This window comes from Magnolia sinica, chromosome 7, assembly GCF_029962835.1.
Source record: "Magnolia sinica isolate HGM2019 chromosome 7, MsV1, whole genome shotgun sequence".
Lineage (NCBI taxonomy): Eukaryota > Viridiplantae > Streptophyta > Magnoliopsida > Magnoliales > Magnoliaceae > Magnolia > Magnolia sinica.
The window spans coordinates 10502311-10563258 of NC_080579.1; the positions used below are offsets into that span (position 1 = coordinate 10502311).

The 60948-nt window shown below is 42.9% G+C and overlaps 1 protein-coding gene, 1 long non-coding RNA gene and 1 pseudogene across 10 annotated transcripts in view; 2 read left to right on the top strand and 1 right to left on the bottom strand.

The window, feature by feature from the left end:
• Positions 1 to 2975, top strand: part of LOC131251039 (uncharacterized) — a 4053-nt gene extending 1078 nt beyond the window's left edge. The window contains exons 1-6 of one of the 9 annotated variants that reach the window (XR_009173562.1): positions 1 to 470; positions 1009 to 1059; positions 1930 to 2079; positions 2222 to 2267; positions 2375 to 2537; positions 2630 to 2947. The exon at positions 1 to 470 is cut by the window's left edge and continues 797 nt beyond it. This is a non-coding gene — a long non-coding RNA (uncharacterized LOC131251039). The other 8 variants (XR_009173561.1, XR_009173558.1, XR_009173559.1 and 5 more) reach the window with 8 other exon arrangements.
• Positions 2976 to 25395: 22420 nt separating this feature from the next.
• Positions 25396 to 26307, bottom strand: LOC131250546 (uncharacterized). Its single transcript, XM_058250835.1, has 2 exons — positions 26064 to 26307; positions 25396 to 25949 (listed from the first exon to the last, which is right to left on the bottom strand). The coding sequence occupies exons 1-2, from the start codon at positions 26305 to 26307 to the stop codon at positions 25396 to 25398; spliced, it is 798 nt and encodes a 265-aa protein (XP_058106818.1).
• A 24862-nt stretch (positions 26308 to 51169) lies between these two features.
• Positions 51170 to 53847, top strand: LOC131250547 (protein XAP5 CIRCADIAN TIMEKEEPER-like; annotated as a pseudogene).
• Positions 53848 to 60948: the final 7101 nt, after the last annotated feature.

Sequence of the window (60948 nt, forward strand, 5' to 3'; positions counted from 1 at the left end):
CGACTGACAAATGGTTGGAATTGATGAATGATGGTAGCCCCAACTATAATATTTTCATCTACCCTTCCAAAAAAAAAAAAAAAGAAAGAAATTGCCCTTTTAATATTGGATTACAGGTAACTTAATGATGGTTTCTCTCTGATTCACCTGATTTCAACAACATTGTTGCATTAGAACTCGGTGCAGGAATAGGTATCCCTGAAAACTAGTATCAATTTGATTCCAATGAGATAATCGCTACTGTATTGCTAAATTCTAAAATGCAACTTCTTTGAATCTCAATTCTCAAATGGCATTAAATTAAGTGGTATGATTGAATTTTGTATCATTGTCTTTCATATTGGAATGCATGTGTGCCAATGCTTGGATGCATTCTTGACATGCATAGGGCAATCCATCCACCACACATCTGATCGATACTGATAGTGGTGGGAATTCTCCCATAGCTAATTGGAGGATCTTTAGCCCCGGTCAGTCTCTCTCTCTCTCTCTCTCTCTCTCTCTCTCTCTCTCTCTCTCTCTCTCTCTCTCTCTCTCTCTCTCTCACACACACACACACACACACACACACACACACACACACACACACACACAACATTTTCATTATTATTATATTGTAAATGGTTTGATATGACTTACATGGAATTTGTCGATAATGAAAATTGGACACTCCAAAAATCAAACCCATCCAACCATACTCATTGATAATAATGATAAAAGTTGAAAAAAGTGAAAGTTTTGGCATCTTCTGATTTCAACAAATAAATGTCCAACAATCAAAGACTAATCTGAATTTGGGACTGTGATTTAGCAACCATTTGTTTCATAATCTAGTTTAATTTGAGTTAGTACAAGCTTATCTTTTCCAGGGCATTGAATTACTTATCTCTACTTTAAGTATATTGTGGGAAGTTTCTCCTTTTTGGTATTCTAAAATTTTAAAACATCAACATTATCTATAGCTAAATGACTAGATCCTTGATGGCTCTTCTTCATATTCTTCTTCAGATGAGCTTTCAGACCCAAAGAAGTCTTGGCAAGCTGAGGAAGGGTTTCAGGGTACTCTTTTGACATCAGACATCTCTCTTTGTTTCCCTTTTTGTTTATGGTAGAAAGCAGGCTTGTAATCTAAAACTGTTTCGTTGATAAAAAGTTTTCTTTGATCTTATGTTAGGTATTTTAATTTGTTGTTGCAAGTCTAGTCAGCTAATTGAGACGGGTAGGAAGATATGTGTAAGTCTAGTCAGCTAACTGAGAGGGGTAGGAAGATATGTGTAAGTAGTTACTCTTACGAACTACCCTCAATTTGATGGGTACCATGCACCATATCATGTTACTTGTGCAATATTGAAGAGACTCCATACTACGAAAAGAATTTCCTTAACATCCATTTAGATGAAGATGTTTCAGCTCTGTTTTCTTGTCTACAGTTCTATATTTTTATGTTTTTTCCCTGTCATTTAGATGAATGAAAACATACAACTCTGTGTTCTTTGTGGTGGATGGTAAGTTCCCTCGCATCCCTAGTAATGTGTTTATGTGTCCAGTGTGTACGACATGAAAACCATCCAAAAGGTAGGCCCGTGATGACGATTGCCATGTGCAAAAATCGGACTGGTTGGATACTTAAGCGGGCACCCAGTATGAAAACAATGAATAATTCAAATCAGGCTTGCAGAATGTCTGGATCAATGTAGACATGTGGTCTGCCTGATGATTGGACCATCCTATTTCTCAACCAAACAATCTTCAGCTGGCATGCACCTTTGGGAAGGTTTGGGTTCTGTAGGCACTTGGACCTGTTGGCACGTGGGAGGATGGTAACTCATTGTCCATTGAGGTCTGGGACCATTCCTTATTTATACAGTTTCTATATCATATATTATTGGGATTTTCTGGATTCTGCTGAGTTTGATGCGTCTTATGTAGGATCTGCTCACAGTAAGGTACAGAATGACTACTTATTTGGTGTCTGACTCACATGTGACATTCGGGGATATTGGCAGTGGATCCTTTTCTTAGATACATTTTTTTGGCAATGCTTGTTATTCATTGGGCCGTTTATAATTGAGAGAGCTTGTAAGTACATGAGCAAACTCATTTCAAATCTATAATCACACCATTATGCTACAAGTTCCTTGCAAACAACAGAAAAAGATGAAAGCATCAAATATATATATTTTAGAGGGGATTATCTCAACTTGTGTTTTTTCCACTGCAGGTGATTATCATGCATATATTTTTGTTGGCAACCATTATCCACCAATGTACATATTTATATAACAGCCATCCTTTCATATGTCATTGATTTTATCTTGCCTTTTTCCTTGTGTTGTGAAGTTTCAGTCTCTAATAGGATTTCTTTTGATTGCAGGATTCACCTGTCTTCAATTACATCAATAATTTCTCCTATTAAAGCCAGATAAGTCTGTGCATATCACGAAAAGCTTCCCATCACTTAGTTTTGTTGCGTCCCTGCCAGCTGTGTTTTCCTCACCGCATGTCAGTTCCCATAAAGAATCTAGGTTCCTCATAAGGTAACAACTCATTGCTTCTTGCTTCTTTTTGAAAATGATGCTGTATCTCAATTTTGTAGTAAATTTTCTGAGATTCATTGCTTTCTTTCTAGGCATCACTTGTCACCCAAGTTTTCTTCTGATGACGGGGATGAAGGCAAGACTTCTTTGGGAGTTTCAGATGCGCTTCATCTCCCTAGTAGCTCAGCCGACACACAGGAAAGATGTGATATCAAGAGTTCTATGGAAGAATTCAACATTGAAGCGCTTGAAGCTAGCTAATAAACCACCTAGGATTTTGCAATAACATTTCACCTATATGTTGTTTGGATGGAATATTACCATGTTTGAGTGGGCCCTTTAAATGTTTTTTTTTTCAGATTTCTATTCCAAATAGAAACTAAAATTTCAATTTGGAATATTACCACATTTGAATGGGCCCTTTAAATGTTTTTTTTTTTTTTTTTTTTCAGATTTCTATTCCAAATAGAAACTAAAATTTTAGTTACCAAAACTGAGACTACAACTCCCGTGGTTAAAGGGTTTATCCTCAGTTGTTGAGAACCGAGGTTAAAAATAGATTTAGCTTCAATTGGAGGCAACTGAGGCTAAAAATTAAATTTAGTCTTGCTTTGAAACAATGGAGACTAAAATTTTAATTTAACCTCATTTCGTGATTTAGCCTCATTTTGAGAAAACTGAAGCTAAAAAGATTCTTTTACCCTCACCTGAAGAATCGAGGCTATAAAAGTCATTTTAGCCTCGGTTGCTAAAATTGAGGCTAAAGCCTTTAGCCATGGGGGTTTCAACCTCGGTTTGGATAAGTGAGGCAAAACTGAGGCTAAAGGCTTTAGCCTTAGTTTTTAACCTTTTTAGCCACAGTTTTGAACTAAGGCTAAAGCCCCTTTTTCTTATAGTGCGTATAAGTCCAAGATAGCCCACCTAAAGAGGGCTATCCACTTAATATTTTGCATGGTTCGATCCACACGACTACAAATCATATTATCGAATACATAAATATAATCATGAAACAACTTAATACCACAATAAAGTGTATCAACTGAACATATATACAAATCAGTGTAATTCAATGTATATCAATACAATCCAATGTATATCAACATCATTTATCAATTTACATACAAGACTTCTAATAGTAAGAGTTTCATCTCATTAAAGCATTTCATAAAACATGTTGGCTACCATCAATAAGTAATATTATGATTATAAAAATAAAGTAATTCAAACATGAATAGCATATGTTATCTTATAATAAACTAAAAATCATTATCTAACACTATCAAGGGTTGATAAAATAAAATCTAGAAGAATAGTCCATACCTTATGACGATTCATCTAATTCATGGTGCTCCTAAGGTTAGGGTTTTAGAGAAAATTGTTGAAAGACCTAAACAAGCATATAAGTTCATGAGATTATGGGCAAACAACTATTGAAACCCTAAATTACAAGTAAGATTTAACACTTACTTCCAAATATTGCCAAGAAAGCTCCGGCGATGGCTCCGATTACAATGAGGTGGCTAGAGAGGAGATAAAAGCATGGAGATGCACCAACACTCACTCTTCTAAGCTTTCACTCTTCTCCTTTCTCCCTTTTCTCTTTTTTCTCACTCCATTTTTCGCCTGTTCTAAGGTAAAATTGGATGAAGTAAGAGCTATGACTGCTCTTCGAATTTATGTAAAACTTCTCATGTTTGGATGATCTTAGGCCCATTCTAGAATACATGTAGCTAGAATTTTCCACCAAGCTTGTAATGCTTCTTATGGTTTCCTGTGTGAGAGTTTAGAGTGGGATTCAGCATGGAAGGATTTTGGAATGTGAGCAAATATTGATGTATTTTGATTTCACATGTATTTTTTCTAGGTAATGATAATCTCTGTATCTCCCTCCCCCCCCCCCCCCCCAAAAAAAAAAGAAGGGGGATGCCCCTAAAAACCCTATTTATAGTACTCGACTTGGTCTAAATGACCCTAAGTGTTAGGTTTTTACTATACTAGTCCTAGAGGAGTGTGTTTCTAACTTTTAGGATCCACTATAGGGTACAGGGGTCGATATATAGAGTAGGATAGTTGGCCCTAATGATGATCTGTGTATGCATACGATCGGCCCACCATTTGGATGTATCGATCAATAGGTATGATCATAAATTAGTTCGATGGTCATCGATGGTCGATCGAGGCCGCAGCTATACAGATATGTTAAGGGTCTTAACGCAGGTTTTTGCCCTAAATTTGCTTACGATCTAACGGTCCAAAAGCCACAACTTTGGCTAAGACCGGATACAGACAACTAACTTAAGTTCTTGATTAATTTCAAGAATATTCATACATCTCATATACTAGCCTTATGAGTACAAGTTGAGTGATTCGAGATATTATCTCTGCTCGATGTCTCCCAATGGACGTCAAGCTTGCTAAGACAAACGTGTTTCTATAGTCTCGAGTTTAGTGGCCCACTAACGAATGGTGTAGAGCTTGTTCAGATAATCAAGTCATTTTTAAAATGAATTTGGTAACGATATTTCTTATGTGCGATTATTAGGGTGTTGATAAGCTAAGCTCATAGTATGGCCTATTTGCAATTAGTTAAGACGTCAATTTGATCCTAATCGTTTTAAACCATTGGTTCTTAAGCTAAAAGAGTAATTGGGTTAGTTTTGTTTGTTAATTAAGATCTGACCATGTCTTGGGTTTAGATGGGTCTTTATTTGGTTACAGCTATCTTGATTAGTTAGCGATAGGTTAGCTAGATTTGAGCCCTAGATGAACAAATCATGAGGCTAGACTCAAGGTTTAAGTGATTGAGTGGATTTGTTGACTTCTTTTGATCGAATAATCGGATTTGTATAGTACTTTACTAGTACCACTCATATATCGAGCATTAAGGGTCATTAAGTAACAAGGTAAGCTAATCATAACGAAAAATTTTCAGGATGATAGAAATCCAAAATAGTGAAAATATGGGACGTTACAGCCTCACCTAATCCGCTCTGTTATTTTACTAAGCACAATCACATTATCCATCATGTCAAGTGAGCAAGATCCAAGCTGTCCATCAACAACCTACAAATAATTTACCGCATAGGGAGAGATTGAGAGCCAAGCAAAGTTGGACAAGACTTCGTATTAAAAGTACATGTATAGCATTAAGATCATAAGCCTAAATATTATTAAATATCGAGTTGCATTCAATGGTGAAACACATCAAAACTATATAATTGGGAGGCTTATTGCTTGGTGACCTGTCTCTATGAAGCCATAATGGTATATGTGTTTTATCTAAGCATTTTCTGAATCATTTTAAGGCACATGTCGGAAGAGAGAGAGAGAGAGAGAGAGAGAGAGAGAGAGATAAACCCAATTCCTATCATCATGGACGGGCTCACACAAAGAAAGTGGGACGCCAGCACTATGGTGCACTCAGGCATGGTTTGAGCAATGTTCGACATTCACCATGCCATTCCTCCCAAAGGACCCCATGCAGAGGGTTGGCGCCCTGTTCGCAATAAACGCTCAAAGACAGAAGGGCTATGGTTTTGTCCGTTTCAAGAAGAAGGAAGAAGCCCTATCAGCAAAAGAAATGCTTCACGACCAATTTCTCTCTAGATGGCGTATGGTAGTGAACGATGTCATCCAGTGTATGGGCCCCTCCTCTTCCCCACCCCTCATTCCGAAAGCTGGTTTGAATCCCAACCCCCCAACTCAGGTTAAAAGGTCCATCCAATGGCCGCAGTAGTCCATTCACGAAGAGCGGATGAAAGCCCCAACCAAAATGCATTTCGACCTTGTCGTAGTTCTCAATCATTTCGTGGCACTGGGAATTGCTGAATCATTTGCTGAAGTGCTTAAGCCTCCCCAGCTCCCCAAGCTAACTGAATCCATTGTAGTGCCCAAATGGATTTTCGATAAAGGGAGGGCCACACTCTCTTATGCCCTAATTGGAGAAGTATCGGGGTTGGACGATGCAACTGAAGCCCTATATGACGACATTCGATCCTCTCCATTCAACAACACTTGCCTGGAGATTTTCCACTTGTTATCTACTGGGTACCTATTCAATTTTGAATCCAGAGAGAGTCTCATTGCCTTCTCTAAGGATAGACTCCTTCAAAGCAAAATCGCTTTGAAGAATACAAGATCCTAGGGACCGTCTTCTCTGGTTCCAAGGAGGGGTTCTTAGATTCGAATCGAAGGGATTCCCATTCACGCCTGGAGTGAGAACACTATAGGCCAAATAGCTGAACAGATGGGGTCCGTTCTTGAGCTTGATAGGTGTTCGATAGAAGGCCCAAACCACTGGTTCGCCAGGGCTAGGATCATTCCTCACCCGAATGATCCACAGTTCAAGAAAACGACCCTTCTGGTAGACAGCAAACCTCATCAAATCTTTGTTTCAGTTGAAATGTGTGGCCAATCTATGGGAGGGCAACAGAACTCACAAGCTCACACCACCAAGCCCCAGGAATCTACCAAACAATGGGTTGCCAAGGCTTTTACCAATTAGCAAAACATTCCGATTGCTACATCCGACTATCAAACTAGAGAAGGGAAATGAATTTTGAGGGAGCACCCACCCAACCGAAGAGCCCCCTTCCAATGTCCCTCATTGACTCTCAGTCCCAGCCAATAGCCCCTGCACCCCAATTACCAGAGATTATAGAGAAACCTTATCAACTCCCCATCCTCATTCAATGGTCTACTCCCCTCCAAGATCACCAAACTCTGGACATGCCTATCCAACCTAACACTAGGTGCTCGCAATCCCCTCCCTCCAAGGAAGCTCTCGATCAACATAGGCATCAGCCGTGACAGCCTACTGTCCTTTCTCCAACTCCCCTGCTGCTACAACCTCATCCAACCAGCCCCCCCATCACTTTGAACCTGTCCAAAACCCCTTCCCAACTAATCTGTCCAGATCTGAATATAGCCCACCCCCTTAACTACCCATTAACTCAGCTACACACCCCTGTCCACTGGCCCCACCCAACCCCAAACGTAATGGAAGCGTGGGAGAAGTGGTTGTAAAGTATAAAAGGGCTCTTTAAGGAATCAAAGATGAAGCAAAACAGCCAGACATTGGACATTAGCAGATTATAGGCATCAGCAGCAGTCCCAAGGAGCTACCAAAATCTCACTTTCCCTCAAGAACATGACCCCTGAGTTGTGGTTTGGCTGAAGAACAGGCTATTTCCCAAGCTGAAGGTGAGGATCTGGGAGTCTCTCTGTCTTGGGAATGTGAAGCCCAGTAGAATCCGTTTACGCAAAACCACCCTCAGGTTAAGTCAACAAGTGAACTGGAATTGTGGGTGGACATCTAATGTGATTCGAACCCCAGAAATTCTTCATTATCAGGATTTAAAAGTAAGGCAGAGGAGCTTCTCCATGGTAAAAAAATAATAATAATAGGAAAAACAGCTAATAAACTCAAGCAGAAACTCAGTTTGATTAAAAGAAAGAGCCAAAGACTGAAGGGTAAGAAAAAGTGGGTTAAGAATAGAGGGTGGTTTACTGATGATTAGTATAATCTCCTGGAATGTGAGAAGGATAGGTAATGCCCCAACTTCCCCCTACCTGAAAAGTCTAGTCAGGAAACACAGGCTTAATATTCTTCTTCTTCAGGAGCCTATGATTAGAGATTTGAAGAAAGCGATTTTGGCTGCCAAGCTGGGTTTTGCTAATCAAACATCTGAGGACACAGTAGGCAACAAAATTTGGATTTTGACCACTGACTCCATCCATCTCCAGTTAGTGAGGACCTTCTCCTAATGCATCACCATCCGATTTTCCTTAGCAGCCTTTCCTCAACCCATCACCGTTTCTACTGTCTACGCCAACTACTCAAGAGACTTAAGAAAGTCCCTATGGGATGAGTTACGAGTTGTCCATGCATCCACCCAAGGTCCATGGCTGATAGATGGGGATTTCAACACCAACCTATCCCCTGATGATAGGCTTGGAGAGTTGCCCCAAATGACCGGGGCAATGAATGACTTTCAAAACATGGTCAATGATACTGGCATGATTGACTTGGGATATATAGGCTCTCAATTTACTTGGTGCAACAACCAAGCTGGGAGAAGTCATTGTTGGGTTCGGCTAGACAGATTATTCATCAACGCAGAGTGGCTCCAAGTTTATACTGCTTCTAAGGGAGAACATCTCACCAGATCTCACTCTAACCACTCTCCCCTGCTCCTCACATGTCATGCTATCCCTGCGACTTTCCCCTGCCCATTCAAGTTTCAGCGCATGTAGACTATCCACGAGGACTTCATCAAAACAGTTTCTGACTGTTGGAACAATGAAGTTACAGCCACTCCTATGTACAAATTCCACATTAAGTTGAAAATCCTCAAGACCAAGTTAAAGATTTGAAACAAAGAGGTCTTTGGAGATATCCATAAAAATGTCCAGGAGGCAAAAGAGGAGGTATCAAGGGTTGAGAATGAGCTCACTTCCATGTAGTCAGAATCCAATTAGTTGAAGGTTAACCTGGCCCATGCTAGGCTGAATAAAGCGCTACTGCAAGAGGAAATATACTGGAAACAAAAATCAAGGAATCAATGGCTCAAGGAAGGCGATAAGAACACAAGATTCTTTCATAACTCAGTCCTAATCAGACACAAAAAGCTAGCTATTTCCAAGATGAAGACAGACGCTGGAGACTTCACCGAAAGCATGGACGAAATTGGAGCACTAGCTGAAAACTATTTCAAGTCCATCTTCTCGTCTGAAGGAGTGTCACCAAACCAGCAAATTCTCAACTCCATTCCGAGTTTAGTTAGTGAACAAATGAACTCTTTTCTCCTAAGTCCCCTCACACATGTGGAGGTCAAGCTAGCGGTGGCGTCAATCCCGATTGATAGTGCATCTGGGCCTGATGGATTTGGCGGTGCTTTCTATTCTTCATGCTGGGATGTGATAGGCTCGGATCTATTTGAAGCAGCCAAGGAATTTCTCATGGGAGGCCCCATTCCTAGGGCCTTCCAATGCACTTAAATTTGCCTAATTCCAAAGAAGAACTCAAAGTACATCATAGACTACAAACCAATCAGTCTTTGTAATTGCATCATGAAAATCTTCTCTAAAATTATGGCATCCAAGCTATCTCTTGTCCTTCCTCCCCTTATCTCTCATGAGCATGGGGCTTTTGTCAATGGTAGGCTGATATCTGAAAATGTCTCAATAGCCCGTGAGATGATTCAAGAGATTGATCGTAGATTTTATAGGGGTAATTTCATCATCAAATTGGATATGTAGAAGGCATACGATCGTTTAGAATGGGACTTCATTTCTCTAGTCCTACGAAAATTCAGCTTCAATCATTAATGGATTCTTCAAGTTGAGCGCTACTGGAAAATTGTCTGGTTCTCCATTCTAATCAATGGAAGGAGTTTTGGTTTCTTCCAAGCCAAAAGAGGGATCAGGCAAGGAGACCCCATTTCTCCTTCTATCTTCATCTTAGTTGCTGAGGTCCTAAGCAGGGACATCTCCATCTTATTTTCCTCTAGCATCTGCCAAAAGTTCAGCCTTCCCCAGCATCAATTGCTCACCTATTTTTTATTGATGATGCAATCATTTTTCTCAATGGCAGGCTATCCAATGTGCATAAAATGCAGGAGTTAATTCATCAGTATGAATCCTCTTCGGGTCAACGGGTGAACGCGACGAAGACGGTCTTCATTACTCCTAAGAAATTAACTCGTAGTGAAGCCCAATGTTTGTCAAGCATCACAGGTTACAACCAGACTTCCCTACTAATCACTTACTTAGGAGTTCCATTATCCAAAGGGAAGATTAAGAGCCCATTATTATAGCTGATCGTCCAGAAAATCACCAACAAAATTGAGGGTTGGCAAGCAAAGTTCCTCAATCAGGCTGCTAAACTGACACTCATTAAACACATTCTATCAAGCATCCATGTTCATCTTCTCTCAACCATCAACAGTCCAAAATCTGTTTGCAATACTCTGAATAGAGCTGTGGCTAATTTTTTCTGGGACAGTTTAGAAGAAGGCCTCAAAAGGCACTGGGTTAAATGGATGAAGATTTACTCCCCTATTCAAGAAGTAGGCCTAGGAATCGGGCTGTTTGAAGACGTCATGCAGGCCTTTAGAGTGAAGATGTGCTGGAACCTGTACGAGAGCAAATCCTTATGGGCTACTTTCTTCTCAGCCAAATACTTATGGAAGTTCATTTTTAAAAAAGAAGTAGCTTCTACTGTTTCTTCGTCAGTCTGGAAAAAGATCCTCTGGGCTCTCCCATTCACAATCCGCCACTCCAGATGGCTCATCGGTGAAGGTAAGATCAACTTCTGGGTTCAAAATTGGTTAGGTCACGGTCTCCTTTCCACTGCAATTGTGCAACCTATTCCTCCCCACCTTCTTTCTGCTATAGTCAGTGACTTCAGCCCACTCACTAATCGGTGGAGTCTCTCAAATATTCAAAGTTACATCTCCCCTGCAGCCATGCAGACTATTGCAGCTTCTCAAGTTGCCCTGTCCAACCGTGTGGATAAGCTTATATGGGATTTGAGATCATTAAGCAGATTCTCCCTGCAATCAGCTTAGAACGCCATGAGGGTGCACCGTCTGGAAGTCCCCTGGATCAAGTGGCTCTAGAACAAACTCCTTCCCCCAAAAATATCCATTTTCAGTTGGAAATTGGTTCACAATGCAGTCCTGATTGATATTACTGTGCAGTGATTTGGCATAAACATGGTGTCCCACTGCGATTGCTACAGGAATCTCATCCTTCAATCTGTCACTAATTCGCAGACTTCTTCTCAGCCGTCTCAGTCAGCCGGGCAGCACCAGGAAGTCTCTGCTGTACAAACAAGGACAACAGTTTCCATCTCAGTACCTCCTCCCAGTTCTCGTCCTGGAGCGCAGCAGCAAGGAGGCACGGAAGTACAATCAGGGGGAGCGATCAAGTCCCTTGATCATCTGTTCAGTTAGGGGAAAATTGCTGACAGTGTGTGGAAGCATTTCCATATCCTTTTTGGTATCCCATTCGTCCCCCACTAGCCAATTCTGCCCTACCTTAGATAATGGTTTTTAGTGGCTAGCCTCAAATCTAGAGCCTCCACACTAACGGGCCTCCTCCCCAGCTTTTTCCTATGGGAGATCTGGCTTAGTAAAAATTTATCCCGGTTAAAGGTCGCTCGATGTTGACGTCGTCCATCATTTTCAAAGTCACTAACTAGCTCAAAGAGGTAAGGGCATCTGTCATGGAAGAACACAAAACATCTATGGTTGCCATCTTCCTCAATCATTCCCTGAACATCAAGAGCCCTGCCCCTTCCCCTAAAGCTGCCCCCTTTTTGTAAGATGGTTCAAGCCCCCAGTGGGTTGGCTAAAACTAAACATAGACGGTTCGTCTACAAACAACCTAGGTGAAGGCGGGGGTGGAGGGGTCTACAGGGACCATTCTAGCAAATTGGTATTTTCCTTTTACAGGAATTATGGCATCATTTCTAACACAATGGCAGAAGCGCGGGCCATGAAAGATGGCGTCAACATTTGCTCCAACTTGGGATTGGTTAATGTCATAGTTGAATCAGACTCTAAAGTTGTCATCCAAGCAGCAAAAAATCCGCTTCCGACCTGCCCTTGGAAAATCTGGTACCTGATGGGCGAAATTCTCTCAAAAGGCACTCCCTGAATCTTCTTTTCGAGCACATCTTCTAGGAAGGTAATGCTGTGACAGATGCTTTAGCCAGACTGGCAAGTGGGGGATACCCAGATAGGACCTTTTGGAACCCTTCAGACCTTCCTAGGCACATCAGACGTACTCTTGTTATGGATAACTCTAGCCTTGGTTCCTTGAGAAGGCCTTAGTTCGGATTGTACATGGTTGTATCTATTAGCTAGAGGCTAGCTAGGATTTCCTTTTGCTCTTTTTCTGTTTCTTGTGGGGATACGATAGGAGTGGTCCGTAACTTTTTGTTTGGACCCTCCAAAAACCTTGTAAAGGTCTCAGTTCAATGAATTCAAGGGGCTCATGCCCCCTAAAAAAAAAGGTCGGAAAAAAAAAGAGGCAGATGGAAAGCTTTAGTAGATCACACCACTAAGAACAATGGAAAGAATGACACCCACCATTGAAACCTTCCTAAGGCCCACCATGATGTTCATTTGCTATCATGTTCATATGGTCACCTAGACTTGATGAAGCGAAAACACAAATATCTATTTGATATGAAACTTTTGTGCCCCAATAAGTTTCCAATAGTATGCGTTCAATCCTCTCTCTTTCATGTGGTGCGGTCCAGTTGAGTTTTGAATCTACCTCATAGTTAGGGCTCATGGCTTAAAATGTTTTTTTTAAGATTGATGGATGGCATGGATAAAACACATGTCTCGCATGCATCTTCAACTTATTCTCTTACTATATAAAGTAGCTAAAAACTACTCACTTTATTGCATGGCCGTGCAGACCTTCCTTTTGTTCCTTTTCTATTTATTTAGTCTGTCAGAACATTTCATCTTATCTTCTTTGAATATACTGCTCACAAGATCCGATTATTTTTTTGCAAGACACAATATCATCTAAGGATGAGAGAAAACCACCTATTAGGGCGGCTCGAGTACACTGGTCTTGTAGCTGCAGTCAGCTAATTATTTCAAAAAGTAATAATTACTCATTCTACAGTTTAATACGATGAGATGAGTTTGAGTCATCCAAACATGCCTTCATTGGAATAATGCTTTATTGTTCAAAGGTTTTCTAAGCATAGTCTCATCATCAATCATGTCAACTAAGAAAGAACCAAGCTGTCCATCAGTAGCATACACCTAATCTGATAAATCATCCACTGTATAGGGAGACTAACAACCAAGTGAAGTTGGACAAGGGGGCACTTTAAAACTACATGTGTGGCATTTCATAGGCCTAAATATCATTAAATACTAAGTTACATTAAATGTTATAACATATCAAAACTATATATATGGGAGGTATTGGTGGTGACCCAACTCTGTTGAGTCACATGGTGTATTTGTTTTATCGAAGCTATTGCCAGATCATTTTAGGGCATGAGCCAAAACATGAGGCAATCTAAAGCTCAGGTACAGTAACGATCCTGAATTTTAGTGTACTATTGATCTCTCCTCCCTCCCTCAATTAATTAGGGGGCAGGTGCTCGTAGATAAATCAGGCTTAGGATACGTTAGAGAAGCCTCCACTTCTCACACTGTATAGCATATGATAGGCGGTCCAGTGTTTTGTCATTGGCTTTCCACTGCCCGAATTTGGCTTTTTATAATCTTTGCCGAAAATGAAACGAAGTAATCTATTTCTTTTTAAAAAAAAAAAAATTAAAAAATAGTTAAATATTTTTATTTTTAATTAAGAAATAAAAATAAGTCAATAACTGAGTTCGTAGAGATACATTTGGTTGATGGAGAGGTTAAGGGATTGAATCTTGCCATCACGATTCTCGATTGCAGGTGAGGTTGGATGATCAATTCCCGGAGTAGTAATAATAATTTTTTTTGTTAAATACCACAAAGATTTCAAATTCTAGATAAAGGATGATACGCTTATCTTATCTTATCTAGAAAAGCCTTATTTAAAAATGGATATGGGAGATGCCTCTACGGAAGTAAAACAAAAGAGATAAAGAAAACCTAGAAAGAAAGAGAGGAGATTCTAGGAGGGTTTGATCAGGTAAGTTTCATTCCTTGAATCCTTTTATTTTATTTTTATGTTATTCATCTCTTCCCAATCTATGTAATGGATGGTGTGGATTATCCACATGACATCATATAGGTGCGTAAAAAAATTTTAAGAAATAGATGATTTGTAATTTCATATCTGAGTAATAGTATTCTAGGAATAGATTCAATTGCTTACATCTGACTGTGTTAAGATAGATCTAAATGGGACATTTGATCTTAAGTGCCAAAAGATACCTGTGCTTAAATTTCAGATCAATCTGATTAGTGGATGAGCTATTTTTATAAGATTTACCATAAAAATTGTTTATACCTTAGATTCTAAAATGGTGATCGGACATATTAGATCAGATCCCCACTATGTATACTCATTCTGGAATATATATAAAAATTGATCATGCTTATTATAAGTTAGGATCGTGACTATTATATTTTGAATCAGATTTTGAAAACATAAATGGCTTAGATTTAAGTAATATATTAACTTATTTTCAATATGAGATTTTATAATGTCAATGGATGGCTTAAATATGTCTTATATGATCAATGGATAATTTAAAGCAAGAAAAAACAAAAAGAAAAAAAAAAAAAGGAAACTTAAAAAGTTAAAATTTTGGATCATCTGAAAATTTTCAACAAGATTGGTTCAACCGATTGACAATACACAGAAATTTTCAGTTTTTCTAAACTTTGATATTTTAAATTTTGTGAGTTAAATTAGTGACAATCATTGATCATCTAAAGATAACAGGACGATCACAGCACTTGGTTGATCAAGTGGATCCCACATAATAAGATGACTAATTATAAGTATGCGATCTAAGAGAATTCAAAATCTAATGGTTGAATTCTCCATATGGTCTATCCCGAGTTGAGAATTTATTAATCAAATGTGAATATTGATCAAATAGGTTTAGATATATGCAAATAGGGAGCTAATTGAGCTATGTAATTAGGTAATTGCTAACCGATTGATCTTGAGGTAACATATCAAAATCCACATCACCGGATTTCATGTAGTGATCCCGACATGTTTTCTCTCCATTATGATTAAATTAGTCATCTGATTATTTCGCTGATTGTGATTCCTTGTGTTGAATGCTTTGTTTTGCTTGGAAGTGAAATGCCATATATTACAATATATGTGAAATTTGTTAACATGATGCATCAATAATTCTTATGCATTGCAAAACTGCACTAAATACCGGGGGGTACTTCTTGAATGACTTGTAGACACTTACAGTACCGGCTGGCCTAGGGGACCATTCATGGAGGTCCATAATATGTGGAAGCCTACTGAGATGGTGTAAGCCTACCTTAAAAGGGGGAGATGCGGGTTGATGGGATCTAACTCAAGCAAGTGGACTAATTAACCCACTTTTTTTTATTGAAAATAACGATTTCATTCCTCTAGGAAAATTACAAGCCTATTTTGGGCAGTAGATCTGCTTTTTTTTTTTTAATTTGTACTCATTGAGTTTTCATTTAAATGAATAGGGATTTACATTTATTTCAGGCGGGCATCACAAAAATGACGATTCCTCACCAATCATTTACCCCCTCCAAAGAAGATATACAGAACACCCAGCTGCATGAAAGGGACATGCAGGGACTAAAGCAAATGTATTCCAGCTACATTATCACTGACAGGACCATCGAAATGAGCAGCACATCGAGGTGGCATCCTGTAAGCAGGCCTGTGGAAACTAATACAAGGCCACCGCAACAGGGCAGAGCTTCCAAAACTGGGCCAAAAATACCAGGGGAAGAAGAAAATCGGCAATAAAAAAAATTCTAACTCCCAGTTCTATAGCAAGTAGAAGAGGCCTGCAGCTACCATGAACAAAACTGGACCGAGTACAGTGGGGACCACATCTAACCTGCTCCATTATCTCCAACAGACCGAATAGTGCCAAACTAGTAGCGAAAAACTAGCTCATGCCAAGCGGTCTGATGTCACCTGCAAGTTCACTACTCCACCACAGACATCAACTAGTTTCTATTGCCATTGAGAATTCTGATAGCCTCGAACCCCACCAAGTCCAGGAAAAGGAGACCCCTCACCAAAGTCGGGAGCTCTCTAAAATTCCTAAAGAAAGAGTTAGCTTGGGATTCACTACCCCGGTGAGCCATCTTATCAGCCGGACCATTGCCTTCCCTTGGAATGTACACAAAACGAACTTGGCCTTTAAGTTTCATTCTATGGATATCCAATATCCCCATTTCCAGCTCGGGGCGGCTTTACCATTTGAGAAATTTAGCACTAGCAGGGAGTCAGATTCCACCACCACATTGGATAGGCGCAAGGAGAAACAAAAGTATAGGCCATCGTGCACCGCCCTTAATTCAGCTCTGACATTGGAGCCAGCTCCATAACCTTTAGAGAATGCAAAAATAAATTCCCCCTTATCACTCCTACAAACACCCCCACTGCCTGAAAGTCTAAGGTTGCCCCTTGCTGAGCCTGGGGGAGGCCTGACCCATTTCACGATCCTAGACGCGAGTGGATATAGAGCAGAGAAATTAGACCCCTGGTCCGGTGAGTTGTCTACCAGACATGAGTGCCAACTGTTAATGCTTGTAATGACATGAAGAGTTGAGGCGTGTCTGCCGTCAAATCTAGCCCTACTTCGGGACTTCCAAATTTCCCATAGAATAAGGCAAGGCACGAACATGACTAAAGCAGTAACTTTCCCCTGTGATGAGACAGTTGACCACCATTGGTACATCCTGGCCACAATAGAAATGGCCCTTCCAATGAAAACATTATAGGATCGAGCATAATGTTCCCAGGTGGACGTAGCTAGCTCGCTATCGATAAAGAGGTGAAGGAGGGATTCGTTGCAAATGCCTGCTGCCAAGGTTCCCGAGCAATAGACACATTTGGAAGCCAGTTGAACCCCACAACCTTAAACCACATCATCCACCGGAACCGAATTCCACAAACATCGCCAAGCGAACAAGGAGATCTTAGGGGGGATCTTGGGATGCCACACCCATCTGGCCCAATCTTTGCGAGGACGGGTGGCCCTACTCACTTTCCAAGCAGAGCTTACTGAGAAATTGCCAGAAGGTGTGAAATGCCAGATGCATCTATCTAGATCATCCGAGAGGCAGAAACCAGCTTGAAAAATGAAATCCAGCGTCCTCTGAGGGAGGAATGTAAAGGCCGAGCTAGGGGGAAGTGGACCGCACGAGCCCAGGACCTGATTCACTTTGAGGGACTGCAGGGTAGGGGGAACTAATACTTTAGCAAGTTGCAATAGCGGACCCAATCCCGTCCAATTGTCGACCCAGAAATTACAATCACCTTTGCCCACCAACCATTGGGCCTCTTCTTCCATAATAGGCAACAGCTTAAGTATCTTCTTCCATATGGGCAAGGCAAAAACCGCTGGCCTTCTAGCACGTGTAGATGCAAGGTCCTGGTCATATTTGGCATTCATAAAACCACTCCACAGACTATCCTTAGCCTGATATTTGATTGCCCAACCCATCTTGAGCCTGAGAGCTGTCATGAATTCAACGAGATTTCTGATGCCCAGCCCACCCTCATCCAAGGGTTGAGTGATCATTTTCCACCTCCTCCAATGAAGTTTCCTCTTACCATCGGCCCATCCCCAAAGGAAATTGGCAAAACTACTTTCCAAGGCTGAAATAGTGTGATTCGGGATGTGAGTAGCCGCCATCGAGTGTATTGGAATGCTGCCGAGGACATGTCACACCAAAACTGTCCTACCTGCCTGAGAGAGAAAACGTGATTGCCACCCCTTCATCCGGCCCTCCACCTTAGCCAGCAAGGGAAGGAAAGTACCCCTATGAACCTTTCCAAAAGCCATAGGAACACCCAGGTATGTTACCGACGAAGCAACTTTGGTAATACCAAGGAGATTCTCGATAGCCCTGATCCTAGACGATTGTAGTTTATCCGAGCAAAAGAAAGCGCTTTTAAGAAGGTTGATTTTTTGACCCGAAACTGCTTGGAAATCGGCTAGGAAATTTTTCACCGAATGGAGCGAAGCCAGGCCCCCATTAAGGAAAAGTAGGGTGTCATCCGCATATAGTAAATGGGAGATAGGTGGGCAGCCCCTCCTGCATTTTAGTGGCTGATAAAGTCCCTGACGTACTAGGTTTTGAAGTCCTCTGCTAAGAACTTCAGTGGCCAAAATGAAGAGACTAGGAGAGAGTGGGTCGCCTTGCCTAATCCCTCTAGAAGATTTGAAGAAACCTGCAGCCTCTCCATTAATTAGCACTGAGAACCAGGCATTACCCCAACACCTCTCAACCATCTCCACCCAAGGGCGGGTGAACCCGAATTTTAGCAAGACCTGCTCCAAAAACAACCAATCGAGCTTGTCATAAGCTTTTTCCATGTCCAGTTTCACAACAATATTACCCCCACGGACTTTTCTATTCATCTCCCTGACCAACTCTTGAGCCAAGGCAATGCTTTCTGCCAGGGAGCGGCCTCGAATGAAAGCTCCTTGTTCTGGAGAAATGAGTGACGAGAGCACTTCACTTAGCCTAACCGCAATTATCTTGGCGAAGATTTTATATAAGTAGTTGCAGAGGCTAATAGGATGAAAATCAGCAAATTTCTTAGGGGCTACCGTTTTTGGCACAAGGCAGATTAGAGTAGCAGACATGGCCCTAGGGATGCTGCCTCCTTGGAACAGAAACGACGCTTCCCTAAACAAGTCTTAACCAATGACGTCCCAGCAGGCAGCAAAAAAACTGCCCGGGAAACCATCAGGGCCAGGGGTGCCATCTTTAGGAATTGAGAAAACAGCCTGCTTCACTTCCTGGAGAATTGGGGATAGAAGGAGGTGATGATTCACCTCAGAAGATACCATACATGGGATTACCTCCAGCAGGGCTGGGTTAGGCTACACATTATCCTCTTGAAAGATAGATTTAAAATAATCAATTGCCGATTCCTTGATTTCTACTACTCCTAATTTTTAGCCATTACCAAGCTCAATAGATCTAATAGCTGCTCTTCTTTGCCGCTCCGAAGCCAAAGCATGAAAAAGTTTGGTGTTTCTATCTCCCTCTTCCAGCCAGCTATTACGGGCCTTCTGTTTTCAGTATATTTCTTCCATGAGTTCTAGATTCGAAAGTGTTTCAAAAACTGAGATGCGTTTGCTTAGTAACTCGCTGACCTATGCCTCTGACATACCATCCATTTGTAGTTTAGCTTCAATGTCCTCCAGATCGCTTGATGCTTTCTTCACCTGATCAAAGATGTTGCCAAAAATATTTTTGTTCCAAGTTCGAAGGGCTCATTTGACGTTCATGAGTTTCAGCAAAATATTGAAAATGGGGTGATTGGATTCGCCTTTGCCCCATGCTTCTTAAACCACCTGCATAAAAGATTCATGTTGAATCCACATGCGCTGAAACCTAAATGGTTTAGGAGACGATCTCTGTTGGTTAGGAAAGGCCAGTAGGAGGGGAGCATGGTCTGAATTGATACGAGGGAGATGCTCCACAAAGAAATTTGGGAAAACGGAGTTCCAGAGGACATTAAACAACACCCTGTCCAATCTGGCCCAAACTCTAGCAGCTCCCTCCTAGTTGTTGCTCCATGTGTACCTGTTACCAGTGAAGCCTGCATCAATGAGAGCAGCATTGTTAATGGCTGCAGAAAAATCTACGGAATTCGGGGAGTCCAGGGGTCTGCGGCTTCTCCTCTCTAGCGAATTGGTGACTGCATTGAAATCTCCACTGACTGCCCAAGGACCCAGGAAGGATCTGGAATTAGAGGACAGCTCCTCCCAAATCACTCTTCTTTGGCGTCTGTCACAACTTGCATATACAAAGGTGAGGAATACAGGGGAAGGGAAGTTAAGTATATTAACTTCAATTGACAGAGACTGAGATGATTTTTGTATGATAGAAAGAGATATAAGGTTTTTAAAGAAAACCCAGATCTTGCCTCCTTCGTCTGCATTTGAGCAGGAACAATGGAATCCTAGCTTGAGGCCCGTAGACACTCGCTTGTTGTCTTTGAGCATAGGTTCTAAGATGGCCAGAATCCATGGGTTGTGGACAGAGATGAGTCTTTTCGCTGATCTTATAGTTTGTTGATTACCTATTCCGCAGACATTCCATACAATAATTTTATCCACCAATTAAACATCCTGAATATGCAGCCCTACGTTTATGTCTTCGACATCGCACTTCCCATTTTCCTCTAGACATCAGTTCATTCAATTCACTTTGGCTAACTTGGATCCTCCCTACCGCAACGGGATTATGGTTGTCATCAACTCCTGGAGCCTGCAGATGATCTGTTCCATCATCTGACTCCTGAGAGTGATGCTCTAAAGGAGATAGGTCCCCTTTTGAGCTTGATTGGTCCAGAAACTGACTTCTATTGGTAGATGTAAATAGTTCAATTGGGAGGTCTGAACCTGCATATCTTACCCTGTTGAAATAGGGTGAGAGATCTACATGAATACCGGAGCTAAAGTTTTTAGACATACCTTGAGAGTGCAGGTTCCTCTCAGCAGACATAGCAATAGCAAGGGATCTAAATCCGAGATAGACTGCAGCGAGGCTAGTTGGACGAGTGGATGGGTTGGAGGGATATCTCTGATGTCTTCGACTGCCTCGACTCTGAGAGGAGAACCGCTCTCAACTATGGAACACATCTCCAAATTTGTCTGCTTGTCACTGATATGGGATTGGTAGAGAGATATACTAGGGGGAGGTTGGCCTCTTGCGCTAGTCTGGAAGAGATAGAGGAGGTGGTTCATCAGCACAGGCTTGTGCGGTACATTGTAGGATGGGATCACACCCAGACTCTACCTGTTTTGCCGTTTCTTTCACTGGAGCACTACTCGGTGAAGGGATAATCGGACATCCAATCATGGATTGCACTAGTAGATCAATAACATTGGGCATAGTCTGGGGAGGTTGCTCCTTGTCATCAACACACAACTGAAGAGGGGCTTCCTTGAAGGTGGAGATTACTTGGCTGCAACCCCTCCTGTTTGTTGTAGGCTCCTGAGCGAGAGCCTGTTTCTCTGCCTGCACATGAGCTCCTGGAGGTTCTGAGTTTGGAGATCACGCTATCTCCGTTTGCCGAATCCTGATAGGAGACGCATTTGGATGTGGTTGTATAGTAGATGTTGGTGGTAGGGACTCCCTAAGCCTGTTGCTGCAGGACTGGGGGTCAGTGAGTTGATTCAAGTTGACTGGGCCATTCTCACAAACATGTGCCTGACGGTTAAGCTGGGCATTTACACAAATGTCTTCCTCGCTATCTAGAGAGTTACCTCCCATGTTGTTGCTGACCCAGCCTTTAGATGACTCTTCCTCTATCTCAGTTCTTACGTCTCTGTTTTAGGGGATTTGAGGGTGTGTACATTCAGCACTAGGTTCCATTTGAGGGTGTGTACATTCAGCACTAGGTTCCATTTGGGCCCAGATTCGGTAGATTTTCCCCTTGACATCCAACAGTTGGGAGATGGGAGTGAAGGGGCGAGCCAGTCTCCTGACCTGAATCCAAGTAAACATCTGAAAAATCCCATACTAGGTGTTTGAATCCATCTGTAGCAGTTCCCCAAAGGCGCTGCCCAATTCATGGATGACCGATTCCAGCCACGCATGTGCCGGTATCCCAAAGAGACGGATCCATGACTCTTCTTCTTCGACCACAATCTCCGGAGTCCAAGGAGTTACCTTCGTCAGACCCATACTCTGCCAGAAAGGTGGGTTATAAGCAAATGCTAATAAATCTGCCTTTGATTTAAACGATAAGAGGAACGAATACGCTGATAGGCGGGTAATGTCAATCGCTGAAGCTTTGAATGTAGAGGATCTGAGGCCGTCAATCAGGTGGAGCACCGAAATAATCTTTTCTCCTAAATATCCCACCAGGCCCAAATCTAGATCTTAAAGTTTTTTGGATATGGCTTTCGGGTCTGCGACCGTTATCTGACCTGTAGGATATTTGAGTGGAGGAGAAGCAGAAGGTTTTACCCAACCCCTGGTATGGAGAAAATTGTTCCCCCTATTCGACGGCTGGTGTATGTCCCCCTCTTTCTATTCTTGTGTATCTCTTGTGCCAACTCTGGCTATCGTAGATCGATGGCTGGTTTTTGGGCGAGCTTCCTCGATAGAAACCTGTCATCCGTCTATCTTCTATCCATCCAGGACACCCTTTGTAGCCCAGGCGTCGTCCTCATACATAAACCGTACAAATCCATATCCTCTAGGTTTGCTCGATCCTGGGAAGCAGGGAAGGAAAACCTCCGAAACTCTCCCGTACCTCTACAAGATTTTGATTAGATTGGCAGTGGAGGTGGAAAAAGGAAGATTCCTGACAAAAAGACAGTTTTTTTTTTGTTTTTTTTAAGAAAAAAGAAAAGAAAACTCCCGATTCATGCTTTCTTATATAAGCATAGTATCCTAATTGAATCTGTTTAACTAACTACTATCATATGCAACTAGCCTAAACCAAATAAAACCCAAACATTCCACCTTGTAGATTACATGGGGCAAAAGTAGACCAGTCCCCTCATTAGGTGAGCCTTAAAAAAATAGCGGTTTTTTTTTTAACTCGAAGAGATTCATTGATCAAGAAGGCCGGGACTGGCGTATAGGAGATTCTAGAAGGCCCAAAACAAAAGGGGGATGGGCCTTCCTATCATATGAACTAAAAAAGCACAAGACGGAAGGGGCCCGAGCCCGACTCTGTCGAGAAACAACAAGCCTTTGATGATAAGAGGAAGGGAATCTCTTCTCAGGAAAGTGGAGTAGGCCTGAACTTCGCTCCCTAGGCGGGCCAAACCATCCACCACCGTGTTCACTTCCTTTAGAGTGTGAAGTATTTTGAGTTGAAGGGAGCGGGCGAGGGAGGCAAATCTTGCCTTAACGTACTAGATGTTCCAAGAAATGGGAGCCGAGTCTGACAGGGCCTTCACCACCACCAAAGAGTCAAACGCAAGAACAATTCTGGAATAGCCATGTTGGCACGCCAGAACAAGAGCGTCCAAAACTACCCTAGCTTCCCCCTCGTGTTTGAGCCGATCCCATATCCCCTGGAAAACCCGAATAGGAATCTACCTGATTCATCTCTTCCCACCCCTCCACCTCCCGAAGGCCCTGAGTTTCCCCTAGAGGAACCATCCATGTTCACCATTATCCAGCCTGAGGAAGGTCTGCTCCATTTCACCATAGAGACTTTTGGCGGCCTTTGGTGCGGGTTTTTGATTCTCCAACCTGTGTTCATGGAAGCTACTGATCTGAGAAGGGTTTTAGGAATAAGAAGCGTGGAACTGACTAGCTGCACCCAATGGAGAACCCTATTGATAATTACGGAGACTCTAGAATCGGAGTTGTTAAACCTGTTAGCATTCCTCGCTTGCTACATTTCCTAGAAGATGAAAACAGGGATGCGACCCTTTAGAGGAGATGACGATAGCGTGGAAGAATCCCACCATAGAGCAGCTCGGGCAGCTAGAGTGGGGAAGGTTGGGGGATCCTGCAATCCCGGCGAAATCTCTCCCAAACCCCGCTAGCTAAAAACCCCGTGGCAAACAATTGGCCCACCGATTCGCAGGTTGGCTGAGCAAGCAGAGATAGCAGGCACACATAGAGGGAATATTGATGCCTCTCCTTTGGATATTGACGTCAACAGGGACTGCATTGTACAGAATTTTCTAGGAAAGGATGGAGATCTTGTGAGGGACTTTAACGTGCCACACCCAGGGGGCCCAGCTGGTTTTTGGCGCAATGGGCCTGATGATCTGCCAGGCAGAGGCAGCCGTGAGCTCCCCATTCCCTGACGAAAGCCAAATTCTGCTGTCGTCTAAGTCTGACGTACAAATTCCTTCAAGGATGATGTGATCAACAACTGTCAGGGGTAGGGCTTGCAAGGCCTTCTCTCTGTCTAACCAACCTATAGGGCCAATCCAGCCCCGAACAGTGGTTGGCGTGCTGGCCTGTTGATGTCACTGCAAAGGATGCAGGGGACCCAGGCCAGACCAATCCTCCTCCCAGAAGTCAATGGCGCCCCTCCCAATCAGCCATCGGGATTTTTCTCTGAGCAGGGGAAATGCACTCCTGATCCTTTTCCAGATAGGCGCAGCATTGGGGGTGGTAGCCGAAGTCGTCTTGGAATTAAAATCCATAGCGTATTTTGCTCTAACAAACTTGCACCAATAGCTGTCCTTACCCCGGAAGAGGGCCACCCAAGCAAGCTTTAAACAACAAGCCTGCATCACCGACTTTAAGGGTCCGAGGCCAAGACCACCTTCAGATTTCAGCAGCAGAAGGCTTTTCCAGTTGCGCCAATGGCACTTCTTCTTCAGCCCATCCCATCCCCAGAAGAAGTCGGCGAACCTTTTCTCAAGATCGGTGAGGATGCTGAGAGGGACCTTTATGGCCGCAAGAGTGTGAACCGGGATGCTATTGAGGACATGAGTAATGAGCGTGAGTCTCCCCGCCTGAGAGAGAATCCTGTTCTACCACGCAGCAATGCGACCCTGAATCTTTTCTATTATGGCCTGGAAGTAGGCTCTCTTTGGCCTCCCTTGGAAAATAGGGATACCCAGATACGAGAAAGGCAGTGAAGCTTTTACAAAACCAAGGATGGCTGCTACAGCCCTGCATCTCCCGTTGGACGTTGTTGAAGGAGGGATGAAGAAACTCTTAGCTGCATTAATTTTTTGGCCCGAGCACCTCTTGTATTAGGTCAGAAAACTCTTGATTTTGGTGAGGGACCGTCTGGATCCGTTGCCAAACAGGATCGTATCATCGGCAAAAAGAAGATGGGATATTATGAGGCAACATGGCCGCTTCTTATAAGGCAGGCACTCGCCCAAATGAACCAACCGATGGAAGCCTCTACTGAGCCCTTCCGCTGTAAGGATGAAAAGCTCTGGGGAAATTGGATCGCCCTGACGAAGACCCCTCGTGGAGTGGAAGAAGCCAGCTGCAACGCCATTGATGAGGACAGAGAACCAACATTGTGACTAGCAACGCTCGACCAGATGGATCCAATCCTGGTGAAACTCGAGTTGGTGGAGGGCCGCTTTCAAGTAGTTTCAATTGAGTCTGTCATAGGCCTTCTCCATGTCGAGCTTCAGGAGAAAATTTCCTCCCCTGACTTTCTTGTTTAAATCCCTGAAAGGTTCCTAGTCAAAGGCACAACTTTCTGTCATGGATCGACTCTACACAAATGCAGCCTGTTCTATGGAGACAATGTTGGGGAGAATGGCTCCCAGTCTGGATGCAAAAATACCCGAAAAAATTTTGTACAAACAATTACAGAGACTAATTGTTCTAAAATCAAAGAAATAAACAGGAGCACTTATCTTGGGGATTAGGCAAATTAGCGAGGACGTCAGAGCTCGAGGGAACTCCGCACCAGTGAAGAAATATTTGGCAGCCATGAGAAGGTCGTGTTGAATCATCGACCAACAGGCTTGAAAAAATGCCCTAAAGAAGCCGTCTGGGCCAGCAGCACTGTTAGGCGGGATCACTTTCACCGCTTGGAGAAGTTCTTCCAGGGATGGTTCGGCAAGTAGGAGGGCATTGTCATGGGCTGACACTACTGTCGGGATTGACTGCAGGAAGTTCTGGGCATCAAGGTTGTCTTCCACCTGAAGAAGATGATTAAAGTAGTCCACCGCAGCTTCTCTGATTCCTGTGATGTTCGTGATAAGCGTTCCATCCGCTAGCTTGATTTCCTGGATTACAGCTCTTCTGCTCTTGGCCGCCGCAACTGAATGAAAGAACTTGGTGTTGCGATCTCCTTCTTCCAACTAATGAGACCGGAATTTTTGCTTCCAAAAAGTCTTCTCGTAAAGTTCCAACTGGGCAAGGTTATCCCTGAGACGCTGCAGGTTCTGATGGGAATCCTGGCCTGGAGCCGCCTGAGCCTCTACTTCAACACGGATAAGCTCCGCCAAGGTAGCTTGAATGTTGTTGAAGATGTTGCCAAATGTGGTTTTATTCCAATGCTTGAGAGCCTGCTTCACCGCCTTTAGTTTTGCTATCACAATTTGGATAGGATTTCCCACCAAAGGAGCTGCCCAGACCGCTTGCACCAGTTCCTGAAAACCGCTGTGCGAGCACCACATTCTTTGGAATCTGAAGGCTTTTGGGCCCCCAGATGAGAAGATGGAAAGCGCAAAAGCAACGGAGCATGGTCGGAGTTATGTCTAGGAAGATGATTCACTTGGAATGCAGGAAATTTCTGCAGCCAACGATCATTGCAACACACTCTGTCAAGCCTAGCCCACACCCTAGGTTAACCCAACTGGCTGCTGGCCCACATGAATCTGTTACCTGAGAACTGAGCGTCCACAAGACCAGCATCATTCAGACCCTCCGCAAAATCCTCCACGCTCCTAAAGTCGAAGAACATGGAGTCGAGTCTCTCCGACTGAGACAAAACTGCATTAAAATCGCCAGTAACAGCCCAAGGGACTGAGCACCCCGAGCTGTGGTTGGCCAGGTCCTCCCAAAGCTTCTTCCTTAAAATTCTTGAGCATTTAGCGTAGACAAAGGTCATATGCACCTTATCCTGCACTTGGTTCAAACCCACTTCCAAAGAGATCAGCTGGTCCGACTCTGCCAGGGTTATAGCAGACAGGAAGGAGGCCCAAAAAACCCAGATCTTTCCACCAAGGGACGCATTGGAGTAGGAGGTGTGGTATCCTAACTTGAGCCCTGTTCTAACTCTTTTTTCGTCCCTGAGCATCGGCTTGAGAATGGCTAGGATGACTGGCTTGTGGTGCCTGATTAGCCTTTTTAGAGTCCTAATCGTGAGGGAATTCCCCACCCCGCGGGCATTCCACACAAGGACGTTAAGCAGTGATCACCTTGGAGGTAGCCTCACCCCATCTCTTCAAGGTTCTCAATCTTCCATACCAGTTCACATTCGTGACTTTGAATGTTCTCTTGGCTCTACGTTTGGGTTGGAAGGTCTGAGTTCCTGTCGACACCTCTGTGAATTGAAATAGTTGTTCATTTGGCCCCTGGACTGCACTTGACTTGCCCTCTAGATCTCTAGGAGTAGACAGGGTTAGCCCTCTCCAAGCCCCCCGAATCTGATCTTCTAAAATCCGAGAGGTGGGTATAAGAGAAACAGGGGGGCTGACTTGCTGAGGACAGACCTCTGGGTGTTGAGGCTCTTAGATGAGTTGATAATGCTGGTGTCTACTAATGGATACCCTGCTGCGATGTTGTTGAGAGGCTGAGCTTCTCTGGATAGGTGATTGAGGGGAGTTTGAAGGCGAATACCCTTGGAAATAGGGCGATAAGTCTATCGCCAACTGACCCCCTTGCACTAAGCACCTCCTGAATTTGGCCGTGTTCCAAGAAACAACCTGAGAATCCTCTAGGTCCTCTTCAAAGATGGGTCCTGCTCTCAGCGGGCTGCAGCCTACCGATAGCGCTTTTCCGATAGGCAGAAGGGCGTGGAATTGTGGGCTGAGGCTAATATGATTCAGGGAGATAGGGAAGGGTGGGATGGATGGGTTGGCTGTGGCTTGGTTCAGAACCTGGTCAGCTGATGGGGATGTATGGGTGGGGGTTGAAGAGGGTGGGTGAATAGGTATGTGTGGGGATGCAAGGGTGGGGGTTGAAGAGGGTGGGAGAACAGGAATGTGTGGAAGGTAGTGGCCCTGGTTTAGGGCAAGTTACAGGGTAGGGAGTTCTAGGTTGGCCGGCCTTTGGATAGGGGGAGGTGGGAGGTCGGGTGACAGGGAGGGACTTAAGTGCGGGGAATGTGATGGGAAAGATTTTTCAACCCATTGCTTGGTAGATGGGGGATTTCGTAGGGTAGGTGTGGCTGAGAGGTCAGGTGCGCTAAGCGAGTGATCAGGTTCGATGGAGGACCAGACTAAGAACAATTTTCCCTCAACTTGCAGGCCTCTAGGTGATAGAATGTCCACCCCTGACTGGATAAACACTCTGATTCTGACATACTCCTGTGGTAGCCCCAAGAGAGCACTCCTCTCTATCTCTGCTACTTCCCCGAACGAGCTCCCCAAGTCCTTAAAAATCGATTCCATCTAGGCATGTGCTGGAATGCCCTGCAGCTTGATCCATCGGCTCTGAGATTGTAGAGTGGCGTTTGGGGACCAAGGTTCCATGTTTAGAATGCCCATCTTTAAATGGAGGTTTGTGTCTGAGAAGAAAGATATGAGGGTTGTACGTTCCTTAAAGCTAAAGAGGACCATGTCCTTACAGAGTTTAGAAATGGACAGGGATTCAGATATGTAATTTTCTCCTGTCAAGGCTTGAATAAGATCTAAAATTTGGACCTCTGTGTTCATCACTTGCGCCGCCATAGCTAGTTTTAGTTCCTGGACACCATGACTATCTGCAATCACAAGCCAATTGGAGTTTCCTTTACAACCAACATCAGGTCTGCAATCTGGATTCTACATCTGTTGATGCGCCTTTAGGTTGGAGTGCTCGTCTCTCCTGATTGTCGCACCCTCTCTGACTCTCACAGGGAGGGATTTGGGTGGGAGGACCCAGGGGCATTTCATCGAGCATCAAATGGATGAGAGGCATTTTCACCCCTAACTACCACTCTAAACAATCTGTCATCCCTTGTAGAAGCACTGATCGGAGTTGGCACTGCAGTGCTGGGCCCCGCCATGAAGGGGCGCTGGGGAGGCAACGGACGAGATCATGATTTTGCAGCTGGACTGTTATTATTCTGCCATCAACCCGTTTACCATCCAAGATGTCTTAAGCTGCTTTAGCATCCAATTCATACATGAACCGAATGAAACCATACCCTTTAGATCTTCTTAAACCGGGATGTGAAGGTAGAAAAACATCTACTAATTTGCCGTATTTACCAAAGATTCTATAGAGATCTTCTACTGTGGTGTCGAATGTGATATTCCCCACAAAGAGGGTGTGGTAATTTTTCCGTGGCTCCTTGTGACGACAAACCTCCTACCAGTCATCTTCTTCTTCTGCTACTATTCTTCTTCTCATAGATGGTTATCCTTTGCCATTAAGCTTGAATTGTCTTCAACAAAGCTTTCCCTATAGTGGACCATTCAAATTTTGTTTAAAAAATGGTGAAAAAAAGACAGTTTGGGTCTGCCTTCGCCTTCCTGTGAGGTCCTACTCTCCTCTCCACACTTCTCATGCAAGGGCCCCGATTTCTCGGGCAACCCCTCATGTAGTTCCAGTCGAAGCGAAGCTTGTTAGATTAATAATTGCAATTGCAAAAAAACTTTGGTAAATGGATTCCCATCCAATAGTCATTTTTTACAGTGACAAAGAGGCCGCTCCTCTCCTCTCCTCTCTAAACAACTCCTTCCCAATGGCAGAAGATCTGCTTATCATGTCCTATATATGTAAAATGTGCGAACCATTTCTAACGTAACCAAGACCAGTTTTATCCAAAATAACCTGACCCTTGATCAAGCAGGGGAGGGAGGCTAGACCATGAAAGAAAGAGTTAGTCTGCTCCGAGCTGCCTATCTTGGCTAAGCTATCAGCCGGGCTGTTAGCTTCCCTAAAAACGTGAAGAATCTGAAAGTTCCCCTAAGAGGAGAGACGTTTGATCCTTGCCGGCCAATAAGACCATTTCCAAGAAAGCAAGGAAGCTTTGGTTAGGCAGGACACTACCCAACTAGAATTTGATTCGATGATAATGTTAGAGATCCCGAGAGCCAAACAAAATTTAATACCATCATGCACTGCATGCAATTCAGCTATATTGTTGGAGGCAGTGCCATATCCGCATGTGAAGGCGAAAATAGGGTTGCCTTGGTGATCCTGGCAGATACCTCCACCACCAGCGGGGACAGGATTTCCTAGAGTTGATCCATCCACTTGATGCATTCATGCATCCATGCATCTCGCGACATTCATGCATTCCTATTTTAATTATGATGTGCATGAACCATGATGGGTTCACTCACTAGGCCTAGCCAACTGATGTTATATTGGTAAAAAAAACATACAAATTTAGTGAATGATGTAACAACTGCTAAAGTTTTAGGATAGGAAGATAAACCGTTAGATGATTCATATGGGCATTGGCCTTATCTTGAGGAAGATGAACTGAATACGTTAAATCAGTAGCTTGTTGGAATGGAGTCGATACTATATTACTTGTTTTTGCTTTGGAATTTAGTTTTGTTGGAAAATTTAAACTTGTATATGTTTTGCATTTATTAGTTGACTAACAATTCAATAAAACCCCAAATGAGTGGGTTGTAGTAAAATTAATGTGAATGTTACAAACATGTGAACTAAATGTTTATATATTGGTTGATGTATGTGAATAATGGATGATATGAAAACTTAGAATACAAAAAATTCACAGCCTCTAGTTAAATGAAGTGCTTCGTTGCTATAAGTACACTCAGTGTACGAGTTATGGACCGTAACTTGAATATGAAAGCACACACTCTACATCCCATTTATGGGATGTGACAAGTACACCATGCCATTTTTTTTTCAAAAGAAAATTATATTTCATTAAGATCCAAGATCAGCATGTACAAAGATTCGGGAATCCTAGAGAGCAAAAAGAAACTCTGAAGAAACCTATCGTGTCAAGAGACTCTTATTGTTCCCAGGCCGACTTTGTCCAGGAAGACGAGACCTCTAATGTGGTCCGGGATATCCCCCATGGTGTTTGCGAAGAAAGTAGTTTGTAACCCACTTCCCCTCTTGGCCAAGGCATCCGCAGGAGCGTTCCCTTCACGAAGGGTGTGGGAGAAAGAGATATGATGAGTGGATCAATCCACGGATTCTAAATAGTCAGTAATTCCATTTTCACCCCGAGGAGGCGGTGCCATTAAGGAAATTGATCACCAGGTTCGAGTCGAACTCGATCACGATATGGTCCAGCCCATGGATCAGGCCGTATCTAATTCCATCATGGATGGCTCTGAGTTCGGCGAAGGTGTTGGAGTCAGTGTTGTAGCCATGGGAAAACGGAAACAAGAAAAGACCGAAGTCACTTCTACAAATTCCCCCACCACCCAACATCCCTGAGTTGCCAAGGGAGGATCCGTCGACGTTAATTTTGGCCCAGCCACGGCGGAGAGGGTGCACCTGGAATTGAGGGGAGGAGGAAACCCACCTTTGAAAATTTCGTAACGCCCACCATGATGTTCATTAGGTATCAGATTCATATGGCCACCTATACCCGGACGAAGGGAAAACACAAATATATGTTTGATCATAAACTTCTGTTGCCGCCAAGAAGCTTCCAACAATCGGCATTCAATCCCTATTCTTTCATGTGGTGTGGTCCACTTGAGCTTTGGATCTGCCTCATTTTTAATCGCATGCCCTAAAAGGATTTGTTAATAGGGATAGATGGCAGGATTTGTTAAGATGGATAGATGGCATGGATAAAACACGTGTCTGGTGCATCTTCCACTTGTTTCCTTTCTATAAAGTAGGTAAAAAATGCTCGCACTATGGTGTGGGCCATGTGCTTATTCCATTTGCTCCCTTTCTTTTTATAGTATGCGATGGAGCAATTTTTGTTAGTATGCATCAAATTGTATCCGAATGCTTCTTTCAGGGCCCATTTCCAGCCGCTCCTCCGTCCCCATCCCTTTTGGTCCCGTCCTTCTTTCGGCCCCCGCTTTCTTCACCTCCTTTTTTTTTCCAGCTCCTCCCTCAAGCTTGAAAATATTTTAGCTTGTGGTTTACAATAGGTATTTTCCCGTTTCTTTTTGTTGGGGCCCACCCAAATGGTTGTAAATATTCATGATTAATGGAATTCTGTGGCATATGTCCGCTTTCTTAAATAAATAAATAAATAAAATTATTCTTCGAATATATGTTGACAAGATTAATTCTGACTTCTTTTTTTTTTTTTGCAAGACACAATGTCATTTACCATGAGACAAAACTGCACACTTGGGCAGCTCAAGTACATAGGCCATTTTGAGTTTGTAACCAACCAATTCCAATATATAATAATTACTCATTTTTGGGGCATCCAAACAACCCCTCATTGGAATAATGCTTTATCATTCAAAGGTTTCTACTAATTAAGCACAGTTGCATCATCAATCATATCAACTGAACAAGTTCTAAGATGTCTATCAGCTGCCTACAACTGGTCCAACAAGAGAGAGATACAGCCAATCGAAATCAGACAAGGCTCCACATTAAAAGTACATGTGTGGCATCAAGATCATAAACCCAAATATCATTAAATACTAGGTTGCATTGAATGGTGTAACACATCAATACTATACATTTGGGACGCATATTGGCAGGTGACCCAACTCTTTGGAGCCATAATGGTGTATGTGTTTTAATGAAACTTTCGCCAGGGTATTTTAAAGCATGAGCTAAAAAATGAGGTAGACCAAAAGCTCTAGTGGATCACACCACAGAAACGGGGCAGATAATGACACCCACCATTGAAACTTTCATAGGGCCTACCATGTCTACCATGTCCATTTGCTATCATGCTCATATGGCCACCTAGACCTGGATGAAGTGAAAACACAAATATTAGATTGATCTGAAAGTTTTGTTACCCGGAGAAATTTCTAACAGTAGCCATTCAATCCCTACTCTTTCCCATGGTGTGGTCCACTTGGGATGTGGACCACACCATGGGGATCTCTTATTTTTAAGCTCATAACTTAAAATGATTTGTTAAGACAGATGGATGGAGTGGATAAGACATGTCTCCGTCACATCTTCCACTTGTTCCCTTTTTTTAAAGTAGCTAAAAATGCTCACTTATGGCATGGCCTTGCGCATCTTCCATTTGTTTCCTTGGATCTGGATCTCTCATTTTTAAGCTCATAACTTGAAATGATTTGTTAATACAGATGGATGGAGTGGATAAGACATGTGCCGGTCACATCTTCCACCTGTTCCCTTTTTATGAAGTAGCTAAAAATGCTCACTTATGGCATGGCCTTGCGCATCTTCCATTTCTTTCCTTTGCATCTGATGGAACATTTTATCTTATCTTCTAGGAGTATACCGCTGACAAGATCCCACTATTTTAATTTTTTTTCAAGGCACTGTTATTTACTGCAAGAGAAGACTGCCTATTCGGGCGGCTCAAGTACATTGGTCTTCCCGTTTGTACCCAACCAATTTCAAAAAGTAATAATTACTAATTCTACAGTTTAGTAGGATGGATTTGTGTCATCCAAACATGCCTTCATTGGAATAATGTTTTACTGTTCAAAGGTTTTCTACTAAGCCCACGCTCACATCATCAATCATGTCAACTGAGTAAGATCCAAGTTGTCCATCAGCTGCCCATGCCTGATCTAACAAATCATCCACCGTATAGGGAGACTGACAAACAAGTGAAACTGGACAAGTTTCTACTTTCAAACTACATTTGTGGCATTTCATAGGCTTAAATATCATTAAAAACTGAGTTGCATTAAATGCTGCAACACATCAAATTAAACTATACATTTGGGTGAGGTATTACTTGGTGACCTGAATCGTTGGAGCCAAAATGGTGTGTTTTATCCAGGCTTTTGCCGGAATGCTCTAGTAGATCACACCACAGGAAACAGTGAGGAGAATGACACCCACCATTGAAACCTTACTAAGGCCCACTATGATATTTATTTGCTATCATGTTTATATGGCCACCTAGACTTAGATGAAGGGAAAACACAAATATCAGTTCGATACAAAACTTTTGTTGCCCCCAATTAGTTTCCAACTATAGGCATTCAATCCCTACTCTTTTCTTACTCTTTCCTATAGTGTGGTTTACTTGAGCTTTGGATCTACCTCATTTTTAGGCTCATGTCTAGAATGATTTGTTAGGACGGATGGATGGCTTGGATAAAACACATCTCTGGCACATCTTCCACTTGTTCACTTTCTATAAAGAAGCTAAAAAATGCTCACTTTGTGGCGTGGGCCATGAGCATCTTCATTTGTTCCCTTTTTATTTATTGTATGTGAAGAAAGAAATGCCCCATGGCATGAACATTTAGGCTAATATACACCAAATTACATCTTATCTTCTTCAAACATACTGCTGACAAGATCCAACTAATTTTTTTGCAAGAACCTGCACAGAGGCTATAAGAACAACCTTCTAAGCTGTGGTTAGATCATTCTCCTTCCTCATCATTGAAATTAGCTGATCCACAGTAAGCAAAATAAAACCCGCATCCGAAAGTTCAAGACGAGAATAATATTCCTCTTCCTTGAATTCGACCCATTCCAGCTTTCTCCTGTAACTCTCGATGGCTATATTTGGAGGACCTTTTGCAACAGATGCCTGTAATGTGAAACTACATTAGGAGCTTGTTCACTGTAACAAGACCAGATCGATAACAAAACTAAGAGGATAAATCCAGGTTACCATCATTTTATAAGGGCGTGGTCCATTCCACGATGCTGCCACCAAAACGAAGCTCCAATGTTACCATCATTTTATCTAAGGAATAAATGTCTTTCCTCTGGATGAAGCATCATATTCCTATCATCTTAGGGTGCCCAAGGTTCTGCTTGGGACAGAAAGCAAAGAAAAGATGGGAACTAGATGCTCCAAGAGATGTTAAACGGTGCCCAGCCTGAAACACTGGCAGTTCAGTTTTAGCCCAACACTCCATAGAGATGGGCCTCACAATAATGAAATGAAAAAAGAAGAGGAAAAATAACTAAAAAATAATTTTAAAAAATGTTTAAACTTGGGCCTTTATGGGCGTATCGACCTGTATCTGCTGATTTTTTTTTCTTTTGGCCGGACCGATGTGGCCTTGTATCACATATGGTATCAGGCTAATACAAATATGATATGGTCGTATTGGCCAATACAATACCGATATTCAAAACTATGACCAGTGCAGGTGATGTCTATAGGGTGGCCCCATTGTTAAATTTCCTAAGCCAAAAATCTGGCCAGTCCTTTTATCAGGTGGGCCACACATGTACAATCAAATAGACAGCAAGATGTATGATAGCCAACAGTTTACATTCAAAGGCACATGTTGCTCACTTCGTCCGTGGGCCAGCCAGATTTCTAGAATAGGAAACATGCAATCTAGTTTTTTTTTAAAAAAAAAAAAAAGTATTGATGTCCCAAATCCCGCACATGTGTACCGTGTCAGGATGCTAAAAAATTGGGCACCGGGATTTAGCAGTCCCCTTCTACAAGATAATAATGGAAGAATAAAGGAACGAGAATATGTTTAAGATGGAACACTGACCCAATAGCATTTGCCCAGATCAAAATGCCAAAATCTCCATGCTTTTTATTCGTCCCCCATTGACATGGATAGATATGTCAGTCCAGTTGGTGTGATGGAACTCCAATCTGTCCAACCCATATCCAAGACCAGCCCCTATGGCTTTGACATATGCCTCCTTCGGACACCAATATCTACCAAAACTAGTATACAAGATTCAGTAAAAACTAAAAGTCCTGATTTCTTTGGAGCAAAAAAATAAATGGTTCTGATTTTTTATTTTTTTATTTTGTTACATCTTTTGGCCCTCACATTTAAATATTTGCTTGCAAGAAATATCAGATAATGAAATCATCATCATTATGTCATAAATCCTTTCGCAATTGAATGCATCCAAATTTAAAAATAAACATGTGCAAGAATGCACCAATTACAATAAGAAATGTGTGAGTTGGATTCTAATTACTACCCTTCCTACATGTATGCAAGATCCAATTTATCAGGTGGCTGCTACCGTGTATGTGCTGCGGCTAGAAAAGTCAGGTTGGTTCTGTCATCAGATGAGCCATGTATGAATGATAAGAATGGAAACCGGGTCATCTGGCAATCCAGATTTGATGTCCATGTATGGCCCACCTAAAAACTAGACTGGGTTATAGACCACAGCACACAGTGAGACATACAGCTTGATGAAAGGCCTGGATATCACATGCAAGGAGAGTAGGATTCAATATGATACTCTTACAAGAAGTCTTAACAGGTTTCAGTTATAACTGAGTAAATGCACACTAATGGATGTCCAACGGAAAAGAAGAACCTATGTGTGTTAATGGGTGTGGCCTAGTCTGCTGGACAGGATTCCTAGGCCCAACATGAGTTACAATGCAAATAAAATGGCATATGAACTGAGAGTTATAGAGCTGCATGAAATATTTAAAAAAAAAAAAAAAAAATGCTACATGAGACTGCAAAATTACGAGCGCATGCACTTTTGAATAAAAGATCTAGGCCTCATGCCACTGGAATAGATGACCCCGCAGTTTATTAGAAATGCTTGTTGTTGAAAAATAAAATTAGCGGGGATGCTGTTTCATTGGCATATTTAGACAGCTTAAATCATGCACCCAATCATGATCTCGTAAGGCAGACAAGATGAGTGCAGGAAAATGTGGCTGACGTGGATGAGGGGATCAGGGGCCCACAACATTAGAACATGTGAATACTACTCACTGGAACATGATATCAGGTCAATCGAGGACATGATCCCCAAATTGGACCAGGATCACATGAAGACATGAGTGCACCATGTAAACAGGTCTCCCTACTTTATTGGTTCTATTTGTATATTGATTCCTCTCTCTCTCTCTCTCTCTCTCTCTCTCTCTCTCTCTCTCTCTCTCTCTCTCTCTCTCTCTCTCTCTCTCTCTCTCTCTCTCTCTCTCTCTCGATCATGCAAACCCACCCTTGATCATGCAAACCCACAAGTATGTTGAGGTCTGGAGTTTGAATCATCAATTGCATATTTGAATTTTATTTTATTTTTTACTCCACTGTCTCTTCTCCGTTTGGTCACTTGTGCTGAAGGAAAATGAAGATTTCTCTCACTGAGAAGCTCGCAGTTACTGAGCTGCGCCACATGAGCTGATTATCCCAAATTATTTCGGTGTTTTCCCATCACTACAGCTCGTATGTATTCTCACGTTGCGATTGGATTGCATCAAGTAGTATCATATTCATACTTTCCGGTCACCGCCTCTTACTTAATTAGCTGTCTACAGACAACATCGTAGTCCTTACCAAACACCACCCACCTCACACGGGCCGCCCACCCCGAGTGTGCCCCTGCATCTCACAGGCAACTCCACTCGAGCCCGATGTGAAAATGTCCCTGCATTAATTACCCTAGAATTAAGGTGTGCCATAACAGTAATGGTGGCCATAACGGCCGCCATCATTACCGTTACAACACAGGCCATAAAGGTTGTTACAGTCTCTCTCTTTTCTTTCTTTTTTTAGAAAAAAATTGAAAAACCTGTAACAAGCTGTTACAAGCCGTAATGTGCTCCGTAACAGCCGTTACAGGGCTGATACGGGTCATTTTTTTGTATTCACTGTTATTGTGATTTTTTCTCCGAAATGCATAATGATTAGCACTGTTACCATTATGGCACGCCTTACCTAGAATCCCTATGAAATCTTTAACCAATATTTTACTATGATTAATACCAAATCAATCTAACGTATCCAAAAATAGCATCAACACTATCCAACTAGAATATCATTAACGATAACCAAACCCATACCAAATACGGTTTCCCTTCGATAGTCCTCTTTATGACCATTTCATCAAAAGGATTTCCCAACACTTGGTAGATGAGCATGAATTGAAGCAAGCGGCTGACAAGAGTCCGTTTCCTATCTTCGAACTTTATAAACATAGAAGCACAAGCTTGAATTTATGAATCAAGTCTTACATGACTAGTGAGAGATTCAACATCCAATCCAATAAAGGGAGAAATGAACTACGTACGGAGCTGTATATGGCTCGAGATCATTTCCGCAACGGAGAAAAATAATGTATGATTTTGGAATTTTTGATAGTAAAAATCACAAAAATGGGGCTTTGTTGGTTTGTGTTGGAAAGAAACAACTCTTTTCCATCGATCAACAAAGGTATTGCTCTTGTTGATCAGGATCGGATTAAAACAGCGGAAGTTGACCACTTTAGGCACCAGTTTTCTGCAGTCTCATGTTCAGATCAATGGAATCTTTTGGATTATATCCCCTCTGTGACCTTGGACCATGTTAACGGCTCACTGATGGCTGAGCCTTCCCTCCTCGAAGTGCACTAGGCGGTCCAATCTATTCCTAAGGAAGGAGCAGTGGGTTCAGATGGCTTCTCTGCTGCCTTCTACTCAGGCTGCTGGAACATCATAGCCACCGATATCCATAAGGCAGTATCCTACGTATTCAAAGGAGGTGCAGTCCCTAGAGCCATCAACGCCTCTTTGCTCTATCTGATCCGCAAATCAACCTCCCCGGGGTCCTTTTCGTACTACAGACTGATTAGTTTATGTAACTGCTTCTACAAGATTATAGCCAAGACCATTGCTGCCCACCTGAGCGACGTCTTGCCTTCCTTGATCTCGCCGAAGCAGGGTGCATTCATCCAAGGGCGTCCCATCTCAAAAAATATTGCTCTAGCCCAAGAATTATTTAGATACATCAACAGGAAAACCAAGGGAGGAAATATTGTGCTTAGAGTAAATATGGAGAAGGCCTATGATAAGGTCGATTGGGACTTCCTGAAGGCAGTTCTGATTCAATTTAGTTTCAGCCAGGCGTGGGTTAGCATGGTCAAAAGATGTTGGGCTTCAGTTTGGTTCTCGGTCCTGCTAAATCGTGAAAGTTCAGGTTTCTTTAAGTCTTCCAGGGGTCTCCGCCAGTGAGACCCGCTCTCCCCCTCCCTTTTCATTATAAGTGCAGAAGTCCTCGGCCGGGGTCTAAAGGGCCTCTATCCCAGGGTTCCATCATGCTGTTCAAGATGAGAAGAGGTTGCCGCTCATTTCGCACCTGCTGTATGCTGACGTCATCTCCTCTTTTTAAACGGTAGTCTAAAGTCAGCCAAGGCCGTTAAGAAGTTCGTGGAAGATTTCCAACAAACTTTAGGGCAATCAATCAACCTTCATAAGAGCTCCTTTATTTGTGTCAATTCCCTTCCGCCATTCAGAATCAGATTGCTAGAGAGAATTTTGGGAGTCGTCAGGGCAGGGACTCCTTTAACATACCTAGGGATTCCTCTCGCAACAAGCAGAGTGAAGGCCTCAGCGTTCCAACCCCCGATTGATAAAGTAGAAGCCCGCATCATGGGCTGGCAGGCGAGATTTCTCTCCCAAGCAGGTAGAGTCACTCTCATTCAGTCCGTGCTAGGCAGCATCCCAGTCCACTCTCTAGCAATAGCCCACATTCCTTCAACCACTCTCGCCTCCCTGGAAAGACGTTTTGCCAACTTTCTTTGGGGCTGATTTGAAGGTACACTAGCGGAATTGGGGAGCCATCTCCCTTCCCAAGGTGGAAGGTGGTTTGGGGATTAGAAGATTATCCGATATCATGAAAGCCTTCAAGCTGAAGATGGCTTGGAACATCAAGTTCAGGGAAACTCAAAGTTTATGGGGCAGATTCTTATCAGCTAAATACGTGCACATCCATTCCCCGTTGTGGCAGCTCACTTCTCCAGCCCACGCCTCTCCAATTTGGAAAAAGATCCTAAAGCTCATCCCTCTGCTGGAATCATCCACTCAGATTCAATTAGGGGCAGGCGACACCAATCTATGGAGTTCAAACTGGACGGGCCTGGGCCCCCTCCAGCAGATTGACGGCATCCAGATCCCTGCCGAGTTGAGGCATATGAAGGTGAATCAATTCCTGGGCCACGCTGGCCCCCTCCCTCCCTCTGTGGTCTTCAGATCCCTCCCCCAACAGGTGATAGATTATATTTTCCAAACGGGTTTTTGCCTCACCTCAGGGCCTGATAAGCCCTTTTGGCCTTTCACTCCTTTGGAAAATTTCTCTGTAAGATCGGCTTAGGGTTTATGCAGGTTTAGCTAGTCTCGTAAGGGTTGGGCGAGATGGGTTTGGCACCCTACCCTCCCTCCTAAGATCGGTTTATTGGTTTGGAAAATTTTGGTCAAAGATATCCTGGTAGAGGCCGAGATCCAAGCAAGGGGCATCCACCTAGCCTCCTGCTGCATATGTTACAAGTGTGGGCCTTCCCAAGTTAGGTCGCAACAAGCCAACCTTTTTCTCTTGGGCGACCTGGCGAAAGCAGCCTGGAGTTTTTTAAGCAACACTTTCGGCATCCCCCCCTCCACCCCTCGTCAGTGGAACTCCGTCTAACCCAGTGGTGGGTGGCCTTGGCTTCTTCATCCACTAATTCCAAGGCCCAGATTCTAGCCTCGTGCTTCCTACTCTGGGAAACGTGGAAGGTGAGAAATGCAGCGCGCTTCGATGGGACTCCGCCCTTGATTCCCAGGTTAATTAATAAGATCAACGGGTGGCTGCAGTACATCCAATCGGGACGGCTGACTCCCTCTTCGTCTTTTCCTTTAGGGTCCTTCTTCTCGGCCCCTGGCTTGGCCCATCCTTTCAGACAAGACCCAGCGGCTTCCGTCCCTACCCCCGCCTCAGGTGCGAATTCGGTAATTGTTAAATGGGAGAGACCCCCTCTGGGCTGGGCGAAAATAAATGTTGATGGGTCTGCCTTAGGGAACCCCGGCCCATCAGGCAGCGGAGGGACGTGCAGAGATGATAAGGGGGTTTTTATGTTTGCCTTTTCGGAGGGTTACGAGACTGGTTCCAACGTCCATGCTAAGGTACACGCAATCCTTGACAGTATCCTTAAACGACTGACTAACAGACTTCTACTCAACATTAGCCATCCTTTTCACCTGTCATGGCTTGCAGACCAGGCCGTCCAATCCATTGGTTCTTCACACCATGGTGGAATCCACCTTGGTTGATATGAACCAATCAAATCATAGATCCACCATGGATGGCACATGGAGAAAATTTTACACTGATTGGACAATACTGGACATCCAATCTATGGGTCCTTTCGCACCACACACCATCAATGGCGCAACGCACTAGATGAACTGTTCTGATAATGGATAGAGAGAACCAAGAGCAATAGAGGACCCTGTAGACTACGATTTCTAATAGTCCCACAAGCTGAGAGAGAGAGAGAGAGAGAGAGACCTGGTGATGTAGCAGTGTTCGTGGAGAGGGAGGAGAGAGCAGACGGATGAGAATTCATCAAGACCCAGGTCCCACCAAGAAATATCGACAATCCATCTCTGACGCCCTTCTCCATTTCCCTCCGTGAACGGTGTCGGATTGATCGAGGCGCACGCTTGAAGATCGTTGTAGATTCCTCCAAATGAGGCTTTTCAATCTCGACCTATACTCGGGCTTTGATTTCTGACAGATGGGGCCATAGATCAGTAATCCAGACCATATCCCGATAAAATGTCCCTGTAGATGGACAATGGCCCAAAAGAATCCCAAACTGGGAAAGTCTGTCCGCCAATATTGGGCCTCTTTTCAATTAAACAGCGAGCACAGCTGTTTATCTCTTTTCAACCATTTTTATGTATGGTACATCAGAAATGCAAAATTGTCATATCCAAGAGAGATTGAAAATGGTCCATCCAAAGCCAGGCCCATCGTACTCAAGGTCTGGATCACGGAAACATGGTCCAACTTGTTACTGATGTCTTAAATCTAATGCCATTGAAAAACCACTCTAAGAGACGTGGATGCTTCCATAGATATTCGATACGACATCGAAGGAGTTTGATACTATCGATAGATATTTGATGGGGTATCGATGCCATTAAGGTCCCATCGAAGATGCATGTAGAATCATATAAGTGTGTAAGTTGTTACCTATTTCGATTGTAATAGTTTATAAATCAGGTGTAATAGGGATTTGGTAGAGAGAGTTGTATTGGGGCTTTTTAAATCATTCATAAGGTTTCAAGGGCATATCTAGAGTTTGTGGAAAAAGATTCGAAGCTTATTTGAATAAGCTAATGTTTATTGTAATTTCTGCTTTTATAGTGCATTACTCATTGTTTTGTGTTGTGGTTTTTTTCCCAAAATGGTTTTTCTACCTAAAATTCAGATTGTTCTTGTTTGGGCTTGGTTGTGCAATTGTGTACTTTGCTTGATTCGTCTCTCTGGGTGTTTTCGTGGTTTCTAACAAGTGGTATTAAAGCTAAGGTTGGGAAGCGAATGGTAGTGACGTGCTAACCACATCAAAATCTAAGTACTTCGATAAAGAATGGATTTTGGATATGGGGGCTTTGTACTACATGACCCTTAATCGGAGTTGGTTCACCAGTTACAGTGAGTGCAATGGTGGCCAGGTGTTTATAGGCAATAATAATGCATGTAAAGTGGTAGGTGTTGGATCTGTGCGCATCAATATGTTTGATAGCATTAAGCATATTTTGACTGAAGTGAGACAATTTCCTGATTTGAGGAATAGTCTGATATCTCTAAGAGCACTCGAGGCTCTTGGGTGCAAATTCACCATCTTCGATTATCTCCTTAAAGTTTCAAAGGAGGTACTCATAGTCATGAAGGCATAGAGGAATCGAAACCCTTAATGTTGATCAGGAGTACTTCATCGGGTGGAGTTGTAGCGCGTCTATAGTGGATTTCACATATGCATATATGTGGCATGCATGCTTAAGCTGTAATACTCCAGATTTTCGCCAACTTGGGAATTGGATGTCCTTAGGCATTACCTTTAAATTTTTTTTATTTGAGTGCATGTCTATGCATGCATTCACATATGCTTAGGACCAAAAGGAGTGATGTGGGGTCCATCAAAACCGTCCAAAAGAGTGAAAGTTTAAACTTTAAAAAGCGTGGACTGACACCAGCAATGCCATTGCAAAAAAAAAAAAAAAGAATTTTTGGATAGACCCCGGTGGTGCCACCACCAAATTTGGATAGTAGGCGGTGGTGCCAACCCCTTATTCAGCACTATAGCAATGTTCAGTAACTAATAGTTTTGGTGTGCTGTCTTCGAAAATTCATATATTTTGTTTTACAACCCCGATCGAGGTGATTTAAAAGACAGATTAAAGATTAATGAATTTAGTTTATATATATATATATAAAATATTATGCAAAATGGGTTAATTTTATGATGTTTTAAAAATTATATTGAAAATCGTTGGTTTCAGATAGAGTTTTTTTAGAACTAGAAACGGAATGAAATTTGGTGGATTTAGACTTGATGATAAACTAACATAAACAAAATCTATTAACTAAAAGTACTAAAAACATTACAAGCAATAGACTTATTAAAACTGAAAATTTCTATAACTGCAAGTTGCCAATGGATTTCACATTTTTTTTCATCTTAGAGTTTTTTTTGTCTTCTCAAGAATTGATTCTAATTTTACTAGGAATCATCGTATATGATTAAATTAAGATTTTTTTTATTTTTATTTTTAGAATATTTTACAATTTTAGGTAGTTTCTAGTATAGTTGAATCAAGGTTCTTGATGAAGGTGATTATAGTCGAATCATTGTTCCCGCTAATTACGAATAGATTGCTTTATGAACTTCACTAATCCAAATTCTAATCATCACGCACAAAAAATCTCGTTACCCAATTTTCAGAAATGTCCTAATTATTTGAACAAACTTTAAACCGCTTGTTCGTGGGCCACTATAGAAATATGTTCGTCTTAGTGCATTTGACGTCCATCGTGGGACATTGATCCGAGATTGCGTCTCAAATCGCTTAACTTGGAATCGTAAGGCCAGTGTATGAGATGTGTGAATACTCTTAGAATTTGTTAGAAACTTAAGTTAATTATCTTTATCCGGTTTTTGTTGAAGTTATGGCTTTCGGACCGTTAGATCGTGACCAAATTTAGGGCACCAAGCTAAGTTAATCCGCTGCACATATTCGTATAGTCGTGGCCCTGATTGATGATCGGTGACAATCAAATTGACTTTTAATCACACCCGTCAATCGACGCATCTAAATGGTGGACCAATCATATCCATATGTATATCATCTTTAGGTCTAACTATCCTACGACATAGATTTACCCGTACACCTCTTAGTAGACAGCAAAAGTTAGACACACCTCCTACACAGTCAATACACCAAAACTCTACCCTTTGAGGCCAAATGCACCCCTTCTGGCACTATAAAAGGGCCTCTTTTGGGCTTCTTCTCTTCTCATATGAATTTTTCTTAGCAAATGAGAGAAAGAAGAAGAGAAGAAGAGATGAATGGGAGAAATGGTGGGACCTGATGCCGGATCACACTATCTGATTCACGTGCTCATCGGATCTTGCAAGATCTCGCCTATACTGTTGGTTTCACATCTTCCATTACCGAAATTTGACGATTTCAGATTGGATTCTTCACCCCTTGTTAGGTAAGAGGTTCCCTACCTGTCCATCTACATTTTTCTTTCATTTCATACATTTTGGAGTCATTAGGGTTAGAAACTCTATTTCATTTCCTTCATTTCTCAAAAACACTAACTCTAGGGTTTATTTATGCAACGACTGAAGGTCCTAATAATCAATTAGGAGCGACTCATGACATTGCAGAAGCCGTATTTAGGTATGGCCCCATGTGGATGCTGTTGTAGACCAAGTTCAAGCCCCTACTCGTCAAATCAAGTTGGGGTTTGCTCGAACTAAGTTAAGTAAAACCTTTAACTCTTAATTAAAATCTAATTAGATTAGAATTCACGTTACTAACAATGAAATTACTGATGAATTAAGGTTTAGAGCATTTTTCTGAAATTTCAATGCTACGACCACATCCAAATCGAAGATTTTTTACTCCAAGGTGAAAAATCTACCATCAAGCTTCTACTTGGCATTTTAGAATAATTACATATGTTTGTTTGTTATTTAGTTGATAACATACTCAATGAAATGCTTGAATGACATGAAACTCTTAATATTAGAACTCTTCGATGTCGAATGCTAAGAAATCTCAATATGATTGAATTGTGTTGATGTGAATTGAGTTGTATTGAATTGTATATGTGTTCAATTGGTATACTATGGTCTGATATTAAATTTCCTTGTGATTATGTTTATTTAGTGGATAAATATGAATTGTTGTTATGGTGGATTGAGCTCTGCAAATTATTTAAATATGCGAATAACCCTGTTTAGGGAGGCTATCCCAGCTTATACAACTGACCGGAGTTGAACACGGATGATTAACAATAGTTGGAACTAAAAATAATGTTTTGCACCCAATGCTTGTTAATTTGCTTAGGGTCTTCTGTAGTCGATTACATCAGTCTAATGTAGATTTGATCATTCTTATGGTTGGTGATTGTATAACATTCAATAGAATTTGAGATATCACCATTATCATTGATTTAGTCTACTCATAATTAGTATTGCGTTACGATCCCACAAAGACTCATCAGCCAAGCATAGTAGTATGGGACACCATGTTTGAGCTATCGGCCTATGCCGAGCTGACGAGCCTCCCCACAGTGACCAGTGGGTGTTGATAGAGGTAATAAAATGTTGTTCGAACATCTCCCCTTAAATTAATAGGCCGATAGTTTTGTACTAGATTATTATTTGAACGACCGGGCGTGAATGGAATTAGGTAGAGTTTTGACAAGCCTGAACCTCTGAATTGATTGTTTATACTCGGTATTGGGTGATGACTCATATTGTGTTGATGCCTTAATTTGCATTAAGGGACAATGATGAGAAGCCGCCACGTGCTGTAACAAGCCATGTGATCCGGATAATGACTCATAATATAACGGGGGTATCCTAGCTTTGTTAACTCTTTTTTTCAAAAAAAAAAATTATATCAACAAAAGGGGGTAGCACTTAGCTGTACAGGGCTAATGTTCAATTTTTCGGGCTAGGCCTTTGAAATAAAGGAGCCCACCTATCATGTGGAACTACAAAAGAAAGACAAAGGAAAGGAAAAACGAAAAGAGAGAAAGAACACAGAAAAGGTCAGGAGGGTTCTTCAAAACATTGTTCCAGTAGAGAAAGCAGTCCAAGCAAGAGGAGTGTCCCTTGCTTCAAAGTGTGTGTGCTGTAGAAACGGTTCCGAGCAGGGCATAGCCGAAGAATCATGCTCTCATCTCTTTATGGACGACTAGCTTTTTTTTCTTATTTTTTTTAAGCTCAAAATTTCATTTCTAACAACAAATTTACAAGATTCGGGAAACCCAGACAAAAAGGACCTGGGAATCCTATCATAAAGGACCGAAGCCAAAAAAAAGAACCCGAGATGGCCTACGACCACACTAGGGTCTGATGGACCCTAGACCAACCTTGTCCAAGACGAGAATACCTCTAACTAGAGGGGTGAGGGCGGTGTAGGATATGAGGAAACGAGGGGATTGCTCTTGACTACCCAGCTTCGCCATCGCATCCGCAGGGGCCTTACCTTCCCTAAGGATGTGGGTGAACTTCACTTGCCCCGACGCCACCAATTGGTTGATTCTAGAAATCCAACATCTCCATTTCCAGCCAGGAGAGGCCCTCCCCATGAGAAAGTCAATGAGGAGCTATGAGTCCGATTCTACAATGATGTTTTTCAGACCCTTGGAAAAACATAGAAGCAGCCCATCGTGAATTGCCCTGAGCTCAGCGTGGACATTGGAACTCGACCCATAACCTTCCTGGAAAGCAAAAAGGAATGCCCCATTTTCATCTCTACAAATTCCACTGCCGTTAGACGGGCCAGGGTTGCCCAAGGCCGAGCCATCTAAGTTGATTTTTGTCCATCCAGGAGGAGGTCGTAACCATTTAACCACTGCTAAAGAAGCAGCTTGCCCACAGCTAGAGTGTATCGAAGGGACACACTAGAGAGGAGGGGTAGCCGGGCTGGGAAAGACCCTACTAGTGGGCTGACGGCTTGAAGAACGGGTTGCTGTTGGAGGAGGGACTAACGAGGAAGAGAAGTTCCTGGCCTGGACGTACTCTAGCCACCAGCTGATCCTGTGGGTGAGTGTTTAGATCAAAGGTCTGATGTTGTCGAATAGTGCTACATTCTTGGCCTTCCAGGTTTCCCAGAGGAGGATGCAGGGGGCTAAAAATTAAGACATGGAAAAGCGACAACTAGTTGCCAAAACTGCCCACCATTGAGCAAGCCTTTGCTCAACCGAAGACGCTATCTGCACGCTGATCCCAAACTTCCTCCCCACAAATTCCCAAGCTGCATTAGCTAAGCCACCAGAAAGGAAAAGGTGGTGAATGGATTCAATATCATGGCCGATTTCACCCTGTGTAGATCTGACTTCAAAGCAAACATAGCAGGAAGCCAATTGAATTCCCCTAGCTTGGATTGACGCGTCAACTGGAACAACATTCACCGAAATTTTCCAAACTAGCAGCCCAATTTTTGGAGGGAGGGTAGGGTGCCAAACCCATTTGGCCCAACCCTTTCGGACCTGGCCTGTTCTACAAATCTCCCAGGCTGATTTAATCGAGAATTTCCCCAAAGGAGTGACGGCCAGAAGGCCTGATCTGGGGCACTGGAGAGATAGAAACCCGCTTGGAATATGTAGTCAATAACATTCTGCGGAAGGAAGCCGAAGGCCGCCGAAGGCAGGATGGGACCAACCTGGCCCAACTTCTAATTGATCTTCATTTAACTCAAGTGAGTGGGGATCTGCACGCCATCAATCTGGATAAGAGGGCCAAGACCCATCCAATTAGAAGTCTAAAGGTTACTTTCGCCAAATCCAATCTAGAGCTACGCAGCTGAATCCAGACGAGGGATCTGTTTCAGAATCCTACGCCGAATTGGTGAAGCATTGGCTGGGGGGGCAAGCTGCTGCGCCAGGGTGAGGAAATGTTTGTATTTGGACAGCAGTCTGCACCAGAGACTTTGGTCTTCTTTATGCCTGACGTCCCAAGCCATCTTTAGTCTGAAAGAGGTCATGATGTCAGCTAATTTTCTAATCCCCAAGCCACCTTCTTCCTTGGGGAGAGAAACGACCTTCTAACTTCTCTAATGAAACTTGTTCTTCCTGCCTGCCCAACCCCAAAGAAAATTTGCAAAACAGCTTTCTAAGGAGGCTAGAACCTGCAAGGGGAGGTGTGCCGCAACAAGAGAGTGGATTAGAATGCTGCTAAGAATGTGTTTGAGAAGAACAACTCTCCCAGCCTGAGAGAGGAAACGCGCCTGCCAGCCCGAGATACGCCCTTTCACTTTGTCCAGAAGAGGTTGGAAAGTTGAGCATTTTAGCCTGCCAGGCGCAATCAGCACCCCCAGATATGTCAATGGAGCTTCAGACTTGGCAATATTTAGAGTTCTCTCGAGCAATCTGCTTCTTGGTAGTGAAGTGGATTTCGAGCATATAAAAGAGGACTTCCTAAGATTGATGGACTGGCCCGATGTTTACTGGTAATCGTCCAGGAATTTCTTTGTTGTTTTGATGGAGGAAATGCTGCCATTGAGGAATAGAAGGGTATCGTCGACGTAGAGAAGGTGAGATATAGGCAGATATCCTCTTCCCAACTTGAACGGGAGGACTTGATCTTGGGCCAGGAGCCGGTTCAACCCACGGCTGAGTACCTCTTCACCGATAATGAAAAGGGAGGGGGAGAGAAGGTCTCCCTGTCAGAGGCCCCTATACGACTTAAAAAATCCTACACTTTCCCTATTTAAAAGCACCGAGAACCACATCGTGGCCCAACAGTTCTCCACCAAATTAATCCACCTCTGACTGAACCCAAAATGAGCCAGGACAGATTTTAAAAATTCCCAGTCGACCCTGTGATACGCTTTCTCCATGTCAATCTTGAGCACCAAGTTCCCACCTTTGGTTTTCCTGTTAATCTCTCTGAAAAGTTCCTGCGCCAGAGCAATGTTTTAAAAAATGGGACAACCTTAGATGAAGGCTCCCTGCTCTGGAGAGATCAGCGAAGGCAAGATCGCATTCAACTGCGATGCAATTACTCTGGCAATGATTTTATAGAAACAATTGCAAAGGCTTATCGGCCGGAAGTCTGAGAAGCTCCTAGGCGCAGGAGACTTCGGAATCATGCAGATTAAAGAGGCGTTGACTGCTCTTGGGATAGCTTCACCATGGAAAATGAACGTAACTGCTTTAAGCATGTCTTTAGCGATGATACTCTAGCAGCAAACCATCTAGACCAGCTGTAGCCTCCTTTGGAATGGAGAGGATTGCTTGGTGGACCTCAAGCAAGGATGGATCAGCCAGCAGGTTGTCATTTATTTGCTGAGAGATTAGGGGCGGGATGCAGTCTAGCAGATTGGACTGATCAGCGCAAGGTACCACTGAAAACTGAAGTTTGAAATGCTCTACCGCTGCACTTTTGATTTGCTCCATGTCCATGATAGTTTCCCTAGTTGGGAGAGTGATGTTGCTTATATGAGCCTTTCTCTGCCTTTCTGAGGCCGTCGCGTGAAAGAATCTGGTGTTTTTGTCCCCCACATCCAACTAGTTGACTCTAGACTTTTGTTTCCAAAAAGTCTCTTCCATAAGTTCGAGCTGTTGAATTTTAGAGGATATTGCCGTATATTCCACCTGCAAGGAGCTGTCCGCAGTTGCATCAGTTTGGCCTGCCAACATCCTCTCTTCAACGGAGGCTAACGATCTTTCCATGAGAGCAATCTGAGCTAAAAGATCTCCAAAGACTTCCTTATTCTAAAATTTGAGCTTCTTCTTAACATTTTTGAGCTTAAGGAGGATGTTAAAAATAGGGTGCTCTGATTTCTTGGCCATCCACGCATCCTTCACCACGTGATGGAAAGTCTTGTGGAGAAGCCACATACTTTGGAAACGAAACGGCTTGGGACAAGAAGAATTCCGAGATGGGAATTGAAGGAGAAGCGGGGCATGGTCAGAATTCACTCTTGGGAGATGACGCACCTGGAAACCGAGGAAGGAAAGGGACCAGTCTGAGTTGATAAGGACTCTATCTAATCTGGCCTAGATTCTGGCCAAACCGCCTTAATTATTGCACCAGGTAAAATGGTTTCCTGTAAAACCTGCATCGATCAGCCCTGCCGCATTGATCGCATCGGAGAAGTCACTGACACTAGCCATGTCTACTACGCATCGACTACGTCTCTCTGAAGCCTAGGTAGTTGCATTGAAATCCCCACCCACTGCCCAAGGCCCCTGAATCATAGAGGAAGAGACCGCAAGGGAGTTCCATAGAGACCTTCTTTGGATTCTGTTGCAGCTAGCATAGACCATCGTGAGATAGACCGGACTCTGCACTAATGGGATCGAGGTTGCAAAATAGATAGCTTGGTTAGAAGAAAAAACTACAGAGAAGGAGATGAGGTCTTTGTGGAAGACCCAAATCTTTCCACCCTCTGTAGCATTAGAGAAGGAGGCATGGAAACCGAGCGAGAGCCCAATTCCCACTCGCCTGCCTTCCCCAATCATAGGTTCCAAGATGGACACCAATAGGGGATTGAACTTCTTTATGAGGCGCTTCAAAGATCGGATAGTGTGGGAATTTCCTATCCCTTGAGCGTTCCATATTAGGATGCTATCCATCAGTAACATTACTAGTGTTAACGGCCCTTCTCTTTAGTTTCCTCAAACGAGATTCCCAGGATGCTAAAGCAGTTTGGGGTTATTTTGGAGTGCAGGCTGGGATCTCCACCATGTAGGCATTGACGGTTGAAACAAGGATTATGCAATGGAGAAGAGCATACACGATCAGGAGAAATCAGGGGGCTAGTCACCTTTACACTCCACCATACATTCTTTGGGAGCTATGGAGATCTAGGAATGGGGCGGTTTATGATGACAGGTCTATAATTTCCAATCGGTCATTACAAAAGTCTCTTGGTGGCTCTCCAGCGCTAGTGATGTCATTTTCAAAAACAGGTATGTCCAGCGAAACCCATCCTTTGGTGGCTTCTTGAACGATAGATATACCCATCCAAAGCAAACGTGGCAGTCTGTGGTCTTATGGCAGAAACTCCCTACAGGTTGGGTGAAAGTAAATGTTGATGGGTCCTCAAGAGGAAACCCGGGGTTGGCAAGGGGCGACAAAGTTTGTAGAAACGACGAGGAGTTTATTTGTGGTTTCACTTTTGGTTATGAAACAATGTCAAATATTGGCTCTGAGTTCAAGGTGGCTCATGATGGGCTTCTTATGTGCTTGGAGAAAGGTTTTTCTCAAATTATAGTTGAGTCGGACTCAAAATTGGTGATTAAAGTTTTCAAGGAGGGAGCAAACATCAGCTGGAGATGAAAGGGATGAAGATCTCTAATGGACAGGCTCTGGGGTCTCACAACGGTGAAATTCATGCACGTTTTCAAGGAGGGCAATGAAACGGCTAATGCTCTTGTTCGGGTGGCTAGTGTGTCCCAAGCTCAGCTCTATACTTCCTATAGGGCTGATCTACCTCAGTATGTGAGGGGCGTCCTTTTCCTGGACAAGGTTGGTCTAAGAGCGGTAAGGGAGAGGAAGACTTAAAACTTGTCTTCTCCTTGGGGGATTTTCTTTTTGGCGTTTTCTTTCGGCCTACATGTCCCGGCTTTTTTCTTATGATAGGTCTTCCTTAGGTCCTTTTTTCCTAGGAAGACCCAAAGCATTGTAATTTTTGTTCAAAATGAATATATCACTCTCGTTTTTGTGTTAAAAAAAGAGCATGCGGGAGTCCTTATCGCGGAAGGATTTGTTGATTTGGGAGCTGCTTCCCAAGCAGGCGAGTTCATCTATAACTGAGTTAACTTCCCTAGGAGTATGGGAGATGCGAACCTCCAAAGTGCCTCTCAAGGTTTCAATCCTCTTTCTCCAGTACCACGGGGCCCAAGGGTCGTGGGACACCTTAATAAGGGCTGTCACAACCACGCTCGAGTCGAAAGAGATCTCCACTCTCAGGATTTCTCAAGATTCCAAACTGGGCACAATGGGCAATGCCATTCAGGATAGCCCTCATCTTCACTCTTATATTAGACCCAAAGCCATCCCCAAACACAAAGACAAAGAGAAAGTTACTATCACTCTCTTCCCACTCCTCCTCCTAGCTTCACTAACCTGCTATATGAATTGGGACTAGTAATCACTTAATTAATCATGCATATCCTAAGATAGATTGTGATTTGGCATTGGAGTCGCTTATGAGGGAGTGTTAGCATTTGCAAAATAGGCGTTGAAGTCGCTTGTGAGGGAGTCTGGATTGTAAGGAGTATGCGTCATTTCATCATAGCATTAATACTTACCAACTAGATTAGAAACTATTTGTTTATTATGCCATCACTATTTGTGCTTGGTTGTGTTGATAACATGTGTAACTTTCTTAGTATTTGTGCGTTAAAGGCAACATGCTTAAGTATATTACATGTATGAATATGTATTTGTTGTGAACATGCTAGCTATTCACTAAAATGTCCCAAGTAACAATCTCGAAGATATTTCTTCACTATGTTGGCGTTTGACACATCCTATTTGACATATGTAGATAACTCATGAATAGGACTAGTCGGTGGTGTACTCAGAGAACCTAGTAGATCTGTAGATTCTTCCCGCTTGGTAGTTGTTCTTTTGTTTATATTGTAATTATTGTGATTCGTTTAATTTTCATATGGGTGGTCACCACTTTTAAAACTGTACGTAACTTTTAGGTGTTACCTGTATATTTTCAGATTTTGCTATCTTTACCTCACTTTAGTTCCGCTAAGTTAAAATCGTTACTCTGATTATTTATGTATGAAATGAATGTGAATTTGAATGAGGACATATGTTCATTTTATTAAGTTAACATCCGGGAACTCGGGATTAGAGTCTATGTACTCAAGTGCCGATTTTCAAGACATTACATAGGCCACATGAGCGAGCGGTGCATAAAGGTATTTTCTAACCGTTGTTTAATTCCAGCTTTTAAAAGGAAATCATTGGTCTTATAAAGGAAACCATTGGTCTTGTAACTGGAGAGCAATACGTTGAGAAGAGGGTTAATATCTGGAACAAAGTCGAAGAGGAAGATAAGGAGAAGCTTCAAAAACTGCAACAAGAGGAGGAGGAACTTCAATTGCAAAAACGGAAGAAGAGGAGGATAAAGGGGAATCCTCGGTTGTCATTTTCTGATGAAATTGAGAACAGAAGTGATGAGGATGTAGACAACAACAATCAAGAATCAAAGAAGTTTGGCAAGGATCCAACAATGGAGACGAGTTTCTTGCCAGATAGTGAGTGAGAAGCAGAGGAACAAGCTGAACGGGAGCAGTTGCATTTGCAGTGGCTCCGTGAACAGGAGCAAATCAAAAATGAGCCATTGGAAATTACTTACAGCTACTGGGATGGAGTGGGCCATAGGAGAGTGATTCAAGTTCGCAAAGGTGATACCATTGGAGAATTTCTTCGAGCTGTTCAGCAGCAACTTATGCCCGAGTTCCGAGAGATTCGAACTACCTCAGTGGAGAACCTGCTTTATGTAAAAGAAGATTTAATCATTCCTCACCAACATAGTTTCTATGAGTTAATCATCAACAAAGCAAGGGGAAAAAGTGGACTACTTTTCCACTTTGATGCTCATGAGGATGTATGGACAATTGCCGATGCAACTATAGAGAAGGATGAGTCCCATGCTGGGAAGGTGGTGGAGAGACATTGGTACGAGAAGAACAAGCATATTTTTCCAACTTCTAAATGGGAGATATACGATCAGACGAAGAAATGGGAGCGTTATACAATTCATGGGGATTAAGGGTCCCCTTGGAAGCTTCATTCTTGGAATTCAAAGCAATTATTACCTTCGCGTCTTTATACTATCGCTTTGATCTCATCGGCACATGGGAAGAAGGATGCCTTATATGTATTTGCCAGAGTAGGTAGACACCCAGAGTAAAAAATATATGCAGCTAGTCAATGCATGCACGCTTCTTATGTTGTTAGCCTTTTCTTATGTTGAATTTTTACCGTTGATCATCATGTCAACCTTGAATTAAAAAAAATGAAAAAAGCTTTTAAAAGTATTATTAAAAGTATATGCTAACATTGTATATATGGTAGAAAGTCAAAGTTATCTTTTAAGTCTGAGAAACATATTTGTAAGGGGGTTCTACATTATGTGCATTCTCATATATGAGGGACATCACATGTGGTTTCTGATGGAGAGTCATCATGGTTCGTTATGTTCATTGATAACTATTATAGAAAAGTATGAGTTTATTTTATGAAAAATAAATTTGATGCTTTCACCAACTTCAAATTGTGAAAGACAATGGTGGAAAAACAGACATGGCAAAAACTAAAAGTGCTAATGACAAATAATGGTGGAAAATTTACTTTTAAAAAATTTAATCGGTATTGTAAGGATGAATGGATCATTAGGTACAACGCAGTGCGTTTAAAACAATAACTTCTCATTTACAACAATCACTCAACCATTTATTATTTATTCGTCGTGACCATAGCTTATCTATTTATTGAATCATTGAACCAATAGTACACATTATAGAGCTTGAAAAATCATAAAATCTTACTGGTTTTGATTGATGCTTGGGGCCACATGTCATATCAAATATGGGGCTAATACCAAACATTTTAATCTCTCAAAAGAAGAAAGAATACATGATACAAAATGAACGAAACATTTTCTGAAGCGAAGATAAAATAGGAGAAGGTTGTAAAACCTCCCTTGCATAAACATAAAGCAGGAACCACCGTGTAATAAGAGAGAGAGAGAGAGTGTGTGTGTGTGTGTGGTGCGTCCCACCACTCATCATCATCATCATCATTTTTATCATTTTCATCATCATCGTCATCCTTGATCAGGCATATGGACGGGTTGATTGCAATGTACGATTTAAAATTCCTTTTGACAGTAAAGATAAATTTTCTGTTTAATTAAACCATGTATGGCTGAACTTTTGAAGCTGGTTGTGCCACCAAGACAGGCCCCACTTCAAATATTCCTGGCCCTTATGATGGGCCTCACCTGTTGTCCAAATAAGATAGCTTTGAGGGCCCACACACTGTTCACATGAAGAAACATGTGATCCCCACCAAAGGTAAATTTTCTTTATATATTTTTAAGGCCAGTGGACTTTTGATTGAGCGGCACTGTGGGCCCATTTAATATAAAAAGGAGCCCCCTACGGAAATGCAAGTTGACCCAACTAGTAGTGGTAGTAAATTAGCGCCAGTAAGGGCCTGTTTGGATGCCTGTAAGTTGGGTAAGTGGGAAGTGACTTACAGGGAAGTCACTTACAGGTGGTGTTTGGGGGAGAAAAATCACCTGTAAGTAACTTACAACCTGTAAGTCACTTACAGGCAAATCTACCAAAAAACTGCAGGGGGATGGGGGTGGGAAGTCACTTCCCTGTAAGTCACTTACAGGCTCAACGGTCAGATTTTTAAAAAGAGGGGAAGAGGGAGAAACGCACCAACCCACCAAATCTCTCTCCGTCTCTGCAATCTCTCGCTACAGTTACTGCCTTCCGTCTCTTCTTCTCCTAAAACGGTAGGGTTTCATCTACCCATTTTTTTCTCATTTGAAAACGGGAGTGGTTTGGCCTTACTTTATAAGGCATGCTGGCATCCAAACAGTCACTTATATGCACCTGCGTATTTTTTCACACGTGTCATGGGCCTCTAATCCTAACAGACCATGTGATGCAGCATCCCATGAAACCGTCAGGGACTGTGGCCTATGGTTGGTGATCCTGTAGATCGTTTATCTGGTTGGTCTCACTGTGGCCTGTAGTTGGTGATCCTGTGATGTACTCGCAGTGTTGGTGAATCTCTTAGATTGCACAGTTAGAATGCAAGTAATTTAACGATCTACATCAGTGTTGGTGAATCTCTTAGATCCTGAGCATCAAACTCCTCATTAGAGAATGAGAAACACTTTAATGATAGAGTGGGATTGATGATGCGCTGGCCCTTGGAAATTACATCAGATTGCACAGTTGGAATGCAAGTAATTTAATTATTAGATTTTCTATTAATGTTTTTAAGTTTATTCTCAATGCTTAAATTGAGTTATTACTCTATATTATAGATTTTTTGAATTCGTGGGCCCACTTTTATAACCCACTTGATGATTGGTTTAGCTTAATAATTATCTCAAATATTCACTTACAGGCTCAACGGTCAGATTTTTAAAAAGAGGGGAAGAGGGAGAAACGCACCAACCCACCAAATCTCTCTCCGTCTCTGCAATCTCTCGCTACAGTTACTGCCTTCCGTCTCTTCTCCTCCTAAAACGGTAGGGTTTCATCTACCCATTTTTTTCTCATTTGAAAACGGGAGTGGTTTGGCCTTACTTTATAAGGCACGCCGGCATCCAAACAGTCACTTATATGCACCTGCGTATTTTTTCACACGTGTCATGGGCCTCTAATCCTAACAGACCATGTGATGCAGCATCCCATGAAACCGTCAGGGACTGTGGCCTATGGTTGGTGATCCTGTAGATCGTTTATCTGGTTGGTCTCACTGTGGCCTGTAGTTGGTGATCCTGTGATGTACTCGCAGTGTTGGTGAATCTCTTAGATTGCACAGTTAGAATGCAAGTAATTTAACGATCTACATCAGTGTTGGTGAATCTCTTAGATCCTGAGCATCAAACTCCTCATTAGAGAATGAGAAACACTTTAATGATAGAGTGGGATTGATGATGCGCTGGCCCTTGGAAATTACATCAGATTGCACAGTTGGAATGCAAGTAATTTAATTATTAGATTTTCTATTAATGTTTTTAAGTTTATTCTCAATGCTTAAATTGAGTTATTACTCTATATTATAGATTTTTTGAATTCGTGGGCTCACTTTTATATCCCACTTGATGATTGGTTTAGCTTAATAATTATTTCAAATATTCATCTTGATGGGCTTAACAAAATAACATATTTGATCCCATGTTTTTTTATATGATTATAACATTTTAGAATGATTCCTCAATCTAAGTTATGCTCGATGTGAATATACAGCTCTCTACCCGTAAGTAACTTACAGGTTATCCAAACAGAAAAAGCAACTTACTTACAACTTACATCCAAACAGGTTACCTGTAAGTAACTTTCACCTGTAAGTTACTTACAGGTAAGTCACTTACAACTTAAAATAACTTACAGGCATCCAAAAACAGGCCCTAAATTAGCCACGCACAAAACGGCGGTCTTGGGGAAGCTAGGATCTTGATGATCGGTGCTACGGAAGCTTCCTCACCTGGGGCAAGGGATCGGAGGGGACGCCGAATCCGCACTCCTTCCCGTGGTAGAACCCCATCCACCAGGAGAGGTAGATCCCAGCGGAGGAAGCCCGGGTATTCAAATTTTTTTCGCTGGAGCCTTCAGCCTATTTGTGGGGAATCTCCCCATCGATTGCTCTCAAGAAGATATTACTAAGATTTTCTCCAGGTATGGGAAGGTTTTGGAGGTATATGTTCCTTTTTTCCCCAACTCTTCTCACCGAAGGGGATACGCCTTTGTTCGATTTCGTTACGAGGCAGGCGCAAGGGCAGCGATGGGTGTCCTGGATGGTCAGAAGATAGATGGTAGAAAGGCTGTAGTGAGGATTGCCAAGCCCAAACGAGCGATTCGAAAAATCCCTGATCCCCCTGCCCCAAATCCCTTTCGATCTTCACAGTTTTTCCCTTATGCGGCGGCAGTCAGGGCAATGCCTACCCCCTCTGCTCCCAAACCCTACGACGACACCCTCACTGTAGCAGATCCAGCGGCGGTGGCTAACAAGCTACAGGAACTGCAACTGGCCATTGTGGGAATAGTTGAAAACAATGACACATCCATCCTGCGACTTATTGCGGCTATCAGAGATTCTCCCTTCGTAGCATAGGTTATTGATGTGGCCAGGCTTTCAAAGAATCGGTTCCTTATCGTTCTCAAATCTAAGGCAGAGTTGGTTGACTTCAAGAGGGATATTGATCTGCATCGGAGGATGGGGTTACTAGAAGTGATTCCCTGGACACCAGAAGCTGTCCCAGATGGGGAAGGAACTTGGATTCGCCTTTATGGAATCCCAACTCATGCGTGGCTAGAATCAGTTATTCTGGATGTAGGGAACTATTTTGTCAAGGCTACCCAAATCGACACAGGAAGCAGGTTTGGCATTTTCCAAGTATATGCCAGGGTTAAAGTCCAACTTCGACCGAATGTTGATATGTCCAAGGTTCTTAAGCTAGAGGTCGTGGGTCGTATCTTCCAAATCTCTGCTGAAATAGAGGATACTTCATCTGATGGTAAGACCCCCACCCAACCTAAGGAATCCACAAAGGAATGGGTTAAGAAAATTTTCTGCAACAACCATCAGGATGAGTGCCTAGTACATGTTTGTCAAAATGTTGCTAAGGAGGTAACGACCATCCTGGCGAGTTCTCCCCAATCCATTCCTCTACCAAATGAGGATAGGCCCCTAGAATATTGTGTTAATGACCCTGTAGCTCTGTCGCTACCCCCGTTACTGGCCTTAGAACAGCCCATCCCTCGCCATTTGATCAGCCCATTAGTGCAAAAGGGGAGATTCTCTCCTATCCAGTACGGAAGGACAACTACATACGGAGGCCTAACCATCTCAGAAATTAGCCCTTCTTAGTCTCCCATTGGAGCTGGGCAGGGGACTGGAAATGGAGGACATTCTACTGATGAGGAGGGCAGGGCCCTGACTAACAATCAAGCATTGCCAGCTGATCATGACCTCCAGATTGAGGGGGGCAGGGCCCTGTCTAACTCCCAACCTCAACCTATGGGAGGGGAATTTTCTCCCCGCCAACAGATGGGAGACACTCCACGGGCTCTGCTCGATAGCGACACTGATAATATCTCTCAAACCACTTTAGAAATTCATATGCTCCAGCTTCAGGATAACAGGCAGAAGAGAGTGAGTGAAATGAGGCCTGTTTGGAATCCAAGGATTTCCAGGTCAGAAGGGAATTCTCCTTACACAACTCCTAAGAGGGTCAAGGAGGTGGATAATTGCTTCATCCTAAACAAATTGCAGGAAGACTGGGACGTGGCCATGGAAGACAGCAGGACCCCGCCTGATATGGGAAAAGGTCGGATCTTCAGGCAATCTGGAGCTGCAGGTCGACTTATCTCCTTCACAAAGGGTGCCCAAACCACTCCTAGGGGAAATGTTGAGCAGGAGCTCATATCGCCACACATTGCGGGGCTGGAGAGTTACCCAGTTGGATTGGCAGAGGTGGAGGATCAAGTTCAGAATCCAGATACAGAGCGGACACCTGGGAATTCTAGGGAGCGGGACATGCATCAGAAGAACAGGAGCCAGCGGCATCTCATCAGTTAGATTAAAGCCAAACAGAGGAACAGAAAGAGCTTCAAAAATAAGGGTGATGCAGACACAGGGGACTGGTATGGTAGATTGAGGAGACTCGAGCGGAGGGCTATGAACACGGGGTGTATAACTGATGGATAACATCCTTGTGTGGAATGCCCGTAGAGTGGGGAACGCCCCCACGATAAGAACAAGGTCGAGAATCATTAGGGAGCATAATCCTTGGATCGTGGCCATCCTAGAACCCATGCTCAGCGATGATAGGAGGGTTCAGATTGGCCTCAAGCTGGGTTTCCACTCGTCTTACTCTAACGCCAAGGTAGGAGGAAAGGTTTGGGTTTTTTTCAAATCCTCCCTCACCATTTCAGTTTTTGGGATCTCTAATCAAATGCTTTCATTGCTGATCTCCAGTCCCAATATTCAGCATCCTATCAGGCTTTCCATTGTTTATGCTAGTTGTAACAGGTTCAGGAGAAGGTCTTTGTGGCAGGACATGGCCTCCATCTCCAGCGTCACCACGGACCCATGGGCCATTTGTGGGGACTTCAACGCAGTGTGCAATGTTTCGGAGAGAATGGGCAAAAGAAATCCAGATCTTCTTAGCTCCAGAGAATTTCTTGAAGCCATCAATGCTGCTGCTCTGTAGGATGGGGGATTCGCTGGTAGTTGTTTTACTTGGAGTAACAACCAACAGGGTGCTGCCAGAGTCTGGGCGAGACTCGATAAGGCTCTTATAAATGTTCAATGGGCAACCTTCTTCCAACGGTTTCGAGTTCGTCACCTTCCTAGAGTAAGCTCCGATCATGCGCCTCTTCTTCTATCCTTTCCCAGAGATCCATCGGGTAAGGCCAAACCGTTTCGATTCTAGAGAATGTGGACGCTTCATGAATCTTTCTTGCAGGTAGTGCACATAGCTTGGGATGGGCAAGCTGCTATCAACCCCATGATTAATGTCTAGTTCAAATTGAAAAAGGTTAAACAAATTCTGCAGCTTTGGAACAAGGAATCCTTTGGTAATATTCACCAGCAGGTGAAAGCCGCGGAGCTCGCTCTTGAATTAACCGAGCAACAAATGCAGAACTCGCCTGATGAGGAGCTCCATAGACAGCTTTTAGAGGACAAAGCCCATCTACAAAACATGGAAATCAGGGAGGAGATATTCTGGAAGCAAAAATCTAGAAATTCTTGGCTCAAAGAGGGGGATAAAAACACTAAATTCTTTCACGCCGCATCTATGGAGTGAATTAGGAGAGCAAAAATCACAGCCATCAAATCTGCCCAAGGAGCGCTCCTCTCTGATCCAAATCTGATCAAGCTGGAAGCGGTTGCATTTTTTGAAGCTGCCTTCACCTCTGAGGCGTGGTCCTCTCATGAGGGGCTAATCCATCTCATTCCCAACTGCATTTCGTCTGCTGATAATCAAAGCCTTATGATCAGCCCGACCATGCAGGAGGTCCATAGTGCTGTTTTCTCCATATCCTTGGATGGGGCCCCCGGCCCTGATGGGTTTTTGGGGAGTTTCCTTAAGGCATGCTGGAGTATCGTGGGGGAAGGCCTTCATAAAGTAGTGGTTCACCTCTTCCAAGGAGGGAGCATTCCAAGAGCTTTCACCTCCTCCCTGATTTGTCTCATTTCCAAAGTTACCAACCCCGTCTCCTTTTTCGATTTCTAGCCCATTAGTCTGTGTAACTACATTTACAAGATCATGGCGAAGATCATCGCTTCCAGGCTGAACCTATTGCTCCCCTTGCTCATTTCTCCGGAGCAAGCAGCTTTTGTTAAAGGTCGGT

Coding starts and splice junctions, on each gene's coding strand:
- LOC131250546 (XM_058250835.1), bottom strand. CDS start 26,307: ATGTGGTGCTCGCACAGCGGTTTTCAGGAACTGGTGCAAGCGGTCTGG. Junction 25,950..26,063: donor TTCCCATCAGAACCTGCAGC/GTCTCAGGGATA, acceptor TCTTTCATTCAG/TTGCGGCGGCCAAGAGCAGA.